Source organism: Spermophilus citellus (genome assembly GCF_964194105.1).
Source record: "Spermophilus citellus genome assembly, chromosome: 3".
NCBI lineage: Eukaryota > Metazoa > Chordata > Mammalia > Rodentia > Sciuridae > Spermophilus > Spermophilus citellus.
In genome coordinates, this window is record NC_138184.1 from 50,326,034 (window position 1) to 50,396,814 (window position 70,781).

Consider the following 70,781-nt stretch of genomic DNA (forward strand, 5'->3'; position numbering starts at 1 on the left):
CTACCAAAAAATCTCCATAAAGGGAGATAATAATAAACACAGAGGAAGGAGGGACAGATTCTCCCAACAACAGATCTAAGGAAGATCTTTTCCTTGGTAACTCTCCAAAGCATGAGCATTTAGAAGCATTTAGTTAAGATAGGCTGCATTTTTGCCTTTTATTTGTTGTTGGCGACTTCTAATTTAAAAAAAAATTAAATTTCTGTTTAAAGTGTGAAAGTTTCTTCTTTTGTTTCATCCCCTGCCTTCTGTCTACTGTGTTTAAAATTGTCAGGAAGAGAGAGAGAAATAGAGAGTGAAGCAGTAGAATTCCGGAAGGTAATTTTTGCTACTAAATATCTAGATTAAGTGTCTCTGTATGTGGCTGGTGAGAAGCTAAGTTGCATCGGAAATTAAAACTCCACTTTGGGCTTATGTGCTGATTTTGGAGATGTCTGGGGGATATGAACAGGAAGACATTTTCTTTGGGGAGGTTTTTTAAGAATCTGGAACATTGGTTGATACTTCAAATAGTCTATGAGTTTATTTCCTTTTTATTGTCTCTTGGTTTAGTAAATCTTTTTTTTTTTTTTTTTAAGAATTTCAGTCTGTTTCCTCTGGGCTAAAGTCACAGTCAGACTTTTGTCTTGGACTTGAGACCTGGTACAGTGTGGAAGAAACCCCACCATTGTGTTCATCAGCCCAATTTGTCATAACACTGACCTAGAGGACGTGAACCAGGGCTTGTTCATCTTTGGATTTCCTTGAGACCTGGGCAAGGGAAAGCCTTCGATAATCTGTTGGTTGGGAGGGCTGAGGGTGTGGCTCAGTGGTAGAGTGCTAGTCTACCATGCAAAAGGCTTTGGGTTCACAAGGAAAAAAACCAAAACAGGTTGAAGAAAAAAGTTCTGCTTTCTACAAAGGTGAAATTGGCAGTCTCTTCAAGTCTTTTCAGAGTTGAGACCTAAATTAATCAAGTGAGCTTTGATTAGCTGAGCTGTGGCACAAATGCTCCTTTCTTCATTTAATGACCACTGTTTTGTGCATGTTCATATATAGTTTTATAGATACAAGGATAAAAGATTTCAAGTTCTGAATGAGAGATTTCAAATGAGTTTTCTCATTATGGTATAAGGTATATAACCTAGAATTTACCATTTTAACCACTTGTAAGTGTACAGTACAATGGCCTTGATTATATTCCCTGTTGTGCAACCATCTCCAGAACTTTCCATCTTTCCAAAGGGAAACTCTGTCCCCATTACAAACAACTCTCCGTTCTCCCCACCCCAGCCCCTGGCAAAGGACACCATTCTTTCTCTCTAGGAATTTGACCCTGTCTAGGAACCTCATATACATGGAATCAGACAGTAATTGTCCTTTTGTATCTGGTTTATGTCACTCATCATAGTGTCTATCCATGTTTTTAGCATGCGTCAGAATTTCCTTCCTTTTTAAGAATGACTGATATCCCATTGCATGTATATGCCATGTTTTGTTTATCCATTTATTCATCAATGTGGACTGCTTCCAACTTTTGGCTACTGTGAATAACACTGCTATGAACATGGGTATACAAGTATCTCCTTGAGTCCCTGCTTTCAATTGTTTTAGGTATTACTAATAATTTAATTTTAGATTTAACTTTAAATTTTTTTAATTTTTTTTTTTTTAGTTGTAGATGGACACAATACCTTTATTTTGTTTATTTATTTTTATGTGGTTGCTGAGGATTGAACCCAGTGCCTCACACGTAGGAGGCAAGTGCTCTACAGCTGAGACACAACACCAGCCCCTAACTTTTTTTTTTTTTTTTTAAGAGAGAGTGAGAGAGGAGAGAGAGAGAGAGAATTTTTAATATTTATTTTTTAGTTCTCGGCAGACACAACATCTTTGTTGGTATGTGGTGCTGAGGATCGAACCCGGGTCGCACGCATGCCAGGCGAGCGCGCTACCGCTTGAGCCACATCCCCAGCACCCCCTAACTTTTTTTTAAACTAGGTAGTAAATGCCCTTGAGGTTAATTCCTGGTGCCAAAATTAATTAGTTAATTAATTAATTTTTAAAAACCACATAAAGTTGTACACTTTAAATGGACAACTTGTATGGCATATGACTTGTGTCTAATAAAGCTATTACCAAATAGAATATGAAAGAAATGCACTTGAGCTACAGGGCTTGGCAGAGATCAATTTCAAGAGCATGTGAGGAGGAAGAAAACCCAGTGGCAGAAGTATCCTCCTGGCAGACACTGTTTATCTGAGACTTGAAAACATGGGGAAGCAATTCTCTAGATTAAGATCAGGGTTGTCTCTGGCCCATAGAACAGAGAAATGCTCCACACACTAAAAGCAGGTGCTGGATTCCCTTTGGGGGAACACAGAGGAAATGAATGGGGTGTATTGGAGAGGGTGGTACAGGGGCTGCAATTTTATTGGTAGTGTTTTAGTGTTTTATTTCTGTCTGGGATCTGAGATAGAATCATCCTTTTATTTTTTTATTTTTATTTTTTGGTACTGGGGATTGAATCCAGGAGTGCTTAACCACTGAGCTACATCCATACTCAGCCACCCCAAAATTTTGGGAAGTTTTTATGATTTTTAGACAGGATCTCATTGAGTTGCTTAGGGCCTTGCTAAGTTGCTAAGACTGGCTTTGAACTTGCAATCCTCCTGCCTCAGCTTCCCCAGCCTCTGGGATGACAGGGGCAGCCTTTTCCCTTCTCTTTTAAGTTTGTTATTTTGCTCCCGCAGGGGAAACAAAAACAAAACCAAATAAACAAAAACCTTTCCCATCACCCCTGCCTGCGCTTGTCTCCTCCAACCTGCCACAAGACCTGGGAGACACAGCCCAGCTGGCTGGGAGCCAGAGGCTGTAGATCCGGGGGCCCAGGGGTCCTCCTGGTCTCCGCCAAGCCGTCTCTCCCCCATAGGTTGCAGGAGGCCACCACCACTAGCTCAGTGCAGCCATTGCATATTCCTCTGACCAGAAAAACCAGGCTTGTAATAAACCCGACCTTCAGGCCACGGTGACCACCTCTAACCAAACAGAGCGCAGGGTACACCACCCTATATACTCATTCTCCCACCTCCAGTCGAGCTGAGTTAGGACGGAATCAGGCCTGGTCCCCACAAGATCAGGGTCCCCCTGCGCCTCACAAGGGAGGGGAGGCAATCTGTAACCAACTAGGCTGCTCCCCTGGGGACCGAGCATCCTCAGGCCACCGCCCAACTCCCAGGGCCCCGCACCCTCAGGGCTGTGCTCAGCTCCCAGGCATCAGCAGCTTCCTCTCCCCAGGACTGCCTCCCTGACCCCAGTCTCTCGCCTACACATTCTTTTTAAGTTTTTCAGAACTATGAAATGACACATCGCTAAAGAAAAGCACTCAGAACAAAAGTACAGTGTAACCGAATCATTATAAAGGACACCTGGGTAACCAGCCGTCAGGTCAAGAGCCGAATGCCTACCTGTTCTTTAAAAATCACTTTGAAAATTATGAACTCTTTTGATCATAGATACAAGCACAGAGACTAAAATAAGCATCTACAGGCCCTCCACCTTGGTCGACGGAATGCTAATGGGTTTTATGTCATGCTCCAGTTTTGGTTTTTTTGGTTTTTGTCTTTTTTCTTTCAGTGCTAGGGATTGACCCAGGGCCTACCAAATGAACATCCTATCCTGAGCCACATCCCTAGCCACCATATGGATATTTATTTTAATCATTAGTAAGCATTTAATAGACCTTAGTTAGTTTTTATATAAAGCAAATCCAAATTAAACAATGTGATGATTTCATTAAAATGAAAAACATATTCATATTTACCTTACTCAATAGAGAATGCTGTTAAAGGTTTGTTGACATCAGCACAGGTTGGTCTAGTGAGAAAATGAGCAGTCACAGCTTTTTCTGGATAAAACCCAAAGGAAACAAATACGTATTGTAAATATATATGTGTATGTGTGTATTTACATATCTAGTTATAGTTGTACTTTAAAACACACAAACTCATGACTATTATACCTTAGATGTGTGTGTGTGTGTGTGTATTGTAGTTGGACACAATACCTTTATTCTACCTATTTATTTTTATGTGGTGCTGAGGATAGAACCCAGGTCCCCGCATATTCGAGGCAAGCGCTCTACCGCTGAGCCACAACCCCAGGCCCAGTCATGCATTTCTTCATGATTAGAAATGTTAAGGTATAGGAGCCGTGGCTGTGGCTCAGAGGTAGAGCACTTGTTCACATGTGCGGGGGGGGGGGGGGGGGGGGCGGCTGGGTTTGATCCTCAGCACCACATAAAAATGAAGAGCATGGGAAGATTACCTCTACATAGGGAAGAGGGGTGGGAGGGAAAGGGAGAGAGAAAGGGAATTGCATGGATGGTGGAAGGAGACCCCATTGTTATACAAAATACATGTATGAAGATGTGAGAAAAAAAAAAGAATAGCATTACCCTAGATTAGGTAGAGAGAAGTGATGGGAGGGGAGGGGAGGGGTTGTGTGTATATATGTGAATGCATGACCAATGTGATTCTGCAACCTGTATACTCAGAAAAATAAGATATTATATCCCATCTGATTCAAAAGTATGATATGTCAAGGTCATTGTACTGTCATGTGTAACTAATTAAAATAAATAAAAATAAATAAATAAATAGATAAAATAAAGGTATAAAAAAATAAAAAAGAAATGCATGACTGTCATAAAACATCCAAAGATGTAAGTGGCTATATTAGATTTAACATTTTAAGACAGGCAGGGCAGGGATTGCCTATAATCCCTCCACTCAGGAAGGTGAGACAGGAGGATTACAAGTTTCAGACCAGCCTCAGAAATACAGAAGAACCCTAAGAAACTTAGCAAGAACCTCAAAATTGGGGCTGGGATTGTGGCTCAGTGATAGAGTGCTCATGTAGCGCATGTGAGGCACTGGGTTCAATCCTCAGCACCACATAAAAATAAAATAAAGGAATTGTGTCCACCTACAACTAAAATATATATATATGTATGTATGTGTATATATATATATATATATATATATATTTTTTTTTTTTAAAGAACCTCAAAGTTTAAAAAGAAAAAGAACTGGCAATGTAGCTTATTGATAAAGTGTCGCTGGGTTCAATCTGTAGTACAAAAATAATTAATTAATTAATTAATTAGTAATTTAATAATTTAATCTTGGTCCACAATGTAATACATATGTCATAATTCTGAGCAAATTGTTTCAGTTTCTTTCCTATGACCATCTCCTGTTCTGTTATTTATTGACACGATATCTCCAAAATCATCCCTGGAAGTCCTTTGGGAGAATGTGAGAAATAGTAGGTCTTGGGGCTGGGGATGTGGCTCAAGCGGTAGCGCGCTCGCCTGGCATGCGTGCGGCCCGGGTTCGATCCTCAGCACCACATACCAACAAAGATGTTGTGTCCGCCAAGAACTAAAAAAATAAATATTAAAATTCTCTCTCTCTCTCTTTCTTTAAAAAAAAAGAAGAAGAAAAAAAGAAATAGTAGGTCTTTTCCTCTAATACCAAAAATGCCAACTCTGCCGATTTGGGACATGTGGCCCCTGGGTCAGGAACAGCCTGACACACTGAAGTATCAGTTATCTTCTGACTACCGCAGGCCAGTCCCCTGTATTTTTTTTTTTTTTTTTAAATACAACATTACAGACAGGCTCCTAGCTTCTCCCTTACCTTTAGAGCCTGAGTCCTGGGCCGTGTGTGTGTGTGTGTGTGTGTGTGTGTGTGTGTGTGTGTGTGTGTTTAAGCCCCTGTTGCCTCCAGGGTCCGTGTAGCTGGGCACTGTACAGTTTGAGGCTTCAGAAAAGGCATCATTTCCCTTTCCTTTCCTTCCAAATTGTGCTTTCCCCTCTTTAGGGCTTTGAGATGTTATGAGTATTGCATCGGGGAGCTCCCTAGGACTCCAACCTCAAAAGTGGAAGAACTCATATTCTGACACAGGAATTCAGCTCCAGTTCTTGATCTATTTTTCTATTGATGACATTCAGGATGTTTCTAATTGTTCCCTTTACAAAGTACCCTGCCATGAACATTGTTGCCTGTGAGGCTCTGGAGGCCTCCACCAGGACTGTCTCCACAGTAAAATCACTGAGACTTCAACATTAGCAGAGAGTGCCAAATTGCTTTCCATATGAATGGGGCCAATTTACAATCCCACTGTTGCAAATAGGATCCCACTGCTTTGCATTTTATCAACACTTGGTATCAAAAAATTTGCAAGGGGATCGGGGTTGTAGCTCAGTGGTAGAGCACTTGCCTGCCTAGCATCTGTGAGGCACTGGGTTCAATCCTCAGCACCTCATAAAAATAAATAAATAAAAGATATTGTGTCCATCTACAAAAATAAGAGTAATATTTTTTAAATCATTAAAAAAATTGTGGGGCATGGTTGCACACATCTGTAATCCTAGCAACTCCAGAGGCTGAGACAGGAGAATCATGAGTTCAAAGCCAGCCTCAGCAAGAGCGAGGTGAGGCACTAAGCAACTCAGTGAGACCCTGTCTCTAAATAAAATACAAAATAAGGCTGGGGATGTGGCTCAGTGGTCAAGTGGCCCTGAGTTCAATCCCTGGTACCCCCCCCCAAAAAAAAAAGAAGCCAGTCTCACTATAGGACCTACACATTCTTTGAGACTCAGGTCCCCTCCTTTCTTTAAAATTCTTTTTTGGGGGGGATACCAGGGATTAAACTACTCAGGGGCATTTGACCGCTGAGCCATGTGCCCAGCCTGTTTTGTATTTTATTTAGAGACAGGGTCTCACTGAGTTGTTTAGCACCTTGTTTTTGCTGAGGCTGGCTTTGAACTTGCAATCCTCCTGTTTTAGCCTCCCCAGCCACTGGGATTACAGGCTTGTGCCACCATGCTCAGCTAAAAATTCTTTTTCTTTTAATTTTTTTTTTAGTTATACATGACAGTAGAATGCATTTTGACATATTATACAAGCATATATAGAGTATAACTTATTCTAATTAGAATTCCATTCTTGTGATTATGCATGGTGTGGAGTTCACTGGTCATGTATTCATATAAGAACATAGGAAAGTTATGGCCGATTCATTCTACTGTCTTACCTATTCCTATCCCCATCCCTTTCCTTCATTCCCCTTTTTCTAATCCATTGAACTTCTATTTTTCCCTCCTCCACCCCAATTTATTGTGTGTTAGCATCCAAATATCAGAGAAAACATTCAGCCTTTGGATTTTGAGGGTTGGCTGATTTCACTTAGCATGATAATCTCTAGTTCCATCCATTTACCGGTAAATGACATCATTTCATTCTTCTTTATGGCTGAATAGCTGTCTCTTTTTCAGAAGACTTTCCCTAGTTGCTGCTGCCAACCCAGGAAGAGACAGCACCTCTTCTACAAGCCTGCAGCCCCTGTGGGTTCCCCCTCTGCACAGCAACCCCATGCTGTGACAGCCTGTTTATACACCTGCCTCCCCTAAAATCTCTAGGCCTGCTGCTGGGTCGCACCAGTTTCCCTCCATCCTGCAGGGCTCAGACATGTAATCAGTCAGTGCTCACTAAATGCTTGTGGAGTGAACAAAGGAGTCCAGCATTCATTTCAGGGTTATGGCCACTAATGCACTAGCAAAGCCTCCAGCACATGATCTGCCCTTAGAAGCGCTCAAGAAACATCAGCACAACCAGCATCCATGCCCCGGATGCCACCAGTAGGAGATCCATTTGGAGGCCTCCCACTCTGCCTCTGGAACATGTTGGGGAAGACCAAAAGGGTGGAGGGAGAAATTTCCACGTGGGCTGAGACCAAACAGGGCAGAGAAGGCACCACGCAGCAGGGAATACTTGCTCTTTCTGTTGCTGCCGCCCCTTTCAATGGAATTGCATGACAGTGGTAATTACCACCCTTCATATCATTTCAATTTGTGCCAAGAACTGAGGCATTTGACATTCAAATTTTCTTTTTCATAATTTAAAGCCACATGAGATCCTCTTGCCATTCCTATCAACCTTAGACACATTTCCCACTGTCAAGCTGGCTGGTGGCCTGAAGACTGTGATGAGGGAGGAAGTGAAAGACCATGCTCAGGGACCAGAGCCTACTCTCGACTTGCCATCCAGGGTCCAGCCCCCTGTTGTGCTGAGAAAATTGTGTCCCTTTTTGCATGATTTCTGGGTGATTCTAAGCCTGGGCCCAGGCTTACCTAACACTTACAGCATTGTTACTAGGTGAACAAGCAAAAGACATGAAAGAGTTCATGGAGGCTGGGAGCCAGCAAATACCTATAATTCCTGTGACTGGGGAGACCAAGGCAGGAGGATTGCAAGTTCAAAGCCAGTCTGGGCAACTTAGTCAGATCCTGGCTTAAAAGAAAATAAAAGAGTGTAGCTCAGTGGTGGAGACCCTCCAGGTCCAATCCCCAGTAGAAAGAAAAGAAAGAAGGAAGCGAGGAAGGAAGGGAGGAAGGAAGGAAATGCTGTGGAGTTAAGAGCATCATTCCTATGTTTCCAGAGCACTGATTGGGTGACAAGCTACACTAAGTTTTAGCAACCACATAAAGCAGGTACTGGTATGCAAATACTACAGATGAGGAAGCTGAGGCCCAGAAAAGCCTAATATGTTAGTCTGCTTTGCCTGACTGTGACAAAATACCTGAGATAATTAACTTAAAAGAAGGAAAGTTTTATCTTGACTCAGAGTTTCAGAAGTTTCAGTCCACAGTTGCTTGCCCCTTTGCTTTAGGCCTATGGTGGCCCTAGTACATCACAGAAGGAGCTGGAGGGTGGGGTGGTGGCTGATCACATAATGACTGCCAGAAAGAAGCCAAACACTTTAAGGGAAGTTAGTGACCTTTTACTAGGCCTCACTTTTTTTTTTTTTTTTTTTGTATTGGGGATTAAACCTAGGAGTGGTCTATCTCTGAACTACATTCCAAGCCCTTTTAAAAATATTTTATTTTGAGACAGGGTCTCACTAAATTTCTTAGGGCCTCACTAAATTGCTGAAGCTGGCCTCAAATTTGTAATTGTCCTTCCTCAGCCTCCTGAGTCACTGGGATTACAGACATGTACCATTGCACTAGGCAAGGCCCCACTTTTTAAAGGAAGCACCACCTCCCTATAGCACCACAGGCTGGTGTCCAAGCCATTAATCTATGGACCTTCTGGGGACATTCAAGATCCAAACTGTAGCACTAAGGAACCTGCTCAGGGCCACATAGTTGGATAGTTGGGATGGAGCAAGTAGGTACAGACCCAGATCCAAGTCCAAGTTCATGTCCTGCCATATAGCCATCAGCTTTGTCACCTCCTGGAACATGCTAAGTGGAGGTTAAGCATAGGTTCTTTACAGACAGGAGCGTTTAATATCAAGATATTGATGTGCCCAAGATTTAGGTTTTTTTGGTTTCTTTCGCTGATATTGCTTTGTAGTACTGGGGATTAAAGTGGTAGGGTGCTCTACCACTGAGCTACAGTCCTCTTTTTATTTTATTTTGAGATAATGTCTTACTCAGTTGCTCAGGCTGACCTCGGATTTGCAATCCTCCTGCCTTAGCCTCCCAGGTAGCTGGAATTACAAACATTCCTCACTTTCACTGCACCTGTCTCCAAGCCAGAGGTTTAAAACATCCTTTTTAAAAAATTTTAAACGGGGGCTAGGGTTATGGCTCAGTGGTAGAGCGCTCGCCTAGCATGTGCGAGGCCCTGGGTTCAATCCTCACCACCACATAAAAAAATAAAGATATTGTGTCCATCTACACTAAAAAATAAAATATTAAAAAGATATTTAAATGTACCTTGTTTCCAAACAGGACATTCAAGGACAATTAAGCCAACAAAATCCATTGTTAGTTCAAAGCAAGCATTTTGTGAAGTATGTTATTTTTAACTTATTCTTGGTGAAAAGGGTGTCTAATTAGCTTAATTGTTTCTGAACTCATAATGTAAATCCCAGAAAGTTGCTTGGAGAAGATTTGCCAGGAATATTGATGGCAAGTTTCTAATGGGCTGGGACATGCTGTGGCTGCCTTGTTGTATTTTTGTATTTTTTTGTTTGTTTAATTTTCTTTTTTTCTTTTTTTTTTTTTTTTTTGGTACTGAGGACTGAACTCAGGAGCATTTGACACTGAGCTAGATCTCCCAACCTTTTTAATTTTTTATTTTTGAGACAGGGTCTCACAAAGTTATTGAGGGTTTCACTAAGTTGCTGAGGCTGGCCTTTAATTGAGATCCTCCTACCTCAACCTCCTGAGTCACTGGGATTACAGGTGCGCACCACTGCTCCTGGTAGTAACGGTGTTTTCTAAAGGGGCTATTGGGAGGATTAATTACAGGTCACGATGCACATAAAGCATCAAGCACAGGGCTTGACATAGAGTGTCACTATCAAGAGTTCTTGGGGCCACACACAACAAATGCCAGGCATGCTGATGCCTGAGTGACACCTGTCAGGCTCCTGGCACACAGCAGGCACCTGTTCCATGAAGGAACATGAGAGTCTGGAAACAGAGCCCAGCATGCCCAACCCACCCACGGCTCCTGTGTGAAATCATTCCAGGTGAAGTCAGTAGAATGCTCAACCCCAAGTTCTTCTCCAGAGAAGAAAATGGAAAAATCTCTTCCCCAAAGAACTTTGGTCTTTGTGTGGTACTTAATGTGGGCTGAAAAGCAAATGTCAAGACCTTCAAAGTATATATTTCACAGCAGGCAGAGAATAAATTGGGGGTCTTATGAGGCCTTTTTAAGAAGCACATTGTCACATGCCTGCAATCCCAGCTCCTTATGAGGCTGAGGTAGGAGGATCATATGAGCCCCAGATCAGCCTAGATAACAGTCAGACACTGTCTCAAAAAAAAAAAAAAAAAGTTTGAACACTTGCATTAAAGTTCAAAGACAGACTTAAATCACTGTCAGATGATGAGGCCCAGGGAGTGCCCCAAACTTCACAGTCTGACCCCAGCTGGGCCATGCAACTCCAGCCTGGCTCCCTGCTTTGGGATCCTTTCTTTGTCCTCATTTCCCTTCTTTGCTACTAGGTGCCATGTTGTTTTCTGTTGTGTGCACCTCCCCTCCTCCCTCAAAAAGATAAAGTACCCGGGAGGGTCTGGTCAGGACACAGGAAACCAAAATCAGGTTTCCAGCCTCTGGCCACCTACAGGGCAGTTATCTGGAATCACCTGCTGGGTACAGTCAGGGTGCAGGTGGAAACCAGAAGTCCCATCCAGCTTGGAGGGGACCAAGGAGGAGGCAGGTACATGGGGATCTGCAAAGGTGTGAACACTCAGCCTGTAGAGTGGGTTAGGGCCACAGTGGGAGGACCTGGAGTGCCCCCAGACCCCCCACACTGGAAAATGCTGGGCATGCTATCTTTCATTTTCCCCCCTTTTTCTGGTACCAGGGATTGAACCCAGGGGCGCTTAACCACTGAGCCATACACCCAGTCCTTGAATATTTTATTTAGAGACTGGATCTCAGTGAGTTGCTTAGGGCCTCGCTAAATTGCTGAGGCTAGCTTTGGTCTAATTTCAGAAATCACCATGCAATTAGACCAGGGCAACCCAGCCATGGGGTTCCAGTGTAAAGCCTGGGCTGAGACACGCTGGTTAGATCTTGGCGTGGTGGATAGAAATTAACCAGTATGCCCTGCACACTCCTTGCCTAGCCTCCTGAGCCACTGGGATTACAGATGTGCGCCACCAAGCTCAGCTTGCTGGGCATGCTCTTATTTCTTGTTATTAGAACCTGTTGAAAACAGGGAGCTCCCAACTCTTATCAGTTATTCACACCTTAATAAGGAATGTATTAGGGGAATGTGGCTGCCACTTGGGATGGGTGCCAGAGAATGGGGTTGGATCTGGGGTAGCCAGGGAAGGTGTAAGGTGTGTTACCTCCATGTTTTTGGGCCTCTAAAGATAGTTCTCTAGCATCTCCTTGCATGCAGGTAGGTCACATGCCTTAGAGCCCAGAGTTTCTTCCCACGGTGTCCTCACCTTCTAGGTCTGCGCCCTCTGCACAGCCCGCTAGGAAGCCACCACCAGAGGGCACTGTAGGCCAGCCAGGGCCGCGACCTCAACACGCCAGAACCCGCCCCCTACCCCGGGGACCCTCAACCCTTAGCATGTGATCGGCGCACAAGCCCGAGTTAGTTCAAGGAGTCAGAGTTTGGGGCCTTCCCCACCCATGTCTGGGACGCACCGGCAGGTGACTCCGCCTTCCAGGGTGTAGCCTGTTTAGAGCAGCATTTTCCCAGCTTCACCAGGAAGCCTGGACAAAATGCAGATTTCCTGATCTTGCCAACTGACTCTCCATACTGATGCTCCTTGGACCTCAGGAGAGCTTCCAAAATACTGGTGCCAGACCCTCCTTCAGAGATCACCATGCAATTAGACCAAGGCAACCCAGCGATCGGGTTCCAGTGTATAGCCTGGGCTGAGACACGCTGGTTAGATCTTGGCGTGGTGGATAGAAATTAACCAGTATGCCCTGCACACTGAATTTGAAAGGCAGTGCATTACTTCCCACTTGGACTTTGGGCAATCTATGCATTCATTCACCCAGTCCACATACTCCACTTTCATTTTTGCAGCCCCATCCTATGCTACCAGACTTTGAGTGCCCTCAAGAGTTGGCACATGGAACCATAGGGTATAATCACACCAAACCATTGATTTTCTGACTTATTTTTTTAACTGACCCGTTGGCCCTGCAACACTTCCCATGCCAGAAAAGTATTTAACCAGCTCCCCAGTTGCTGGGTCTTCTGCTTGATTCCGGTTATTCCCAATTAATCCACTCAGAGAGGTGGGCATCCTGGACAACCTCCCAGGGCCTGTAGGCAAGCTTCCTCAGTAGCTCTGGGCTGGAAAGGGGACTACAGGCTAGGCCATGGGGTAGTTGCACATTAGTTGCCCACCTGCAGCCCAGTCAGAAGGCGGGAGGAGTCCAGTGTGCAGCAGACAGGCCCACTGCCTTGAGCATGTGGGGTAGGTCACAGTAGGTGCTATTTCCTAAGCACCTACTGTGTGCTCAGCTCATGCCATGAACTTGTGAATATCATGGTCGTCATCATTATCTACAAGGCATCATGCTCATCCCCATTGCACAGTAGAGGAAATTAGGGTTCTGGGAGATTGTCACTCACCAAGGTCAATAGGAACATACAGGATTTGAACCCCAGGCAATCAGCAAAGCTATGTTCCTGCCACTAGGTCCTGCTGTACCATGTTTCCCAGCCCAGTACAGGAAGGGTGCTTTGCTTTGCTCTTGCAGTGGAGGCTAATGTTGATGCTGCTCACATCTTCACTTGGTAGGTGCGGGGAGGGGGGAAGTGCCTGTTTCCAGGCCCCCGGATCCCAGTGAAAGTGTGGCTCAGGGCCCAGCCATGAGAGGCATTTCCTGAGGCCTCTGGGTCAGGTCTGGCACCCACCCAATGACTGGAAACAGGTCTAGAGCTGTGCAGTCTTCCAGGCAACTTGGCAGGGTCCCCGACAGCTGCTTCCCCATCCCAGGTCTCTTGAGGTGGACCCCACAGGCCTTGTCCTATCCTTTTTGCCTAGCACTACTGGACATCAGCATTGGCACTGTATGGAGGCCCCCAGAACCAGGAGCTCCACAAGGCAGCAGGAATTGATGGTTCCATTTTACAGATGAGGCCAGATGAAAGAACTGATCCAGATGACACTGTGGGTAGCAAAGTGGAACTCAAATTTCACATTCAATTCCAGGTCCCATGCTCTTCCCACCATCACCCAGTGCCTCAGACTTAGAGCACTTAATCCCCTGAGGGGAATTCCTGTTCAAAGCCCACTACAGATGGCCTCATGAGGGATCTTGGGGCCTATGTGTGTTGTGGGGACGGGAACCCCAGGCAGCATCTCTGGATTCTCACAATCCGTGTTCCCTAGCCCAGCCCCCATCTTCCCCACCTGAAGGTCCCTCCCAAGAGGCTAAAGGTCTCTCCCAAGGGGCTGAACGTCATTTGTGGGGTTTTCATTGCTATTCTGGGTGCCCAGGTGGCCCAACACAGGCATAGCAGGGGGGTAGGGAAGGGAAGTTCAGCTTCTATCCCTGCAGCCCCCTCCCCTTACCAGCCCTGGCCCAGATCCAGTCCTCTCCAGCTGTGGAAACTTGTACCTCATCCCAGAAGAATGAACTTGCTGGCAGTCAACTGCTGGGCTGCTAGGATCAGCCAATCAGGCACTGAGCAAGCCTCGCCTACCTCCTGGGACAAAGGGCCCTGCCAAAGACCTGTGCCCCAGAGAGCAGGGTGGGAGCAGTAGCGAGAAGAAGGGAGAGGCAGAGGGGAAGGCCCTGGAGAGCCAGGACAAAAATGGCTGCAGTCCATTTTGTCTCTTGGAGCCAGGTTCATTCACCTGGGCAACCAGCACTCTGGAGCACAGCTCTCGGCCTGGCCTAGGTACTCTGCATTTTCTTTCTTCCTTTTTTTTTTTTTTTGCTTTTGTACCAGGGATTGAACTCAGGGCTCTTGGCCACTGAGCCACATCCCCAGCCCTATTTTGTATTTTATTTAGAGATAGGGTCTCATTGAGTTGCTGTGGGCTTTGCTCAATTGCTGAGGCTGGCTTTGAACTTGCAGTCCTCCTGCCTCAGCCTCTAAACTGCTGGGATTGTAGGCATGCAACACCACACCCAGCCTCTGCATTTTCTTACCTTCCTCTCCCACCCTGCCTTCCCCTTCCCCAGGTAGGCAAGGGCTTCTGAGAAATAGATTAACATTCCCCTGTCTTTTGGCTACTCTGGGGTTTAAATCCAGGTGTACCTGAAAGCTGAGCCGTTTCCTTCCTCTTCCTGGTTCTCTTGCCTAGTCTAGGGCCAACCTCCAAGCCTTTCTTTTCTTCCTCCTATATTGGAGATTGAATTCAGGGGTTCTTTATCCCCTCACACACACTGCCTATTCCTTTTTTGTAACAGGGATTGAACCCAGGAGCACTTAACCACTGAGCCACATCCCCAGCCCTTTATTTATTTATTTTGTGTGTGTGTATGTGGCGGGGGTGGGGGGGTTCTGGGGATTGAACCCAGGGCCTTATGCATAAGAGGCAAAGCACCCTACCAACTGAGCTATATCCCCTGCCCCCCTTTCTTATTTTTGATTTAGAAACAGGTTTTCGCTAAATTGCTCAGGGCCTTGCCAAGTTGCTGAGGCTGGCTTTGAACCTGCAATCCTCCTGTCTCAGCCTCCCTGGTCAATGGGATTATAGGCATGTACCACTATGTCTGGTTCCACCTACCCCTTTTGAAACAGGGTCTTAGTTAAGTTATCCAGGTTGGCCTCAAACTTTGATCCTCCTGCCTCAGTCTCCTGAGTCAGTGGGATTATAGGCGTGTGCCACTATACCTGGTTAAGCCTTTTTTTAAATTATTTTTTTAAATCATTTTCTATGCTGGGGATCAGATCCAAGGCCTTGAGCATATTAGGCAAGTGCTGTACCACAAAGCTACACCCTGAGATCTAAGCTTTTGTTCACGTTCTGGGCCTGGCCTCCATTTCTCTTCATTTCCAGATTGGCCCCCACTCTCCAGGTGGACCCACCTCCTCCCATCACCCCACAGAGACATCCGGGGCTCCTGCAGCCACCCAGAAAAGCCTCTGTTTTAGGCCCAAGGCTGTAGGGCCAGAGGAAACGCATAAATAAAAACACATTTGCATGGGGCTCTGCATCTGAAGCTAACAGTTCAGTTAACTTCTGGGATAGGGCTTCCAGAAGTGAAAGCAGCTACTACCAGCCTTCTGGGACAAACATGTCCCCATAGCCAGGTTGGTGCCATTCAGTGTTTATTTAGACACGCAAATAAAAGAACCTGGTGGTTCAAACAGCTTGTTTTTTTTTTTTTTTCCTTTTGGTCATACATATATATATATATATATATTAAAAAGATCAATACATTGCCAGTCCCACATGCTTTCTCTCTACTGAGCAATATATACAGCCTATTATATATATGCATATATATATATAATATATATATTTTCAATAGATAACTACATTCAAGTAATGAAACACAGGATTTACAATTTCCCTCTGAGGGCAGAGGAAAAGCAAATTCACACACAGTTCACAGAGGAAGTACCATAAGAGCCCAGCCAGCAGGAGCCGAGCCCCTCTGGGGAAAAGAGGGCAGCAGCAGAAGTCACGACAATCACACTGCTGCTTACCAGGGGCAGCGGCAGGTGCAGATGAGGGTGGGCTAGCCTGCTCTGCCCAGGGGGGTGGAGGGCCTGTCTGGGAGCCTCAGTTTTCCAAGAGGTGCTCAAATCTGGGGTTTACAAAGGAGAAGCCGGCGAATGCTGTCTGGTCCATGGAGTCGATGAGGTTCTTGTCACTAAAGGAGAGGCGCGGCTTCTCCTTCAGGAACTCCAAGTCGAAGTTGCTGTAGTCTCCTGGGTGCTTCTATAAGCAGAGGGCAAGAGATGGGTGAGTGGGACCTAAAGGGTTAAGGGCTCCAGGTATCCAGGCCTGGCATCCCTGTTGGGCTGGGTCAGGCCAGACCAGTGCAGTCCTTATGCAGAACAGGAAAGGGGGCCTCTCCCAGCAGCCTGAGTGCAGCCCCCACCACAGGTGCATGCTGTCTCCCTAAGGGGATAAGGAAAGCAAGCAGATAGGTCTGGGCCAGGGTAAGGACAGGTGGACATCCTCCTGAATAGGGGCCTATAAGCTACGTGTAGCCTATAGGTCAGATCTCATTGGTTGCTACTTGTTTTTGTAGGGCCCAAAAGCTAACAGCTTTTACATTTAAATTTTTTTTTAATTGCAACGGACCTTTATTTTATTTATTTATTTAGATACAGTGCTGAGAATCATCCCCAGTGCCTCACACATGCTAGGTAAGCACTCTACCACCAAGCTATGACCCCAGCTCGGCTCTTTATTTGTTTTTTAAAATATTTATTTGTTTTTTAGTTGTAGTTGCACACGATACCTTTATTTATATGTAGTGCTGAAGATCGAACCCAGGGCCTCGCACATGCCAGGCGAGCACTCTACCACTGAGCCACAACCCCAGCCCTCTTGTATTTTTAAATGGTTGAAAAATAAAAAGAATAATAGTGCATGATGTAAAACTAAAATTCAAGTTTCAGTGCCCATAAAGTTAAGTTTTATGTATATGCAACTATGGCCATTTGTTGACGTACAAATGTCTATGGCTACTTTGAGTCTGCAAAGCTCAACATGTTTACTATCAAGCTTTTTATAGGAAAATTTGGCAGATTTCCCACCCCTAAGAATATGAGATGATTAAAATAAAGAGGTCTCAGCTGGGGGCCCTCAGGCCAAACTGAACTGGAAGGTACATTCATTTGGGGTTTTTTGTTGTTGTTGTTTTCATTGGGTTTTGTTTTTCTTCCTTTTTTAATGGTGCTGGGGATGGAACATAGAATCTCATATATGAAAGGACTCTACGACTGACCTACATCTCCAGCCCCTAGCACTAGCTTTTTGATAGGATTTGAGCTAATATTTTCAAAGTGGACAATGCAACATAAAAATCCAGATTTTGGCCAGGCAGGGTGGTGTGTGTCTGTAATCCCAGCAGCTTTGGAGGCTGAAGCAGGAGGATCTCAAGTTCAAAGTCAGCCTCAGCAACTTGGAGAGGCTCTAAACAATTCAGCAAGACCTTGTCTCTAAATATTTTAAAAAGGATGTGGCTCAGTGGTAAAGTGCCCCTGGGTTCAATCCCTGGTGCAAAAATGAATAAATAAGTAAATAATCCAGATTTCTGGCTTCTTTTGAAAACTGGCAGATTAGTGCAGCCCTGGGCCCACTTCCTATATTGTCTTTTTTTGTTGGAGGGTGGGCAGGGCTTACTGAGGATTAAACCTAGGGGCTTTCTACCACTGAGCTATATCCTTAGCCATTTTTATTTTTTTATTTTTGAGTCAGGGTCTCACTAAGTTGCTTAGGGCCTCCCTAAATTCCTGAGGTTGGCCTCGAACTTGAGATCTTTCTACTTCAGCCTTTCGATTTGCTGGGATCACAGGTGTGCACCACCGAGCCCGGCTCCTTATGCTATCTTATTTATTTTGCACCACAGTCCTGAGAGGTGCTACCATTTTGCTTGCTGATAAGGAAATAGGCTCAGAAAAACTAGAGCTTTGCCAATGTGGCCAGAGAGTAGTAGGACAAGAATTGGAACCAGATCTTTATTTTTACTTGTCTAGCCTGCAAGAGTGCTTTACCACTGAGCTACACTCCCAGCCTCACAGGACAGGACCACTCTTGGATAGCAAGCTCGCCATCTTCCATGGGCAGGTGTTGCTTATCATCACATCTCCCTTATATGTTTCTCAGTGTAGAGGAAGAAATCAACCTCTATCAGAAGTGAGAGCCTGAGAGAAGGCTGTGTGCTTTCCTCAGAGCTGGGTCAGCCTGTTAGCTCTCTGCCCAGCTCAGGAGGCCTCTGAGTTTGAGATCCCTGCTACAGGAAGTGTTCTGCAGCCTCAAAGCACAGATGTAGGCCATGTTTTTGAGGATGCCCAGTGGGAACAGTAGGTCCTAGCGGAAAGGGAAAGCAAGGGAGAAAAAGAGTGGGATCTGTGATCATAGAAGGGCCACAGAGTCCCAACTTCTAAGTGGCCCCAACCTGCCTCTGCTGACAATGCTGGTCCCTAGAAGCTTCTGTAGATTGTGAGCCTGGTTCAAACCATCCTCCACTCCACTTTGAAGGCCTCCAGCTGCCTTCAGCCAGGCCTTCTCTCCCTAGACCACTCACATACCACTTCTTTCAAGGGGACCTTTCAGACCACCTCATTTCCTGTACTCAGAGCTCCTTCGACAGATCCTCCCAATAACAACTGATCATAATGGTCAGTAATATCTATCATACACATTTTTTTTTTTTTTTTGGTACCAGGGATTGAATTCAGGGGGCATTTAACCACTGAGCCACATCCCCAGCTGTTTTTTTTTTTTTTTTTTTTTTTTTTTTTGTATTTTATTTAGAAACAGGGTCTCACTGAGTTGCTTAGGGCCTCACTAAGTTGCTGAGGCTGGCTCTGAACTTGTGATCTTCCTGCTTCAGCCTCCCTAAATCACTGGGATTATAGGCCTGCGCCAATGCTCCCAGCAAGTAATTATCAGACTCTTATGTCACAGATTATCATCAGTGTGCAAGTCTCAGAGCTGGGCTCCTCCAGCTCTGAGACTGTCTGCATGGTGGTACAACCCAACCCTGTGCTCTGTACCAGCAGGACTTAGCATTTCCAAAATTTACTGGAAAATGTGTTGGTTGGATGGATGGATAAAGAGAGGGAATGAGGCCTTAACTCTGATACTCAAAGTATAGTCCCCTGCTCACAGCAAGTGCTAAAAAGTATATTAAAAGGCAGTGGGATCCAGAGTCCCCAATGTTTGTTGAATGATTGAGCAAGGAAAGGGGATGAGAACAGAAGTGCAGAGGCTGTGGCTAAGTGTCCCAGGGGAGAACAGGGAAGAAGGTTTGCTGGAAAAACGGACAAGAGGAGAGTGTGTTGAATGATGCAGGAGGGAGGCATGCAAAGGAGAAGGAGCCCACCCAGATGGCAGGCAGCGTAGGGATGGAATCACATACCACTTTGGGCCTGAAGGGCGGCTCCACCTTCCTCTTCTCCAGCATAGTCCAGTTGATGGTCTTGAAGAAGGGGTGGAGTCTGATGTTTCCTGTCATTCCCAGCCTCTTGGGTGGGTCCCTTTCAAATAACTGCAACCCAGCAGGGGCCCTGGTTAGTATTCTCAAGAAAATGGAGCTTTAACAAATTGCCAGCAGGCCCTGGGGATGCCAGGGCGGGCCTGGCTCAGCATAGTGATGTAACCCAGGGAACTCTGGGGTGGAGGGAAGCTACTTCTGGGTGCCTGAGACAACAGGTCCTGGTCTGGAGCATCTAGGACTCTGAAGGTGGGCCTTATGAGTAAAAGCAGTGCCATTTATTGACTGTTAGTATCCTAGGTTTCTATTTACTTCCCAATAACTCTGTGAGGTAGGTTCTCTCAACCCCATTTTGCAGATAAGGAGACAGAATCAGAGAGGAGGGTTAAGTGACCTGCCCATGGTCACCAGCTAGTCACAGGCAGAGCCAGAGTTTGGTTCAGGTCTGTCTATATCCTGACCCTGAGCCTATAGTCACCATGCCAGGCTGATTCCACGCATGGGACTCAGACAGGAGCTCCTGGGAACCTGGTGAGAGAGCAAGACCCCCAATATGCTGTTCCAGAGCCAGGAAGGTGCTGCCTTCCTACAGCCAATGTCTGCCAGGCCCGGCTCAGCCCCCACCTTCTCCAGGATGTCCTTGGACTCTTTGGTGATCCAACGGGGATAATGCGGTGTGTCCAAACGTATGGACTCGAAGAGTTCGTCCTCATCATCACCATGGAAGGGGGACTGACCAATCAGCATTTCGTAGAGGAGGACCCCAAAGGACCACCAGTCCACAGAGAATGTGTACTTCAGGCCCTGCAGGATCTGGGGGGAAGTAGTGGTCAAGGACAAGGTACCAATGCAGACGGGACCCTGAGCATGTGCCCTGGCTAGGCCCCTTCACCCTCAGGGAGCCTTCCCGGGCCTCACCCTGCTGAGGCAAGGTATCTGACTGGACCGGGGGCGGAAAGGTATCCACTCACCTCAGGGGCGATGTAGTCTGGGGTGCCACAGAAGGTGCTGGCTAGGTTCTCCCCAAATATGTTCTCTTTGCACATCCCAAAGTCGGCAATCTTGATATGGCCATGCCGGTCTAGCATCACATTGTCCAACTTGAGGTCCCTGAAGAGGAAGGGCAGGACAGTGTGTCATCAGGGGCCAATTCCTCTCCTCCCTAAGACTTCCCACAATGAGCCCATTTGGGGCCCAATAAGTCCAGGACTTTCCCAAAGAGTATAAAAGAATGAGGAAGCAAATGGGAAGCAGAAAAGGAAAGAGATGCTACACCCCAGTGCTCCTGATAAGGCACCTACTGTGCACTAAATGCTGGACACAAGCGATCCTACTCCCCGGAGCCAAAATGAGGCTCGAAAGAGGGGGTTATCACTTGCGCTGGGTCATCTAACTGGTAAGAGATGTGAACCCCAGCTCAGGAACCACAACCATTTTTATGTCTTTAGATATTTGAGTAGATAATTGATGCACAAAGAAGCAAACACTAAACATTTCAAAGTTTATCTTCCACTAAGCTCCACCTTTCTCCCTGGAGCAATTCTAGGCATGGACAAGAGCACTGTGCACCTAACCCCCACCTTTGAAAAACTGAATTCTGGGGTCAGTGGTGGAGCACTTGCTTAGCATGAGTGAGGCACTGGGTTCGATCCTCAGCACCACATAAAAATAAATAAATAAATAAATAAATTGTATCATGTCCAACTACAACTAAAAATAAAATAAATAAAATAAAACCAAATGCTACTATTTGAAACACACAGTACCATGGGTTGGTTTTCTATTTGACAACATAGCTGGGCGTTACCCCACATCAGTGTATAGAGCATGGCCTCTGTTTTTTCTTTTTCTTTTGTACTGGGGATTGAATACAGGGGAGCTGAACTACTGAGCCCCATCCCCAGCCCTTTTTTATATTTTATTTAGAGACAGGGTCTCACTGAGTTGCTAGGGCCTTGCTAAGTTGCTGAGGCTATCTTCGAATTCATGATCCTCCATATCTCTGCTTTTTTGATGGGCATAGAACATTCCATCATAGGATGTGACTATAATTGATTGCACAAGAATTTATGGAACCAGTCCCTGTGGAACCAGTTCCAATGGGTGGAAGCTTAGATTGCCCAGATGGGGCTTCAGCAAGAGACTAATGGGTCCAAGAAAAAAAGACACTGTGCCTATTAATGGCACCAAGGATAGGCAGAGAGTTCCCAGGTCCTGGAGCTGTGCCAGCTTCAGCTGAGGGGCCATAAGAATTCTAGCACTGGAATGGGGGTTTAGGCAAATACTCAGCTAAAGGCTCACTCCACGCAGCAATGAAACTGTGACTGGGCCAGGCCTCTTTGAAGCAAGGATATGCCACCCCTCTAAAGAGCCCCCCACGGCCCCACCTCTGCACCTGTAAATGATCCCTTTATGGTGTAGAAACTGTAGTCCACAGATTATCTCAGCTGCATAAAACCTGGGCAAGAGAGACAGTGTTCCAGAATTCTTACCCACAGTCCGCTTCTCCTTGGGCCCTCCCTCCCACCCTCAGGGGCAGGAAATGCTGTAAATAACTCATAGACAACCTGGACCTGATCAAGCACATCTTGTATCAGATCAGGCAAGCGAGGGCTGGCAGCCCAAGCACAAAATTTTGAAGGGAAAGCTCCAAATAAACCGATTCTGTCACAGAGTACGAGGTACACGATATACACATGTGCACACACATGCATACGGTCAGTGGGGTGGGGGGCATGCAAATGGAGAAAGGGTCACCATGCTAGTTTAGGGACCACACTCCAGGATCTGGAGTTGGGCAGGACCACTATCTATGAGGCTGCTCTGGCTGAAACCCAAGAAGGGGACAGGACCTGGCATGTTTGTGCTGTTCCCTCAGCCAGAACGCACTCCACACCAGTGCTTCCCACATGTGGACAGCCCAGGCCATCCCCAGGGCTCCCCAGCTCCAGCTCTAGTCTGGCTGGCTTCTCCAGGGAGAGGAAAGCCGGAAAGCAGGCCAAAGTGGCAATGCCCTCTGAGCCAATGTCCCTGCCCCACCACAGGACTGTCTACGTACGTGGCCCGGTAGAGTTCAAAGCGACCTTTATCCTGGATGTGATACATCAGATCTCCCCCGCTGAGGAACTCCATCACAAAGAACAGGTGGTCCTGGGGTGGGGCAGAGGGTGGGAACTTTAAAGGTGGGATTGGGCTCAGTTTCACCTGAGGCATCATCCCCAGAGACTCCTGACTTCTTCTCGAAACCCTGGTATGTCCCAACAGGCTCCGGAGATTCTGAGTCCAGCTTCTTGGAGGATCTCTGGGGAGGGGGCAGAATCAGAGGCAGGACAGCAAGAAAGTAGAGAGAACAGGTTCTGGACTGAGGGGGGCAACCCAGCCCTGGGAGGTGTGAGCAGGGAAGACATGGCCCTGCCTTAAGCGATCTAGAAGGAAGGTGAGGCCCGGCTGTCGGGGAGTCTAAGCGGGCTGTAGCACTTGGGCAATGATGGGTGGAAGGCCAGGCACCTTGGTCTGAAAGGTGCAAAAGAGGTGGGTGAGGAAGGGATTCTCCCCCGCGAGCGCCAGCACTCGCTTCTCCACCATGGTGCACTCCACGTCATCATCGATCAGAACCACGTCCTTCTTGAGGGCCTTGATGGCAAAGAACTGTCCTTTGCCCTTTAGCTCTGCAAGTAGCACCTGCGGGGTGAGGGGGGGGGGCGGATAATGAGCATGATGGGACTGGGCACAGGCCACCCATAGATGCCCAGCCAGAAAGAAGCCAGGGTAGTTTGGGAGGCAGGTGGCCCTGGACTCCTGAGCCCATATGTCTTGGGCTGCCCAGGACTTACCTTCCCAAAGCTGCCTTTGCCCAGGATCTTGTGGAAAGTGAAGTTCTCGATACGGCACCTGGAGCTTCCCTCCCAGATTTTGCCATACGTCTCACTGTTGTCTGCTTGAGAGATGGTGCCTGTAAGATCTTGGTCTGGAATAGTCCCCTTCCCTGGGATCCAGGATGGGTTAAGTAAGGAATACTGGAAGGGAAGAGGCCTGGCTCCCCAATAGGCTACACCTTTTTCTAGAACTCACTCGGTAATGGGAGGGAGGGTACACCCGTTTCTTTTCCCTGTTGGAAGGTGGGAACTTTAAGGGGGGGATTGGGTTCAGTTTCACCTGGGGCATCATCCCCAGAGACTCCTGGCTTCTTCTCGAAACCCTGATATATCCCAACAGGCTCCGGAGATTCAGAATCCAGCTTCTTGGAGGATCTCTGAGGAGGGGGCAGAAGCAGAGGGCCAAGCAGTCAGAACACTGTCAGAACTTCTAGAGAGAGAGCACTCAACCATACCTCTCCCTCAACACCAAGGAAGACAGAAGAAGCAGGGTCCAGAACACCCCAGTGGTGTGTGCATGCACAAGTATGTCTCCCCATCCCTTTCTTACTCTCCCAGCAGCACGGGGAAGCCTCAGAGGTCAGGAAGGCACTGATCACAAAGAGAAGCTTTGTAAATTAAACTCCACCTTCCTAACAGTTACTCGATACATTTTACAACTGTCTTTTTTTTTTACTGATTCTAGAATTTTCCTTTAAAGTTTTGCGGTGGCATCCTTGAGCCATACACACATAATCTTAATTCACAGTGTTCTAACCCTGCAGTTTCCCAGATTCACCCTCAGGAAAAAAAAAAAAAAACAAAAAAACTGTCTTAATAATTGATTGATTCATTCATTTTCTCTCCCTTCCTTCCTAGAGATTGAACCCAAGGGTTCTTTACCACTGAGCCACATCCCCAGCCCTTAAATTGCTTAGGGCCACACCAAGTTGCTGAGGCTGGCCCCGAATTTGCAATCCTCTTCCCTCAGGCTCCCAAGCAACTGGGATTACAGGAGTACATCACTATGCCCAGCTCTGCTGCCTAAATTCTTGAATCAGATCTTCCAGAAGTGATTCACTGACCACTGGGGTTCCCCAAAACTGCTGCCAATTCAGACTACCCTCTGTGACCAGGGTCCCAGAGTCCCACAGCACTTGCCCACCTGGCTGACTTGGTTCAAGGCTTCAGCTAAGAGCTTCTGGTTGATACCACAGAGGTTGGCTACCTTCTCCCGGCATTTATGGTGCACGTTCATGCCACAGTCTGGGGTGAAGACGAAGCAGAGCCATAAGTCTTGGGGGTTCAACCAAGGGTAGGAAGGGGTAGAGGAGGAAGCAGGAGAAAGGGCTTTGGTGGGGTCTGCTAGGCTTCCTGTCTTTAGGAGGGAAAATATCTGTATTTGAACATTTCAAATATTTCATGATTTAAGAAAAAAAAATACAGAAAAAGGAGAAGATAGACAAGTACTCTACCCCTGAGCTACATCCCCAGGAAGGGACCTAAATGCTTTAAAGATTGTCTGGGACAACTGAGATGAGCTGTTTTACTCCTTCTAGTTTTTACTCTGGAGATGAGGGGAGGTCTGGGGGACACATTTGGTCACCGAGTACCTGCTAGTACACAGCAGATCTTGGCTAAATGCCTTCCAGACACCTGACCTTCTCAGAGAGTCTCTGGGTCCTATTCCTCCTGCCTGCACCCCACTCCCCATTTTACACTTGAGGATCCAGCTCAGATAGACAGAGCAATCTGTCTGGTGGTCACAAACAGGTAAATAGCAGTGCCAGTCAGGCCAGTGGGGAGAGGCCACTGAGGCTCACCCATATGAAATTCCCAAATGAGGTGTACACAGATGGGATTCCTTTGACCTTAAGGCCCCATCTCAGGGTAAGGGGGTGAAGGCTGCACAAGATAGCTGGGGTTCTCGGGGTCCAGGTGGGCAGCACGGGGAGCTGAGTGGTACGCACCTTCACATTTCAATCCTTGTTTCACCAGCCCCCACAGCAGGCTGCCACAATGGTCACAGAAAGTGGGGCTCATATAGTTGTTGACCTTGAACCGGTGCGGCATGTCAATGTTGAAGCGTTCTTTCTGGAACTGGAGGGAAGAGAGCATCACCATTGAGCTGCCAGCTCCAGCCCCTTCCTCAATGTTTCCCTCTCCCCCAACCCAGTGCATTCCAAGATGCCTACGAGGGCTCCACTGGGAGGCTGGGAAATCAGAGGCCCAAGGAGCCAAGGTGGAGTACAAAGAAAGACTAAGAAAAATGGAGAGGCAGGATAAATCCCACAGGGAAGGGTGCGGAGGGCCCAGATCCCTCCCACCCACCCAAGTCCCCCAAGCCCCCAACCCTCCATTCCCTGCCCCGGCTCACTATAGTGTCCCGGCTGTTGGCGGCAGTGCCGGTGCACCGGCCAATGATCTTGTCAATACATTTCTTGTGGATGGCAGCATTGCATTCTTGAAGAGGCACAGGCCCAGGAGGAGGAGGGGAAGGAACCAGGCCGGACAGTCGTAAGCCAGCGTCTGCCAGCCTGGTCCAACCCTCTACACAAAGCCAGCCTTCTCCCTGACCTCCCACACCCTCACCCCACAGAGGCCTAGGGCCCAAGGCTCCATTTTTCCCTCCTCCCACCAGCCTATGCAGGAAGGGCCAGGAGAGGGTGGGGCAGGGGAGACAGGCCCATCTATAGAAATTAGGGAAGGCTCATGGACCTGGTAGGCAGGAGGGTGGGAAGAAGTGAGAGGGGAATGCAAACAGGGGGACGAGAGGGACAAGAGAGCCCTCTTTCCCTCTTCTATGTCACAGGACAGCATACTGTTCCTAAGCATGCACTCTCATGTGCACTGAGACAGGCCCCAACATATATATCCAAAGCATGAGCAACCATGACAATGGACTTAGACTGAATGCTTACCCTGTGCCAGGGACTTAGAATACAGCTTTACATATTTTACCTACTGGATCTTCACACTATTAGCTCTAATTTGTGGATAAGGAAGCTAAAGCACAGAGAGGTCAAGTAACTTGCCCGAGGCCCTACAGCTAGTAGTAGATCAGCCTGTTGCTCATAACCCCAGCTGCAGAGCTCAGTGCATACAGGGAAAGACGCACATTCAGGGAAAGGTGCGCACGCACCTGTGCACCAGAGATACTCATATCCATGGGAAGCCCACAGCCAGGGGCACCAGCAAAGGCCTCAGAACCACCCTTTTGTGGGGAAAGGGCCCTGATAAGTGGTCTCGCCTGATTTTTGTGTAATACTATTTTAGTCTACTGCCCTGATGTCCCAAGCACAGAGCGGGGAAGGTATGAACAGGACTGGCTTTGATGAGCTGCAGCAAGCCAGCCCTGGTGCTCACTAAACATGGCTATTACAGCTGCACACATAGTCTGACGGGAGAGTCCTGGCAGGTACACACTCACACACACCACCTGGACCTGGGGACCCACGGGTAAGCACACTCTCTCATGTACAAACTAGGCTGCGGAGGTACTTACGCCTGCATTTGTAGCCTTGCTTGTTGAGGCCCCTAAAAGTAAACCAGCAGGGTGAATGCAGGGAACGCTGGGGTTGGGCATCCCCTACTCTGCACCACTCCCCGCAGGTACCCAGCCCTCACCAAACAAAGTCCCTGCACACAGAACAGAAGGTGGGCTGCCTAAAGAAGATGGCGATGAACTCATGATTTTTGATGTAGTGGATCTTGGCCTGCTTGATGGCTCCACGGCGGTTCATTGTTGGAAACTTGGCCTCGTCCTCACTACGCATAGACTGCTTGCAATCTGGGGGTCACAGAGTGATGAAGTCAGCCCCAGTGTCCAGGAGGGGTAGCGCTCCTGCAGTCCCTTCTAGATTGATCCTAGATGGGACTGCTGAGGGGGCTGCTTCCCTGGGCCTTAGTGCTGGCTCTGGCCTCTGCCCGGCAGGTAAGCCCTGTCCTTAGTCCCGAAGGATGGATGGTCTTACCTCCGTCCTCCAGGAAATACTGCACAGACATCAACACTTTGGCCTGGGGCTGTAGGTCCAGCTGTGGGGGTAAGAGGAGGGGCCATTAAGCTCAGTGAGGCGGGCCTGGGCCAGATCAGACTCTCAGAACCTGCCACCATGGCTGGGGTTCCTTGGCCTCCCTGAGGCCAAGGGAGCCCCCTAAAACCTAATCAGACACCTGTCTGCCCAGTGTGGGCAGGGCCCCACCCCAAGCCCCGCCCCAGCCTGCACCCAGGGGTATTATTACATTTGGGGAAGTGAAAGGATCCAGCCCACACCCAGCCAGACCACAGAGCCTGGGAACAGAGTGGGAAAGGAAACTCCCCACCCTCACCCACTGCTGTCCACAGCGAGGAGCTTAGAATGGAGGCTTGCTACCCCACATGCCATGCAGAGACACAGACATACTCAGCCTACCACACCCACACTGGTTCTCTCTGGCACAGGGATCTTCATGGACTGGACAATCTGGAGGACAGGACCTGAGCCTCTATTTCCTCACCTCCCCCCAGGACCCAGACCTGGTAAGGGACATCCTCCCTTAGGGGAGTGGGGAGAGCACATAGCCAGAGGCCCCTCTGTCCCTGCTTGATTGGCCAAGGGTCAGTACAGACCCTGTATCAGCCTCTCTCTTATCTTGACCCCTTCATTTCTCACTGGAGGCTGATCAGGGCCTCCAATGGTCACAAGGCCTTTCCAGTGGAGAGATCTGAGTTGTAGGAGTCCATGTGTAACCCAGGGGGGTTTCTTCCAGCACCAGTACCCAGAACACGAGCACAGCTGCATGTGGCCATGTGACCACAGGCCTGCACTGAGTCCCAGTTTCGGCAGGTGAGTGAGTGGTGACCTCAGCCTTCCCCTTGTCCCACCTCCTTTCTGCTGCCGATCAGGAGGAACCCCCCACCATGCCTGCCTAGGCCTGGTATATCTGCAAGGATTCCAAAAAGAACTGGAACAATGGGTGCCTCTGAGAAGGAGCCTGTGGCCTGGTTTTGGGGAAGGTACACACCCTTTCACAGAGTTTGAAATGTTTCACTATGTGCATATCCTGCCTTTTCAAAATTAAAAGGGAAAAAAATAGTCACAACAATGAGGATGACTGCCTTTAGTACCCAGTATGTGTCAGGTTCTTTTTTTTTTTTTTTTTGGTACTGGGGGTTGAATTCAGGAGCACTTGACCACTGAGCCACATCTTGAGCCCTATTTTATATTTTATTTAGAGACGGCATCTCACTGAGTTGCTTAGCACCTCACTTTTGCTAAGGCTGGCTTTGAACTCCCAATCCTCCTGCCTCAGCCTCCCGAGCCACTGGGATTATAGGTGTGCGCCACCATGCCCAGCTGTGGGCCACCATGCCCAACTATGTGTCAGGTTCTTGACATCCAGAAGCCCTTGACCATCAGATGCTCGTTTCATCTAACAACAGACCCTGAGGTAAGAACTTTAAGCAGCTCCTCCTTCACAGAAGTGGAAAGAGAGGCTCAGAGAAGCTGGGGACCTGGAGCCAGGAACTGGAGCCCGAGCTGCATTGGTAGCAGATCTGCACTGGCAGCTGGGCTCCCCCACAGCAGACCTCAGTGGGTCCCACACACACAAGCCCCTCACCCAGAACTCAGCCTTGCCGTTGTTCTTCTTGCAGCGTTCGGCCAGCACCGACACGCCCACGGTCACCTCCGACACTGGGTCCTCAGCTGCCCGCATCAGCACAATCTGGATGACGCGGCCCTCGTAGATGTGAGCATCAAACGTGGTCTTCCACTCAGGATACATGGTCGGCTTCTTCTGCACCAGCGTCTTCCCTCGTTCTGCAATGGGGTCAGGCAGGTAAGGTCAGCAAGGACCCTGTGTCCCACCCTCCCCAGTCTTCACCCTGCCTGCCTCTCCTGTCCCCAGGATCTGCTGTGACTCCATAGAATGCCCCATAACACTGAACTGTCCCTAGCAGGGTCCACCTCTAGGGCTTTGCTCTTGCTATTTCCCCTCCTGTGACCCTTTTGCTCCAGCTTCACTGAAGTGTCCCCTTCCCTCAGTGAACCCCTGCTGAGAGTTGCCAAGTGCCAGCCACAGCACGGGAGGTGAGGAACATGGCAGAAAGAAAAGTCAAACCTGGGGCCTGTCCTCCTGGAGCCCCAGTCCAGGGCAGAGACACAAACCAAGGCATTCCTCGAGTAACCACTTAAGTCACAGCTGTGACGAAATTAAAGAAGGCAAGGCCAGTGGTTCTAAGGCCATCCATGGTCAAGTGGCCTGACCCAGCCTAAGGGTCAGGGAAGGCTTCCTGGAGGAATGGACAGTCAGCTGGGTCTTAGAGGTGAGCAGAAGCACAAGGGACTGGTAGGAAGTATGCCTCCTCCTCCAGGAAGTCCTCCTAAGCCTAGGCCATGGTGGTGCCCTCTGTGGCTTTCCTCTCCACAGGACTCATTGCCTGGTGATATGTCCAGCTCCCCACCTAACTGTGAACCCCATGAGGGAAGGACTTGGACGGTCCTGGAGCATGACAGGGTCCTCAGATGGACACGTGGAAACGGTTAGGTGGAACAACCAATAAAGCCAGAAACTCCAAGGCCTGGTGGGGTTCAATTTAGCCAAGCCTTGAGACCCTGTGGCCTCAGCTTTCCTGCATCCATAGCTGGGCAGGGAGATAAGAACAAGGAAGAGAAGACACCTTAGAGGTTCCACAGAACAAAGTAAGGCTCCTGGCCCCTCCTGCTGAGCCTCACACTGCCACCCCAGGGTCTGGGCTTCGGCCCTACCTGTGCTGAGAGCCTCCTTCATCTTCACGGCACAGAAGGGCTGGTTAGCCTCATCCTCAACCTGCAGGGAGCCCAGCTCGTAGGAGTTGAAGGCGATGCGCAGGAACGGTGCCATGGTGGGGCCTGCAGCAGGGTTGGATGTAGAGGGCTGATGAAGCCAGGCAGCACTGGGACAGCCCCAGGACATGCTCAGGTACCTACTGCCCCCGGGGCTCCCACTCCTTTGGACTTGGCCCACATGGTGTGGAAAATGCACTAGTCCTAGTTGCCAATGGTAAACATGGGGATGTTTTATGTATGTCTGGACTTGAGGCACCCCTGGTAAAACTGGAAGATGTGTGCCACTAGGTCAACTGGACAGTAGCCTCTGGATGGCTGCCTCTTTATCAAGTGACACCAGGCCAGGGACACTGTCTTCACTGCTCTCCAAAACCTGCACCTTGGAGGCATCTGAGTCTGTGACCTCTGAAGCATTCATTTGGGGTTACTCAGTCAGTGCCTCTGTCAGTAGCCAATCACTGGGCTCCTGCATCTCAGTGCCAGCAATCATCCAGCAAGAGGAACAAGAGAGCACCTCCTCTCACCCTGCCCCTGGCAGCCCTTCTTGGCTCTGATTTTGCTCATAACTACCCAGGCAGACAAATGGGGCCAAGTGAGCACCCCCACTGAAAAATGAAACTCTGAGGTTTAGCCACAACTAAAAGCAGGGGTTCCACTAACTTAGCACCTACTTTGTTCCAGGACCAGGGCAGTCAGAGGCTCTGCCCACATCAGTGTACTTGACCCTTCTGAACTCACCCCTTGGCGTCACATGCCTCCCGCTGCCTGCACTTTCAAAATGAAATTTTTTTTCCCCAAATGTAAAACTATATTTTAATTTTTTCTTTTTTCTTTTTTTGGGTACCAGGGATTAAACCCAGGGGCACTGAACCACTGAGCCACGTGCCCAGCCCTTTCTAATATTTTATTTAGAGACAGGATCTCACTGAGTTTCTTAGGGCTTTGCTAAGTTGTTGAGGCTGACTCTGAACTCACGATTTTCCTGCCTCAGTCTCCCGAGCTGCTGGGATTACAGGCGTGCACCATGGTGCCTGGTTGTATTTTAATATTGACTGTAATGCCAGTTTCCACACTGTCCTCTTTCTTCACTATTCCTCAGTCAAGGATCATTACAGGAGGTTGATTCTCAGGGTCCTCCTGGGTTGCCATTTGTGGAGGACATTCATGTGGAAGGCCACAGGTGCACACTCATACTCCTATATGGACACTGGCTCTTGGCCCAGGCCCCACGTCCGGGTGCTCCATAACCATAGTTGAACGAATGCTCATTCATGCTCATTCCACCCTGAACATTACCTGCATATGCATGCGTTCATGCAGCAGCTGCCCAACCCCCAAACAGCCCCCTCCAGCTCCTGCACAAGGCAGCCAGCATAGTGGCCAGGTCTGCTGGGAGCTCCCAGCCCAGATGAGCTCACAGGAAACATTGACCTCAGCCTGCAGCCCAGCCCAATGTGCCCGGCCAGTCCTCTGGGGCCAGCTGCCAGAGCAGAGCGAAGGAACCTGGTGAGGCAGATCCGACCACATCCCCTGCTCTGGCTCCTATTCAGTGGGAATAAGAAGCCAAGGCCTCAAAGCCTCTGGCCTGAGAGTACCAGGTCCCAGGCCAGCTGCACACAACCTCTTGGCAGGTGGGGAGGGGGAGCCAGCAGTGGCCTGCTAGGGGTTCATCCCATAGCTGGAGCACATGTGAGCATGTGTGTGTTGGGGGACGTGAGTGTACATGTGGGTGCGATGGGTATGCACAAATGTGACTTATGTAGCCAGAGAAATGCATGTGCCTGTGAGGCCATGGGAGTGGCTGGCACGGGGTAGGAGTAGTTACTGGTAAGAGTGAAAAGAAGCTGCATGGGCCTGGCCTAGTGCCCATGTGTAGGAGTCTGGGTGTGTGTCCCAAACCCCCAGGCAAAAAGGGTATCTTTCCCCTGGGCTGCTTTGCCTAGCCCTGAGGTCCAAGGCATCGAGCATCCAGATGAATGCTGCCTGGGGTCTCAGGTGATAAGAAAGATCCCTGCACAGCACACACTGGCCACAGGCCTGCGTCTACACACTAAGAGACACAGCTCAGCCTTGCCCCTCACAAGGACAACCTGGAGACAGAGCTGGGGTAGTGAGCAGCTTTCTGGGGTAGTGAGAGGATGAGGGAGGGCTGAGTGACAGGAGGGCAGAAAAAATGAAGGAAAAAGATGCTGTGGCCTTGGCTCCTGGGAGACGGGCTGAGGGCTGACCAGGTGGCAAAATCACAGTCAGTCTGGCTGGATGCGACACCACAATATCAATGCTGCCTTGGCTGCAGGACTGTACAAGTCTCCCCTCCCCCCATCTTCCAGATGAGGAATAGTCCCTTAGTTCAAGGGTCATCATGCTGATGAGGATCAACACCAACCTGAAAGGCCCCAGCGAGGGGGTCCTCTCATCATATCACCCCCTTGCACTTGGGAGCACCCATCCGTCATCCATGCACCTCCCTTTCCAAGCTACAAAATGCAGTCACTCCCCCCAATGAAGGCTTCTGCCTGCCCACCAGCCTGGGGAGATGGTCCTGGCTCTGTCCCCACTGCTCAACAAGGAAACCAAGTCTGTAGAAACATTTGGCAACTCATCCTGGGGCGCCAGGCACTCAGCACACCTGCTGGTCAACTCCTCCTCCCTACCACCTTCCCCTGAGGCCTGGTCCTGATGGCCTGTAGGCTCCATGGCTCCCCTTGCCCCCAGCTTGGCCAGCAGGAGCTATGTGACCAGGACTATATGGAGGAGAAGAGGGTGTCAGAGAGGGTGAAGCAGAGCCAGGACTGGCCCCCTACCCTGTTCTGCGGGCTGCCCTAAACCTGCCCTCGGGCTCACAATCTGAGCAGTTGCTGCTCACAGAAGCCACTGAGGGAAAACCACAACCACAGCGGGCTGCGGCCCCAGCCCTAAAACTGTGTAGCTAGGCCACAGTGCACAAGCACAGGGGATCCATGGTCTTGGTGGGCTGCCATGGGGCTTCTCAGTAGTAACCTTAGGGCCAGAGCCTGTAGCCCCAACTTGCTACGACTAAAACCAGGTCAAAGGCCTGGCCCAATGTTCCCATTCCCTCAGCCCTAAACTGGAATCTCCAGACCCCAGGAAGGAGACAGTCACCATGAGCTGGCATCTGCTTCCATTACTGTGTGATCCTGAGAGAGGTCCAGGGCCTCTCTGGGCCACAGGTGCCCCTCTGCACAATGGAGTGTGAATTACTCACCTACCTCGAGGTGTCTGAGCTGTGGCGGGAAGGTGAGGGGCGAGGCAGCAGCACAGAAGCAAGGTGTGCCCACTATTTATAACCTCCATGCAAATAGGCCCAGGCCCACAGGCCCAAAAAAAGGCCACCAGCTCAGCCCCAGATTCCTCACAACTCTGCAGGGCCAGAGGCGTGGCAGGAGCTGGACCCCACACAGTGTCACAGGAGGACCAGGCCTCTCTCCCCACTGGGTGGGCTCCTAGCCTCTGTTCTAGCTTCGCAAGCCCACAACAGAGGCAGCTCTGGGAAGCAGAGAGCACTGGACTCAAGCATCAGTCTAGCGGAGTGTCAGGGCGTATACCCATAATCCCAGCAGCTCAGGAGGCTGAGGCAGGAGGATCGAGAGTTCAAAGCCAGCCTTAGCAACTTAATGCAGCCCTAAACAACTCAGCAAGATCCTGTCTCAAAAAAAAAAAAAAAAAAAATGGGGTGGGGGGTTGCTGGGAATGTGGCCCAGTGGTTAAGCATCCCTGGATTTAATCCTCAGTATCAAAAAATAAAATAAAATAAAATGGGCTGGGGATGTGGCTCAGTGATTAAGCATCCTTTGGTTCAATCCCTAATTCCAAAAAAAAAAAAAAAAAAAAAAAAAGGAGTCAGTGTAGGTGTGAATCTCAACTCCCCACTTCTATGAAGGGTTGTCCTTTTCTGAAGCTAACAGTGTGCTGCTGGATTGGTCTTGTAACTGCATTAGCTCACTTTATCTCTATGTAGCTCCAGAAGGTGAGTATTTTACATATGAAGAAATCAAGGCTCAGAAAAGCTAACTGATTTGCCTAAGGTAACACAGCTAAAGGTTTAGACCCAGGTGTGCCTAATGTTGCATCTCATGTTCTTTCCAGTATACCATTTGGGGAAGAAGAGACAAATGGAGGTAAGGGTCTAGGACCCTGTGTTCAACCAGTCTATTCATATTCAGCCCTCCCTACTCTTCATCTCCAGGCCTCCACTTGCCATAACTTGAGGAACTGGCCCTGCTCCCCACTCTGCCCTAAAGCAACAGCCTGGAGATAAGGAAAGGCAATAGCTAGACCAGGCCCAAGTAGGCAGGTTGCCTCCTCCAAGAGCAAACAGAAACCTGTTTTCAGCCAGTCCAGGGTAGTAGGCAAGGCCAGCCTCAAGGTGACCAGTGACCTTGCTGTAGGTAGACCCCAACAGAACAGTATGTGGGCTGCAATTCCACACATGCACCAGCAAAGAAACTGGGGTTCCAATAGGAACCCAGAATGCATTTTCTAACTCTTCTACATTACGGGTAACTTGTTTGAAACAACTTTGTCAAAGATAAAAAATAAAACTCACCAAGCTGAGACCAATATGCTCATCTCCTCATTGTACAGAGGGAAACTACAGCCAAGGTCCTGCATTGAGGATCCCTCAGCTCCCAGACCCAGCTTGGTCTCTTCCCTGCCAGCCCTTCCTTCCTGAACAGTTCTGCCTCACAGGGTGCAAGATGGTGCCCAATGAACAGACAGTAAACTGGGGTTGGAACTAGAGAAGAGGCATCTTGGTTCAGCTGTTGGGAGAAGGTGTCAACAGGCTCATGAGAGAGATCAGCTGCAGCCCCTGGTGAGGAGCAGGGGATGCCCCCATGCCACCTCATGCAGCCCTCTCCCACCTACCTTGGGCCTGTCCCTGCCTTCTGTGCATGGAGGGTACCACTGCCTGTCAAGCCAGACTGGATGGCAGGTGATAGCAAAGTGAGGCCCTCCTAGGGACGCAGCCCTAGCTCTTATGTAGGCCTTGAGGGATGAATGAAAGCAGGAAGAGCAGTCAAAGGCCTGGTCAGAGTCAGGGAGGGGGTTCAGAGTGAGAGGTAGTATGGCCAGCAGGCAAGAACAGAGCAGGCCCTGGCTGTTGGGAAAGGCCAAAGGCGCAGGCTCGACAGAACAGCCTGGCCTTTCCAGACAGAACCAAATCAAGGAGTCCACAGGGTTTCACAACCCAGGAAGTGGGCTCAGCAAGAGGAACAGGAGGTAGGGGAAGAAAGGGCTAGAAACTCCCTTCCAAAGACCTCCACCAGGAATCTTGTCCCAGCCCCCATGTGCCCAGCTCTTCCTGAGAGAAGAACCACGGCTGGGCTCTCAGTTCATGCCTGAGTGCCACAGCAGGGGAGGCTCCCCAACTCTGCTCCTCCCCAGGACTGGCACCTCATTCTCTGGCCAGGACTCCTCCTCCACCCTTCCTTCACCCTACACAGACCAACCACTGCCCACGAACTCTCCTCCTCAGACTCCCCAGGGCTCTGCTATTCCTCACTGCTCTCCTTATCCGGCACACTCTCCCAGCTGTCACCACCCTGGTCCCTTTCCTAGCCAATCTTCCCACTATGTGGAACCCCCTTGGTTCCCACTGCCCTGGGACCTCAGCCCAGACCTTGGCCTGGCATTCAGGGCTCCCCACACCCTGGCTCTGCCCTGTTCAACTCCCATTCTGGCCACTCTATACCTCATTTTCAAGTCTCTATGGACTTGCACATGCCGTCCCCACAGCCAGAAGACCTTCCTGAGTCATGTGTCCTTCCAGGCAATTCAAAAGGCCAGCCTGGGGATCTTTCCCCCCTCCTCAAGATACCAGCTACTTCCCTGCTGGTGACCTATGTCAGTATCTGTGGCCAGTTGTATCTGAGGACTTGGGTTTGTGGTCTAGGGGTATCTCTGCCTCCTGGTCAGCATGCTCATCCCTGGTTACAGAGCTGACTTTCTGGGGCCATTTCAAAATCCCACTGGCAGGCCCAGCCCAGCCGTCTGGAATTCAGCAGGAATCAGAGGTGCGGCCCAGGCAGCACAGTGTACCTTTTAATTGCAAAAGGGGTCCTGTTATTATAAGAATCTAATGAAAGCCAGGAGTCCTCTTCCCAGGAAAACACACGCATGAGATGATATGATTGTGTGTACACACAGAGTTAAGAGCTGAGGCCCCCAAGGCCATATAAGCCCCACATCACCTTCAGCCCACCTCAGGCCCAGCTAGTGGGCATCACAATGACAAGACATACCAGGCTGATGGTAACTACAACCTGGTGGGGAATATCACATAAATAGTGGCTACAGAGCAGGATGACACCATACGTTGCTCAGGCAGTGAGAATAGCAAGACAGGGCAGGGGATAGAATCAGGGATGGGCTGGTTGGCAGCGAGGGAGCTTCCATCTCAGGGAAAGCAGAGGTGTTACAGTCCACTTATCCAGAGGATTTGGAAGGGACAGAGGGGCAGGACTAAGGATGTTGAGTGTCAATTGGCTCAAACCATCTGGGCCAGGTTGAATAGGACCTCCTTAAAAGCTCAGCCCACACTAGGCACAGGCCTGAAGTCTCCCAGTTGGCCCTGGGTTGGGGAGCTCTGGGTTCAGTCAGAAGGAGGGCTCCAGGCACCCTTGAGGGAGTAACAAAAGCTCCTTCATGGCAGGAGCCAGAGAGTCAGCTCCTACGAAGACAAGGGGGCCTCTGTGTGACCCTGGGTGTGGGGGAATAGGTGGACTTCTCCAAGAATAACAACACACATGTGCACACATGGGCACACCCACAAAACCAAACATACAGTTACAAATGGGGAGTCTCCCTTGAAGTTGGACGTATACGCACACATTTATAGCCACAGTCACATGTGACAGCTCAAAAGGTGCACACATACACACACATACACACAGTGCCCCCCCTCCAGTAGTTTCTCAAATGTCAACATGCATCCAGGCCCACAAAGACCACACCCAGCCATACAGGATCCATGTGAATAAGCCATAACACACACACGGGGACAGGCACACTGGGCAGACACAGAGATGTCACAGGGGAGTCAGTTGAGGCTGAGGCTGGGAGGTCACAGGTGGCAGTCACAGGCTTGGCACATGAGAGCAGGGGAGGGCTGGAACATCTGCAGGTGGGGACAGCCCACATATGACCTCCATGAGCTCTAGGCTTACCATGCAGAAAATGACAGAGAGGTTAAGTAATTCAACCAAAGCCACAAAGCCGATGAGGGTAGACCCAGGTGGAGGGGGAGAGAGGCTCCAGTTCCAGTGCTCAAATGGCCCATCTGGGGTACAGTGCAGCAAGGGGATGTGTTGGCAGGTGGGAACAGCTCCACTAGGTGGTCCCAACCCCACTCCTTCTTTTTCCCATAGAGTCCCCAGGATTTTCCTGATTATTTACAAGAAACAAATGTTTTGTGTTCTGGAGAAGGTAAGGTGGCCACCTAAGCCTTTTGGTGTCTGTCAGTCCCTCTGCACTAGGTAGAGCCCAGATGATGCCCCCCGACTTCAGGGACCTCGAAAAAGCTGGGAGAGACAAGACCAACCCATGTAGCAGGCCATTCCCAGAGGGCAGGAAACAGAGGAGCTGTTGAGCATGGGCATGAGTGGGCTGGACAGGCCTAGTTCAGATCCAGTGCCCTGAGAACATGGCTGAGTCTTGGGCAGGCATGCTGAGCACCAGGCCTGACACAAGAAACAGTGCCAACACCCAGAAGCTGTCACCACGGTCCTTACCACCATTGTCATCCTCACACCCTGCTCTGTCTCTGCCCATTTTCATCTGTCCTCGGTCGCTCAGTCATGGGGTGCCTGGCCTGTGAGAAGGGTCTGGGGTGGGCTGAGGCAGCCTACAGAGCACAGGCCTCAGCTTCCCTGTCTTAACAATGGAAACCCTCAAGATTTCTCCAGTCCTGATACTGGAGGACCCCAGAGCTTCCTCTCACACCCCCAACCTTGGCCCTGAAGCCTATACCACACAGACATCTGATCCGACCTTGGCTTTGGTGACTGGCTGCTCGGCTGCTCTTGTTTACCCAATACAACCATAGACATGATCCAAAGCTTCCGGGGTTGTTTTGAAAACAGTGGCTCAGCCACCACAAGCCTGCCCTCCTGGCGCCTGGGCAGGGACCTTCGAGGGACAGCAGTTCCAGCAAGGACCCTCAAATTCCCCCACCCATGGCTTGCTGAGCCCTCTTCTCCTCAACCTAGGCTTTAGATTCTCAGGTCTCAACTTTAGCCCAGACCCTTCTGGACCCAGGCTGTGGCCCCACCTGCCTCCCCAACCTCACCATGTGAATGATTCTAAAAGTGCTCAAATCTGCCCACAGCAGCCCACTGGTGTTCCCCTTCCAAGTGCTTCTCATCTGTTAGGGGCGCCCACACTCACACAGCTGTCAGGCCAAGCACCTGGGGCCAGTTTGCCTCCTCCGGGGCCTCCCCACCCAGTCCGCAATGGTGTCTGCCTCCGCAGCGAAGATCAAGACCTTCTTTTCTCCACCTCCTGCCCCATCCTGGCCACCATTGCCATCTCCAGGCTTGGTACCTGCCTGCCCACAGCTCTACCTCCCCTAGTTTGGCCCCTATGGTTCCTCTGCTCCAGCATCCAGACAGGGCTCTTAAGACTTAAGAGTACAGCAGACCTCATCACCCTTGCCTAAGCCCCTGGAGTTTCCTATTGCTCCTTGGGTAAGCTCAGACTCCTTTCCGCCAGACCTGTGGCCCTTACCTTCCTGACCCTCTTGGTAGCTGCTCTCCCCTCATTCCAGTGTCCTAGCCACAATGACCCCTTTCAGTTTTCTGATCAGACAAGTTCCTTCCTGCTGAGGAGGCTCTGGGCTTGCTATTCTGTCTTCCTGTCCCCAATGCCCCACAGTGGTTCCTTCCCATCATTCATTTCTCATAAGGATACTCCCCTATCTGCCTATTTCACAGAAATAGGAAGACTTACAGCTGTCCAGCACCTGGCTCCAGGGGACACAGCCAGGAAATATTAAACAAGGGACTGTCTGATGCTTGCAGAGGTCCTTTTCCTAAATCTGCAGGATTTCCTTGCCTTGATGGCCCAGCCCTGCAATGATCTCCAGCCCTCCAGGCTCCTGAGTCCTGCCTGCCATATCACCATCATTAACTCTTCAACACTGGAGAGCTCAGCCTCTTGGTCCCAAAGAGTGAAAGCCAAAGCTCATCCTAGTCCTTACTGAGCTGACCTTCTGTTTGTTCCTGGGATAGGCAGGCCACCAGCTGCCATGGGTTAAGGATGGATGCATACACAAGTGTATGGGGGGATTTGTTGCTCCCTGACCCCTCAGTCTCCTCAGTCCAAGATGACTGCCCCCTACCCCCATCCAAAGGCTAAGGCCAGGGGTCTGAGGGTAGGTAGGCTGGCAGAAGGGCTCACCACCCACTTCCTCATTCCCAGCCAATTCTCTAAGCCCAAAGTCCTGCAGGAGCCCAGAGTGGGAGGGCTGAGAGGAGCCCTGAGGGGGCAGGCAGTTAGCTGCCTGCTTCCCTTCCCCAGCATCCTGCATCTATTTGTCACGAAATCTGTTTTCTTCTCTCTTTGAAAGGGAGTGAGGGGGAGACAGCAGGAGGGGGCTGGGCTGCTGAGTGGGCACAGCTGCTCCACCCTGGCACTCCTTCCTCAGAGGACAGGGAACCTATTGAACCAATGGAGCTCTCCCACCCCTGGTATTGCTGCCGAAGGCAGAACTGAGGGGGGAAGGAGGGAGCCAGAGACCTGACTTAGTTGGGCTCCAAAGCCACCTGGCCTTGTGACACTGGGACAGTCCTCAGCCAATCAGACAATTATGGTCCATTATTAGTACCACTTGCTGTTTTCTGAATAGTTACCATAAAGCAGGCACTGAGTACTTCACATGACTGACAGAAGATGTGCCAAGCATCGTGCTGGCTACTTTGCACACATTATCTTATTTTCCATATAACCTCGCCAGGGTAGATATCATTGCATTTGCCAGAGGGGGAAACCGAGACACTGAGCGGCAAAGCCACTTGGCCAGGCTCATTTATACAGTTGCTTAGTGCTGCTGAATCTCCAAGAAGCAGCCTGACATCTCCGTCCCCAAGAGACTGTGCCTGTTGAAGTTGATGCCTCTGATTCTTGGCTTCCAGGCTTGGAGGGAGGGAGAAGCCGGAGTTGTGGGGGCTGCAGGGGACTTTATGGTCTCAGCACCTCATCTTTCTCCTAGAGTCTCTAACTAGGCTAAGCAGCCCTGGCAGTAGAAAGCCTGATCAGTCAGCCTAGCCCACAGGCAAGATGCTGCTCCCCTCGGAAAGCAGGGCAGGGGCGGGGCAAGCCACAGGCAGAGGGCTGGTCAGTCCCACTCTGAAACCACTTCCTGGGCAGCCCAGAGGAAGTGAGCCTCCGGAAACGCCTCGGACAGACAGTCTTCTCCCCTGGGTCTAGGCCTTGGAAAGTGGACCCTAGGAGAGAGTACCCTGCCTGCCTCCCGGACCCCTGAGCCTAGCAACTCCACTGTCTCCAGACATGGACACTGGGTTGGACAGAGGGGCTGTAGGACCCCCACTGGCCCATGAGCACCTCAGCCTTACGGCCAAACAGCCCACTTCCTCCTCTGTGGCAGCAGCCACAAACGGTACTACAGCAGCTGACACAGCCCCTCCCCCACGCCCATGTCCCCGGTCTCCAGTATCAAGCCCTGGAGGCCTGAGTTAGATGGGCAAGACAGCTATTGACTGCCCACAGCATGGCCCACCCAACTCTAGCCTCTGGTCACAGCCACACCTGGACTCTCACTGTCACGTCAGACCCAGGCTACATGGCTAGGCTGTTACCCTGCCTAGGGCCTCACTTCCCTACCCAGCATGGGCACAGTGCGGTATGTGTGGGCAGACATCTGAGTGCATGATGACAGAGACGAGTGTGTGTATGCGCATATTAGTGTGCCCATGGGGGTGCATGTGCAGGCACCAGGCACCTATGGCACGTGTGCCCAGTGCAGCCTGGCATTCTGTATGAACACGTGCACATCTCTGCTAGCCAGGCAGGTGATGCTTGAGAGCAGAAAGTGGGTGGCTCCAAAACTAATTGAACTCCTTAGGGAAGGAGATTGAGTGCTGGGAGGGACTGGCTCCCCTGGCTTCAGGGGGCAGAGGCCCTCAAGCCAAAGGTACTTCACATCCTCCCCACCAGATAGGTTTTGGAGTAGGATGAATAAGCAGAAGACCCTCTGTCCCCAGTGGAGTGACAGCCCTGTCCCCAGAGTCAGGCCCGGGGAGTCCAGCCTCCTCAGGTTCACTCAGTCACCCTAAGACCTATAGTGCCTGACAGCCAGTAGGGTGGGAGTAGGGAACTGATCAGGGAGGACTCCTGGAGGAAAAGCCATCCTTCCCATCCCCTGCTCCTATCCCCCCAGGTTCCAGGTGCCCTCAGCACACACCCACACACCCATTCAGAATCTGGCTTACTGGGGATTTAAACACTCAGTGAGTAACACTTCCCCCCCCCCACCTTCCTTTGTTCGTTTGTTCCTTTCTTTCTTTTTTTTAGGGGGGAGGGGATGCAGGGGATTGAACTCAGGGGCACTCAACCACTGAGCCACATCCCCAGCCCTATTTTGTATCTTATTTAGAGACAGGGTCTCACTGAGTTGCTTAGCACCTTGCTTTTGCGGAGGCTGGCTTTGAACTCCCGATCCTCCTGCATCATCAGCCTCCCGAGCCACTGGGATTACAGGTGTGTGCCTGGCTGGTTCCTTCCTTCCTTCCCTTCCTTCCCTTCCTTCCCTTCCTCCCTTCCTCTCTTTCTCTCTTTCTCTCTTTCTTTCTTTCTCTTTCTGGGAATTAAACCCAGGGCTGTGTACATGCTAGGCACCTGAGTTACACGGAGCTTTATGCCCCAGCCCAGAAGACTGTTTCAATTGTAATAGGGGCTGACGGAACCAAGGCTGGCCCCAAAGGGAGGGATTTCTAGCTTCCGGAGACTGCAGCCTTCTTGGGCATTCCTCAGAGACACTGCCCAGCTTGCCCTGAATCTAGAGGCTGGGAATTGGGATTTAGAATCCCTCCTCAGGCCCCAGAGAGGCTGGGGAAATAGAGTGGGGGAAATGGGATATGGAAGAATATCCAGCTGTGCTGAGAGACCCCATTCCATTCCCAACCCAGCATCCAACCCACCGTGAGGCCTAGGTGAACCTCCATTTCCCTGTGTGATGGCGAGGATGATGTGACAGAGATACAAGGAGCCATGGAAAAACTGACACACCCTCCCCCAACCCTTGGCTCACATATCACTTTCTAACTGACAATAAATTGTCATCACTCCTTCCCCCAAACAACTGGTGGGCTCCAGTCCTCCAAGGCCAAAGCCCTCCCTGGGCCACAGCCAGGTTTTAGGCAGTGAGCTCCTCCTAGGCAGAGCAAATGGCTGCTTCTTCTGGGCACCCAGGCCCCAAACCACCCAATCCCACAGCAAAAAGGGAGGAGTCCAAAGAAGAATGCTACCCCAGCCCAATGTCCTTCTGCCTAAGAGAACGCAGTCCTACCTGGGGCTCCCAACTCCCACTTGTCCTTGGTCTGGGCTCCTGTTGCTGCTGCCACTCACCAACCACCAGGAAAAGTAGGCCCTCCGCCCTCACTGGGCCAATTCCCAGCAGACCTGCAAGAACAGGAGAAAATAGCTGAGCCGGGAAGCAAACAGGATCTCCCCATCAGCATGGATGACACAGACCCGCTCAGTCTTGCCTGACTCTTACATCTTGGACCTCTCTGGACTTGACTTTCTCTTCTGTGAAATGGGCTGCCAGGCACAAATATTCTTGGGCATTGGCTATGTGTCCACTTCATGTTAGGGGTTGGAACACTGTGTCCCTGCCCTTGGAACATTTCCAGCCTGGTAAGGAGGTCAGCAGACACAGCAAAAAGCTGTTTCCAACCTCCTTCCACCACCACCCCCACCCCACCACCACCCCCACCCCACCACACCCCCCCTCTACAGGAGGTTGCCCTGCAGGTTTTGGAGTCCTAGGGTGCAACCAGGCACCACCACTTTAGGGCCTGGGGCAATTCCTCTGAGCCTACTTTTTAAATGGAGAAAACATTAATACCACAAGTACCTCTATGGCTTCAAATTTTATTGGGTCAGCTCCTATGCTAGATTCTTGTTAAAACAAATGAATGGTGATTTTTTTTTTATTCCTTGTTTGGTATTTTATGGTTCTTTTGATTCTCCCATTATTTTGTGCCCATTATACAGCTGAAAACCTGAGGCCTGGAATGGTAGTGATGGCAAGGTGCACTAGATCTTCTAGCTAAAAGGCATTTCCTCTAAAAGACCAGGTCAGGGCTCCACAAGATTTTCTTCCTTCCCCAGGTATAAACTCCTCCCTACCACCCAGTCCCCCATCAGCACTCCCTGGGGGCAAAGGTATCCTCAGGCTTTTTCTTTTTGTCATTACTTTAAATTATTTCTAATTTTAATTTAAATTCCAATTAGCTATGCCATCTAAATGGTGTCAGGGCCCTGCAGTTACAGCTCTGAATCACCCCTCTTCACCCTCTACCCCCATCACTACTGCAGAGACTAGGGGCTGGCCATGAGGAGTTGGAAGGGTTTTATCATTCATTCAGGCTGAACAGGGTTGGGTCTTGGAGTTTCCAAACACATGCTCCCTCCCACAGACAGCTTGATCAAGGGGACAGGAAGGGGCAAGAGACCCACTGCAGGCAGGAATGGGGTTGGGGACTATGGGAGATTTCGTAAATCCCAGCTTCCAAGAGAATGGGGATCACAGAGCTGTGGGGTGATCACCAAATAAGACTTAGTGCGTGCTGTGCGCTCACTGTGGGTCAAGGCTGTGCTGAGGATCAATGACACAGGACCTCTATTCCTCACAACTTTCTCCTGCTGCAGACAAGGAAACTCAACCTCTCTTGCTCTTAATAGGTACAGTGAGTATTTGAGCCCATGTCTGTCTTGGTCCAGAGCCTGAGATCTTGGTCATAACACTACAAACCCCAGAACTCTCCTATAGCTTTCTCCATTGCCCCAGGAGCCAAGGTTGGCTTTGTGCATGCACAGCGCACACCCACGACCTCATGTTCTTGCACATGGTCTCACACCCGGGGGCTCTCACCTTCCCTCCCAGCACTGTCACTACATACCTTGTCACATTCCCTCCTGCACTGACACCCACACCCAGCCATCTCAGTTCCCTACAATCACAGTCACTCCCAAGCACACACCTGTAGTTTCATACAGTCAGACTGTGAGTCTGTTACCAGTCATAGGCTCCCACCATAGCCCCACACTGCCAGTGTCACCTCCAGCAAAGTCCCAGCACACAAAGGCGCTCTCATAGCATTCTACAGCCTGGTATAGCCACCCAAACATATCCCCCCCCCACAGCTGCCCTCTGCGGGTCTATCTACCACACCCCAGCCCAGTCCATAGCAGGAAGGAGGAAACCCAAGGGACCAGTCTTCTCCCTCTGGTCCAGGTCAGCCTGGTCACAGTAGCTCAGTGGCAGAGGGACAGGAAGAACCAAATGTGAGTGCACACACACACATGCACACTTATTTAGACACACTCACACATGAGCCCGGTGGGCTGGCACCCCAACACCAGGGGCTCCCACAATTAATGGATCTAATTGTCTCATGGCCAGTTGGTCACCATGATATATCCAAGTGCAAAATAGGACACACACAGGGACACCCCACCACCACCACATAAGGGCAGTCTGGTGACACAGAACAAACACATCAAGATCTGGTGTGCACAGTTGCAGAGGACACACAAAGAGCTTCAGGACACACAAATAAACACATATACATGTGCAAGGCACACATGTAAAGAAGGACACAGAATCACAGGAGCACGTCCCACAAAAAACACATAAGGAGACAGACACACAGCATACCCACAAGTCCAGATACAGGCAATGCAGCACACGGTGATAGGGTCCATGCAATAGGGTAGGGGCCAGAGGAAAAAGGATCCTCCCACACTGGCACCCTGGCCAGGTTTAAATGGGGTACTTAATAGGACTCTCCCCGCCCCCACAGAGAGGGAGTTGGGGAAGTGGGAGCAGTTGTGATGGTGCTCACCTCCTCCCTCTCCAGAGCTGGCCAGCAGGGTGCCCCCAAGGAGGTGCCCCCCCTTCCCTTACCAGCCTGGGCCCCCAAGGAGGTGGCGCCTGGGTTGGGGAAGCTGGGACTTACCGTACCAGGCAAGGCCACCCGGAGAGGGGGCTCAGAGGGACAGGGTGAGAAGGGGGATGGTGGAGACTAGAGCCACGCCCAGCCCAGAGACAGATGGAGAGACCGAGAAAGACATCAAGACTGAAAGAAGAGATAGAGAGCAGGAGGCGCCGAGCGGGTCCGCCCGGATGGGACCCAGGGGCGGGAGATGAGGCGTGGCGGGCCGTCTGGCTCCGGCTCTAAAGGAGAGGCTGCTGGACAGGCACCGGGCGGCGAGCGTGGGCCGGGGGCGCGGCTGCGAGAGGACAGGATCGAGGGGGCAGCGGGGTGAGTGGTGGGGGTGGGGCGATGGAGCACGCGGAGGGCGACTAGCAGACAGACCCGGTCTGGGGAGAGGCGGACCCGGGAACACAGAGGGAGTGAGGGCACAAGAACGGACAGAGGGCCCCAGAGAGATCAGGGAGGGACGATCGGACCCTCGGAGCGGCCGGGGCACACAGGAAGGTAGAAGGCCAGGGAGCGATCGGACATGAGGGCCTAGGCTCCCACCGTCGAACAGAGGGACAGACGGACGGAGGCACCGAGACACCGCGGGTCTCGGCACTCGGCGGGACTTTTGCTGGTCGCAGCTCAGTTTCTCAGTTTCGGAAAAGGGAACCGGAGAGCGGAGGGGGAAGGGAGGAGCGCTGAGCCTTCGAGGTAGGTAGCCCCGATCCCGCGCCCCGCTCTCACTCACCTCCTGGCGCGAGGCCAGGCGCCAGGGGTCGCGGCGGTAGGGGTCTGGTTCCCGGAGCTGCTCCCAGGAGTGCGCGCGGACAGGGATCGGTGCAGGCCTGACCCGGACGGGTCCAGGGGCGGGTGGGGACGACCCCGGTCTCAGCGCTGCTGCCAGATACCAGGGGTCGCTTTGGGGATCCCAGCGGCCGCCGCCTCCTGCTTGGGCGCCGCTGCACACGGAAGTGCAAGGGGGCGGGGCGACGCGACCTCACCCAGGTGCCGGCCTCAGCCCCGCCCCCGCTGAGGGCCCGCCCACAAGTGCCGGCCCCTCCAGGGCCCCGCCCCCGCCAGCTGGAAGCTGAGGGGTCCAGCGGGTTTGTGCCTCTCTCGGTCTGGCTTAAGTCTTCTGACCTCTTTAGCCTCCCCAGCACTCTTCACGCCTCCGCCCGCCAGTAGTCCACAAGCCGGCATCTGGAGGGGTCCCAATTTTACAGAGGAGGAGGCTGAGGTTGGTGGGGCCCCTACACACCCTGAAGCCCAAGAGGCGCCCGCGGGGGTTCCCCAGCTCCTCACGCCCACGCATGGGACTCCCCACTGGCCAGCTGGCTCTCCCAGCCTGGCCTCACTCCTTCTTTTCCTGTTGGCTGGAGCGCGGACGCAACCGGGCTCAGTGCCCGTCGCCAGGCCTGCTGGTCCAGGCCCTGCCCCAAAGACGGAGCTGGAAAGACTCCTGGGCTGGCTCTTCTAGTTGATCTGCGTCTACACTGCTCATCGGGCACTTCTGAGAGCTGCCTCTACCTCTCCCGTTCTTCTGCTGTCCTGTCCCTACCTTCCAGAGTTTCCATAGCCCTAGGCAGGCACAAGAACTCCCTTTCCAGACGTGAAAATTCGTTGTCAGCTATAACTCATTCATTCATTTTTTTTCACCCAGTGTACCCTGGGCCTAGAACAGTTTGGGTCTAGGGAGTCAATCCCCTGCTCTTAAAACTCAGAAAGCCAAGCCATTATCTCATACTTAGTCCAAGAAACGGCATTTTACAGAAGGCAAAAAAACGGGGTTCTGTGCCCGTGGCCTCCTGGGGGACCACCTTGAGGGGATGAGAATAGTCTAGGCCGCTCTTCCTAGCTGAGACAGGGGCTAGAAGTGGGGGATGACCACTGAGGAGGCCTGAGTTGACTATAGGGCCTGTGGCAGAGACAGGACACAGTTAGTCTTCTGCAGCAGTGGAAGGGTGGGGAAGGCTGTTTCAACGGGGCCGGTGACAGGTTTAAGGGGGCTCCTGGGAATCAGATGAGGCAGTGGGCGGGCTGGCAGGAAGCAGGAGGCTAGGAGAGGCGGGGTAAGAAACAGAACACGAGGTTGAGGTTGGAGAAAGTGGGTGGGAAGAAGAGACCAGACTAGGTAGATTGCAGGGCTGCAGGAATTTGGGTGGGGGTTGACCATGAGACCAGGGATGGAGATGCCTGGCAAAGATGTGTTGAGGATCTGGGCTGGAGAGAGAAAACCACAATGACTCCTCCACTACAGAGGGAGGGCCCTGTACCATATACCCTGGAAGGAGGCAGAACTCTGTTTGAAAATTAATTAGTGTCAAAGTTCACAGCCCTGGTCCCCCACTCTTCACACTAAGCTGGATCCCTCTTGCCACACTTAGAAACACTTTTGAACATAATATTTCCTGGATCATTTCCTGCCCATCCCCATATCTCTGTATTTCTTGGTTATGACCATTCAAATGCCACTCTTCCCTGATGCCCACTTGCAATCCAGGGCATTATCTTGAACATATTCATTAGCTTTCCTAGGGTTGGGCTGAAGGAAAAGGTGGTGTGCTGCAAGGTGAGCTTTGAGTGACCTTTGCTCACCTGGAATCAGGTTTCCTTTCTGGCTCCTCCTCTGGGTTCACAGTAGCCAACCCAGCCTCTCCCTCAACATCAACAATAGCCCTACCTTGTACTAGGAACTGTAGAGGATGTCTAGACATTGGGGAGCTCCAGGTCCAGCCACCAGACCTTTGTTGCCACATGCTACCTTCCACCTTGGAAAAGGAAATGAAGAATGATGGCTATCAGTCATGGAGCTACCCTGTGCCAGCCTGTCCTAGGTGCTGAATGTGTGCAGTCTGCATAGTCCTCAAGTCTCCCATAGGTGGGGGCCACCCTCCCAGAGGGTGATGAGCAAACTGAGCCTAAGAGAAAGATGAAGCTACTTGCCCAAGAATACACAGTACTCAAAACTCAAAGCAAGGTCTTCCCAGCTTCAAAAGCCATATTTTGCATCAAGGATTCTCAATTTCGGCACTTAAGGACCTTTGGGCCACATTATTCTTTGTTCTGGGTGTTGTCCTGTGCACCCTAGGATGTTTAGCAGCATCTCTGGCCTCTATTGCTACTAGACATCAGTAGCAATCCCATGTCCCACTCCCCTCTACACATAATTTGTGACATACAAATAAATCTCCAAATGCTTCACAGGGGCAGAACTACCCATTGTTGGAAACATCTGCTTTAGAGTTAACTAGAGGAATAATTATAGGAATAAACCAACAGGAAACACTCTCCTGGTCTTTAGGATTATGTGGGCTCATGAGTTTAGGGACTGTTACAGTTTGGATGTGAAGTGTCCCCCAAAACTTCATGTGTGAGACAATGCAAAAAGGTTTAGAGGAGAAATGATTGGATTATGAAAGCCTAACTCCAATCAATGAATTAACTCCATGATGGAATTAATTAAATGGAAATTGAAGGCAGGTAGGGGGTGGCTGGAGCAAGTGGGCATTGGGGGCTTGGCTTTAGGGTATATACCTTGTATCTGGCAAGTAGAGTCTCTTTCTCTCTCTCTGCTTTCTGATCATCATATGAACTGCTTCCCTCTGCCATACTCTTCCACCATGATGTCCTGCCTCACCTTGAGCCCTAAGGAAAGGAGCTGGCTATCTATGGACTGAAACCATGAACCCCCAAATAAACTTTTCCTCCTCTACAATTGTTCTGGTTAGGTCTTTTAGCCATGGCAGCAAAAAATTAACTAAAACAGAGACTTAGAACGCACATCAGCCTCAGTCTTTCTCCTCTGGAGAAGCACAAGGAACTCAAAAAGAGGCAGAGGGGCTAAGGCTGTCCTGGTCATGCTCTAGCAAGGGAAGAAGAGGGATGAAGGTTGACTTCCTTCCAGAAACAGGCCCTGGGTCCTAAGGACCCAGGCATATGTAGGGTCCAGGGAGTGCAGGTCAAGCTTGCCTGGTGCTGCAGCATCCTGAGCTGCTTCTGGAGCCACGCTGGGTGGGCCAAGGCAGAGTCCAGATGACCTGACCCCTGTGCACACATTACCAACCCAATAAGGTCCTTCTGCGGCCTGGGAGCAAACTTTGGCTGTGTCCCACGCTAACTATAACTCTGGTCAGGTGACCCCACCTTTCCCAGCCTGAGTCCTCACCTGTGGAATGGGCTGGATAAGGGTTAATGAGATGATATGTACAGAGCCTCATCCAGGGTAGACACCTGGTAAGGGTTTGCTTCACACTGGCTAGGGTTACAGGCATGGTTCTTGTGCCAGTTCACAGGCTGTCAGCCTTGAAAGAGCCCCCCCCCCTTTTTTTTTTTTTTTTGGTGGTGCTGGGGATTGAACCCAGGGCTTTTTGCATATGAGGCAAACACCCTACCAACTGAGCTATGTCCCCAGCCCTTGAAAGAGCCCTTGATGGCCTCTCATGACATGAAATGTAAATCCCCAAGTAGGGCTGGGCTCATAGCAGCCACCCAGAAGTGACGTTTTCCTCCTCCAGGTTCACTGCCAAGGAAACAGCTAAGAGTAGAACTAGGAAGCATCCACCCAGGCTCTATGGGCCCCCTGGAGGGTTTGTCTGGAGAAGATGAAGTTGACCCCTGCCACCCTTGTCCCATCTAAAGGTTGCAAATACTATGGGCCCCCAGACTCCTTCACAGGAAGTCAAGGACTAAACCACACAACCTGGAAAAGACCTGGACCACTTTCTGTCCCAGAGGCCCACCCAGCTAAAGTCAGAACAGGGTCCCCCATTTGATGTCTGCCAAGAGTTGGTCCTTGTTTTGGACTAAGGGTACCTGTTTCTGTCTCTTCTTGTCCCTGAAGTTTTGGCTGCTATGTCCATCTCTATCACATCCAGAGCACTGGCCTGGCCAAGGGAGAATGGGTTCCTGTTTCTGGGGCAGGAGGTGTAGGTCAGCAGGGATAGTCCTCCTGTTTGGGGTAGGAAGGACACTCGGGGCGTGCCCATGCCCCAGGCCACCAAGACTGTCATAGACAGGGATTTCAGTCGGGAAGCAGGTGAGGGGCAAGCAAGGGCAGGCTCAGAAGGCAGTAGCCTTATAGGTATTACTACATGGCAGGGAAGTGCCAGGTCAGGAAGCTGAAGGGACCAGGTTACAGCTTGTTTCTGCCAGGGACCTATGTCTTTACTGTGCCTGGACTTCCTCATCTGTGGAATGGAGATGGTAATAGTAATGACCTGAGGTCATTGAGTGGACCAACCAGATCAAGCTTCTGAGACACAGGGAGTAAGCTCAATCTCTGTTGGTGTTAACTGCCAAACAAAGTTAGCAAGGCTGCAAGTTCCCTCAACAAGTTTGTGTTTGCATAACTTGAGAAATACCTAGTGTGTGTGTGTGGGGGGGGGTCAAAGGAAGGTGCTTCCTGGGGAAAGCAGGACACAGGGCTATTCTGCCATTCTCGCGAGTGTGCAGCCAGCCCTAGACTGATTCAGCCCTGCTCGATCACAGCACAACCCTGGCCAGCCTGAGACTCTCTTGGAGGCTCCACTGTTCCTGTCCCCCAAAGGGGCGTGGGAGTGGGAGGAGGGACATTGGCGCTGGGGATGGTCACCAAGGACAGCTAGAGAAGCAAGAGAGTCCCCAGTCGTGCTCTGTCAGGTCTCACAAGGCGGGGGGCGTGCTCAGTCACACGCAGCGGGAAGGCGGGGAGGGCTGGGGTCTCACACAGGTCCCCTTGCAGGGCTTCCTTCAAGAGACTCAGTCTCTCCCCGCAGACGTTGGTTTACTGAAAGCAGCTTGGCTCGTGGGAACCGCGAGAGCAGGGCTGAGCTGAAACGTGGCCCTCGAAATGGGAAGGGTGGAGACGTCCGCAGGCACCCCAGAGTCCCCTAACAGCCGCGCCCCACAAACACGCTCCAGTAGGCACGACTCCCGCGCACTTCCACCGACTGCCCCAGGCCCTGCCCCGCCCCGCCCCAGAGAAGTCTTTCCCGGCCAGGGGCGGAGACACCGCTCCGCCACGTGACGCAGGCCCGGCTATAAAAGACTAGGCTCTATTCCCGGGTTCAGCAGCCACCTGGCGGCTCTTGAGGCGCCAGCACCTGAGCGGGGCGCCACTTTCTTTTGCCAGCCGCTGGCTCCTTCCTGGAAAGTCAGAAATACCTAAGCATACCCATTTTGTGGATGGTGCAACCGAGGTCCTGGGTATAAGGGTCATCCAGGGCACTGCAATCAGCCTCTTAACTGGAAAATAGATCTTAAGGACCAGGTGCTGGGTGGGGAATGAGAGGTTGGGAGGGAGAAGCATAGAAACCTAGAAAAGTAAATACAGGTTGGGGGCTGGGGTTGTAGCTCAGTGGTAGGGCGCTTGCCTAGCATATGTGAGGCCCCACGTTCGATTCTCAGCACTGCATATAAATAAGTAAAATAAAGGTCCATCCACAACTTTAAAAAGACACAGATTGGCAGTTCTGATGGAAAAAATAATACATTTCCATTAAAGCAAAAGAGAAAGAGAAAAGTTTATAGAAGAAAGTAGACATCTCCTATAATTGTGCAGGTCATTTCATCTCCCCAGACAGACCTACTCGCCTCACTGTCACACACCTGTAATCCCAGCCACTCGGGAGGCTGAGGCAGGAGGATCACAGGTTCAAGGCCAGCCTCAGCAATTTAGCCAGGCTGTAAGCAACCTGATAAGACCCTGTCTCAAAATAAAAAGAGCTGGGGATGTGACTCAGTGGTTAAGTACCTCTGAGTTCAGTCCCTGGTACCAAAAGAAAAGAAAAAAGAAATTGTTCTTGAGGACACAATCAGGACAGGCTTTCTGAAGAGGCTGTGCAGCTCTCAGAGACTGAGATGGACAGCCTGCGGCTCAGGACCCCTTAATCCTTGCCTGAGGACTGGGCCAGGGAATCTGAGGCCCCTGACACAGACTTCACCCAGGCTCTGCCAACATCTCTTGGCAGAAATGTGAGCAGGGGAAGCAGCTGAGAGAAGTCGTTGGGCTAGTTGGACCAGCAGAGCCTGAGCGAGGCACCTGCATAGCCAGCAGCCTCCACCCCAAGTCCTCCAGAGTCTCAAGAGGCTCCAGAGGCACCAGGACACTTCTGCTAAGCAACCTCCCCCTGCCCGGCCCATACACACAGACACACACACACTGCCTGCCCATCAGGCCTGGCCTCTGCTCAGGCTATGCTTTGCCCCAGAGTCCTTTTCTCAACCAGATGTTAAAAGTCCTTTTAACATCTAACCAGTCCCCATGAAAATTATCCTCCTACAGGGGGCCTCTGCAAGAGCACAACACATTGGCAGAGGTTCCAGATAGGGAAGAATTAGCATGCAGTCTCCATGCTGACCGGTTGTGTGACCTGGAACAAGTGCCACCCTTCTTTCAGCCTCAGTTTCCTCATCTGTAAAATCCCCACCTTCTGGGACTGCCCAGAAACTAAATTAAAATATTGGATGCAGAGGGCTCAGCCCTGTGTCCAGCACTAAAAACAGGTGTGCCAGTAATTCCAATGACTTAGGACACTGAGGCAGGTGATCGCAAGCTCAATGCCAGCCTGGCCAACTTAGTTGAGAGCCTATCTCAAAATAAAAAATAAAAAGGATGGGAGATGGAGCTCAGTGGCCGAGAGCCCAGGGGTTCAATCTCAGCACCAGAAAAAGAAAACGAGGGAGGAAAGAAAAGAATAGAGGCAGATGGGCTGACTGTGTTCCCCTCCCCTGTCATAGTTGTGTCTTCTCCACCAAAGCCCAGCAGATGTGATGGGCAAAGGCAGAGGTTGGCAGGGGAGGTACCTCCTCAGGGGGATGAGTCTTACCCTCAGGCTGCTGCCCACCTTACCACTTTCACACGCCTTGGCCCTGCCTCTGCCCACAGGCAAGCTGTAGGCACAGGCTGTTACCATCTTGGCCACAGTGGCTAGGCAGGCAGCCAGGTTGTTGGGCAGGCCTAGGCAAGAGGAATAGTGAACCCTTGGGGCCAGAAACACAGCCAGTTCCCAGGCCAGCCCCTCTGGGCCTGTGGGTGTAGGGCAGTCATGCCAGGGAAGGGAGGTGGGGGTGGAGAAAAGGCTGTAATTTCTGGAAAAAGGGTGGAATTTGGGTCAAGGACTGGGGTACAGAGTCTATGCCCTCTGGTGGGCACTGTGTGGGGTAGGGACTCAGACACTGACATCCAGCCACACTGGACTTTCCAGGGTGGGCTCTGAAAGAGAGGCCTCAGCTTCAGGTACCAGACCTAGGATCACAGGAGTCGCTAGGTCCAGAGGAGATCTTCAGCCCTGTTTGGGGTCATTGTGAAAAAGATGAACTAGACTTTCAACTTGCTCTTAGGTTTCACACCTGCTCTCCTGGGAAGTTCATGTTGAGGTCTGTCTCAGCTCCCTCATGTTGCCAGAGCAAGCCTGCTGGTCTGTCTCCTCCAGTAAGAAGATGGCTTTCCTATATGTGGGTTGCTTCTCCCCTGTGTGTGGTCTTCTCCTAGTTCTGGGCATCTCTCTGAGGCTGGAAGATTTAGGAGGTGCTTAACCACTGAGCCATATCCCCAGCTTTTAAAAATATTTTATTTAGAGGCAGGGTCTCATAGAATTGCTTAGGGCCTTGCTAAGTTGCTGAGGCTGGCTTTGAACTTGGGATCCTCCTGCCTCAGCCTCCTGAGCCTCTGGCATGTACACCCAACTGTGTCAGTAGATTTAAGTGCTGCAGTGGCAGTGTTCTGTAGAATTTCACTTTCGGTTTGTGTTGTGTGTGTGTGTGTGTGTGTGTGTGTGTGTGTAGGTAGGTAGGTAGTGGCTGGTGTGTATGTGAGGTGCGGGAATACTTGCAGGGAAGAGGGTAGGGGAAGTACCTGGTCTTCCCTCCTGTTCCTTAAACCCCCTCCTTTCACACTGCCCATACCAAGCCACCAGAACCCAGAGGAGAAGTCCCCAAGGAAGCTTTCCTCTCCCCCAGACTGTCAAGAGGTAGGTGTTGTGAGGATGTACACGGCTTAGCCACAGCACAAAAGAAGACAAAAGGAACTTCTTCCCTCAGGAAGGAGTTTGCTCCCAGACAGAGGTGCCAGGGGAAAGGTTCCTAGGCCCTGGACTTGGTCCCAGTGGGCTTGCACTGGGCAGCCTTCTGTTCTGGTCTCCATGCCCAACCTCACCCTGACAACACCCCATACTCCTGTCAGACTCCAGTTCCCTGTGGAAGCCTGCACTTATCTCTGTCCCCATAGTGCCTCAGTTTCCCCATCCTGACCTCTCCATTCATTTTTGGGTCCCTGCCATGCTGGCCTGGGCTTCCAAGCTCTTTTGTCTGACTATCTCAGTCCCCTCTACTCAGGACACCATGTCCCCTCCCCCAACAATACTTTCTCTTCACAGCAGCCACACTATCCTCCTAAAGTGTCAAGGACAGCTCCTCCCCAGTCCTGAGGCTGACCATGGATCTCTCAGAATAAAGGCCAAATCTTGAGGTGCCATTGGGCCCACACAACTGAGCCCCTGCCTCCTCTCCCCTGCCAATCTCTGAGTTCCAGAAGGAGGCTCTTCTTTGCCCCTCACAGACAGTGCCCGTGCTATTGCCTCTGCTTGGCTCACTACACCTAGTTAAGTCTCCATCTTCAAGTGGGACCTGGCTTCCTCCAGGAAGCCCTCCCCTGCTAACTGAGGGTAAAGGGTGCACAGTCCAAGGCCTCCCCATTTCCTCCTCCCTCCTTACCCATCCCTGTCCAGCTGCCAAGCCCCAGTCTGATATTCCCTCTCAGCCCCAGGTCTCTGAAGAAATGAGAACACCAGATGCCCAGGAAGAAGTAAGGGCAGGGGACCATCATGGGGCCTCAGGATGCCTCCTCACAGCCCTGGCTCACCTACCCTATAGGCCTTACTGTGAGCTGGTACCACTGACTATCCCCCAAATCTGCCTCCCCTAGGTTGCCCAGTCTCTTAGGGTCCACCACTGATCTTGGTCCCCAAGTTGTGCCTCAGCTCTGAGGGAACCTGAGCAGTGAGGAGAGGGCCTGGCTTCCTGGGTCCTGTCTGATGTGGGCACAGGTGGGTGTGGGGTGAACTTCTGGAAGGAGGGCCGAGCACTGACACACCTACCGAGCAAGAGTGAGCCTGAGTAAACATAGTGAGTTTTTGTTGGGGTGAGGGGTTGTGGTCCCCATGGGTCCCTGATGGATGTGCAAAGATATGTCAGGCAAGGCACCACGTGGCTGGACACTGCCCTGCCATTCTCAGACTTGCCACTGGATCATGAGAGGTCCAGACCTCTATGACTCCATTGCATAGAGAAGGTGATGAAGAGTTGATATTAGGCTGTCACCAAGATGACACCAGCTGCCATCAGAGACAAGCTGAGCAGTCAAATAGCCTCTAGTTTAATGCTTGGGGCAACCTGCAAATAAAAGTAGATTTTTTTGTGGGGGAGGACCGGGGATTGAACCCAGCGGTACTTAACCAGTGAGCCACATACTCAACCCTTTTTTATATTTTTATTTAGAGATAGGGCCTTGCTAAGTTGCTGAGGCTGGCTTTGAACTCGCAATCTTCCTGCCTCAGCCTCCGAAGCTCCTGGGATTACAGATGTGTGCCACCATGCCTGACTCAGTAGCCCCATTTTATAAGTGAGGAAACTGAGACTGAGATAGGTGAGCCCAAGGCCACTCTGTAGGTCAGGTGGCAGGGCCAGGCCCCTACACCTCCAGTCTTTCAGGAAGAAACCTGGTGACTTTAGAGGTAGGGGCCTTCTAAAGACCTACCTCCTGGCTTAGCTTTCACTCTGTGTGTGACCTCGGGTAAAGTAACTCAGCTTTTCTGAAAGGTGACAGGAGGATGATGAGAGTCTCAGCTGTCAGTGGTCATGAGAACTGACCAACGGGGTGATGGCGGGAGAAGGAGGAATCCTGCCTCCCTATCTCTCCTTTCCCTCCTTCCCAGGTGTGCTTGAGGATCTGATGGAAGCATGAACAGGAATGGGTGGCTCAAAGAGGTACAAGGGCCAGGTCCTGTGGTTTCTCCTGTCTTGTTCTGCATTGGGCTAGAATCCTCTCCCAGGCACCATGGAGAGGAGAGCCACCTAACTGCTAATTTCTTACACCCAGGATAGAGCAGGTATTCCCATCCTATAGACAGAGGAGGAAACCAAGGCTTGGGTAAATCCTTGCCCATGCCCACACATGTTGTTGCAGGAGACTGAGCCCAGGATCTGGGTAGGCTCCCCAGCCCCTTCCTTGGACAAAGGATGGGTGCTGTGATGAGGGCTGGCTTTGACGCCCAGTAGTTGGTTCTTACCAGGCAAGGCCATGACAACTTCTTGGGAAACTGGAACAGAGACACAGAGACTGACATTCTGTAAGAAATGCTGTGTGTGTGTGTGTGTGTGTGTGTGTGTGTGTGATGGGAAAAGATGGCAGCCTGAACTTTGGCCCATGTTCCTTCCAGAGGAAGGAATGGAGTCCAACAAGATTTGAGAGGTCATGTACCTGTTTTGCTCTGTCCATGTGGTCCTGCCATGTGCCTAGGTGACTTGCTCCTCAGGACTCCATCTTCCCTTCCATATACCTGTGGGCTGGCAGAATTCCCAGCCCACAGAGCAGCCAAGGCCCCAGAGCCTGATCTTCCTGAGAGAGTCAGAATACATTAGTGAAAGGGCCTATTCTTACAAATCGTGTTGAAGGGTAATGGCTAAGGTTGGAAATAACTCAAGTGAGGGTTGTGGCAGGTTGACCTTCTTGCAGAGAGCTTAGCTACTAAACTGTGTGACCCTGAACAAGTCACCTTTCCTCTCTGGCTTCAATTCCCTTATCTTTAGAGGGGACTATTAATAGGCTTATAGAGATCAGCCCAAAGGGAAGTTCTAGCCTGGTGCCTGGATCAGAGTGAGCACTCCATAGATTACTGTTATGATTTTGTATAATTTTGTTATGAACAGGATGTAATTTGAAGTGTGACAGAGAAGGTTACTTAGCTTCTGTGTGAAATCTAAGACTCTCAGAAGCTTACTTCAAACCATGTCATCTAACTTCCCATTGGGACACATAGGGTGGGGAGACTGAGGTCCCAAGAGGCAAAGTGACTTCCTGGCAATAGATGCCAGTAGAACATCATCCATTGCTCTGCCCGTACTGCAATCACTTACCAAGCACCCACAGTGTGCCAGGCCCTGTGCTAGGACTGACAAAGCTCATCAGTCTCCATGGAAGAGACACTGAAGAAGTTCCTTAGTGATGGAAAGTTCGAGAAGGTACTCCAGGTGGAAGGAACTGCCTGAGCAAAGGTGCAAGGTAACAAACCTGCTGTGACCACAGCCGCACCTAGAGAACCAAGAGGCCAGCCTGAGGGCCTGAAGCACAGTCACAAGGGAGTGGTTATTGCTGGCAGGTACCAGTGACCAGTGGGGGAATAATTCTCTCAGTGGCCTTGGATGTCATGCAAAGGCCTAGGCGGATGCTGAAGATAATTGGAAAGAAAGCCATGGAAAAGGGGTTTTCCAGGCAGAAACTGGAAGTAAGGAGATCTGGAGGAAGGGTGAGGAGTCAGTAAGAGCAAGGGCCTGGAGGTAAAGGTCAGTGTCACAGGCACCTTAAATGAGTGAATAATGAATGCATGGCCATTATTATTCGTGGCCAACCTTATGCTTCCTGGGTCTCGTGGTACCAAGAGACTAGGGGATAGAGTGCCCAGTGCCACAGGTAGTGTCCATGCCCAGTGCAGGGTTAGAAACTCAGCCTGATACCACCACCTACCCACATGCCTAGCTTCCCTATCCAAAGAAAGTGCCAGAGGATGATTACACCTGCTCCAGGAGCATGAAATTTGCCCACATGAAAGAGCACACATGGGTATAAGTCCAGGAAGCCTTTTCCATAGTTTCTGCCCTTCTGACCTTTGCTTAGAGAGCTTGACTGGTTCCACCCTTAATGATGGGCTGCTGGGACTCTGGCCTGCAGACCCATGGGTGACTCACAGGGAAGGGTATGAGTGTGTGTTGGGAATTCCTGGGCCACATTGAAGACCCTTTCTTCCCTTCACTGTCAGTTCTAGAAGCGTGCTTATGGGTCTCTGGGCTCCCAGGTGCCATTGTTCTGGCAGTTGAGCTAAGATCCTGTATATCCTTTTCTTTCCTTAGCTGCAAGGTCATCCCTTTGAGTACCAACCATGTCCTCTCTTCTTTCTTTTCTTTTTGTACCAGAGACTGAATCCAGGGACACTTAATCATTGAGCCACACTCCCAGCCCTTTTAAATATTTTATTTAGAGACAGGGTCTCACTGATTTGCTTGGGGCCTCGATAAGTTGCTGAGGCTGGCTTTGAACTGGCAATCCTCCCCCTGCCTCAGCCTCCTGAATTACTGGGATTACAGGTGTACACCACCACGCCCGGCAATGTCCTCTCTTATTGATCATAGCGGCCACACACATGGCCTTCACCATGTGTCTGCCAGGTGTGCAGTAGTTGCTAAGTGCAGACCAGTTTTCCCATGGTAGTACTGCTTTGCCCAGAGATAGCATTCAGACATATTTGTCTACCTTGACCACATATTTATTACTCCTCCCCCACCACCACTGGCGTCTCCATTTGGCAAAAGCCAGGGAGGGTCGTCTCCATGGAATCAAGCTAGATGGGGTTGGTATGGATCTTTGGGGCTGCCTCTATCCAGATGTGTGGGCAGGCCTTGCCCTGGAAGCCCCTCTGGGATCCAGAGACACCAGGGCCATGCCAGGGGAATTTGATACAGCAGGTAGGAATGTGTGCAGAAGAACAGGGGGCAGCAGTCTACGACTTAGGGCAGGTTCACCTGTGCTAACACCCTTGAGTGCTCATGAGTCCACAGGTATACATGAGGTTCTTGCCCTCACCTGAGTCTGACTTCTGGGGTTCCCTCCTCTCTCGCTGCTTTAGAACGGGGAAGTATTTGGGGTGGGAAGTCACCACCACTTCCTTCATTGATACCCCAGCCATTGTTGAAGTGTAAGTGGGCATGGATACATATATGCCTGAATTCTTTTTTTTTTTTTTTTTTTGTACTGGGGATTGACCCAGGGGAACCTAAGGAACCTAATCACTGAGCCACATCCCAGCCCTTTATTTAGAGACAAGGTCTCGCTGAGTTGCTTAAGGCCTCGCTAAGTTACTGAGGCTGGCTTTCAACTCTAGATCCTCCTGCTTCAGCCTCCTGAGCTGCTGGGATTACAGGCCTGCACCACCATGCCTGACTATGCTTACATTCTTTGTGTGTGTGTGTGTGTGTGTGTGTGTGTGTTTGTGTGTGTGTGTGTAGATGGGGGCAGGGTGAGAGGGCAAGAGGAGGGATAGGTGCAAATAAGCAAGTATACATGGCCTCCAAGAAATGGCTCAGGCTCTGAAGCTGCCCTTGAGGTGACCTTGCTCCATACTACCCCATGGAAGTTGTCCCAGTCTCTTTCCACACAAGATCAAGGTCTGTGCAGATGGGGGAGGAGGACAAGGCTGAAGAACCCACTGTGCTGCCCTGGCTCCTCCCACCTGCTCTACACTCTGTTCCACAGGCCCTGGAGTGTTTTCCACCTGTTCTCCTGGCTCTCCCAGGTCCCCAGAGCAGCTTCTGCCCCTGGGACCTGGACAAAGGGAGTCTGTGCAGATCATGGGCTCTTGAACCTTGGACCTTGCACTCAGAGGTTAGCCTCCTAGGAAAGGTCTCCTCCTCAAAGAAATCAACTTTTGTCCTCATCTGGCACTAGCCAGTTGGCATGAGGCTGCCCCAGGGCACTGTCTGGGTATCAAAATAAAACGTGAAAATTGCTGCCCCTGCCCAGGACTGCAGAGCTCTGTTGGAAGGTAATTATAGGTGGCCTGGGATGGCCAGCTGTGCCCACATGCCAGTGTTCAGCTGGCCCAGAGCCACAGGGTTGCAGGGAACCCTGTCCTGTCTTCTTCCTCTTGTTCTCTGCCCCAGGCCTTCAGGGTCAGAGCATCCCAAGCCCACACTCTGGGGCCCTCCACTAGCCCACATGCCTACTCCTCTGTTTTTTTGTTTTTAATTTTTTTTTTAGTTGTAGACAGACTCAGTAGCTTTATTTTATTTGTTTATTTTTATGTGGTGCTGAGGATCCACCCCAGTGCCTCACATGTGCAAAGCAAATGCTCTATCACTGAACTACAACCCCAGCCCTCTGGTTTTGTTTTCACTTTTTCTTTTGTTTGCATTACTGGGGATTGAACCCTGGGGCTTTTGAATTCTAGGCAAGTACTCTACCACTGAAATACATGCCCAGTCTCCCACTATTTATTTATTTATTTATTTATTTATTTATTTATTATTATTATTTGTACTGGGGATTGAACCCAGGGGCACTTAACCACTGAGCCACGTTCCCAGCCCTTTTTTGAATTTTATTTAGAGCAGGGTCTCACTGAGTTGCTTAGGGCCTCGCTAAGTTGCTGAGACTGGCTTTGAACTCACAAGCCTCCTGCTTACAGGCATGTGCCACTATGCCCAACTATTATTATTTTTTTGAGACACAGTCTCTCTAAATTGCTCAGGGTGAATTTGAACTTGCAAATCTCTTGCCTCAGCCTCCCAAGTAGCTGAGATTTCAGGTGCGTGTCACTGCACCCAGTGCCTGCTGGTCCCTGTAGGGGTACCTTGGGAGTCTGGGTGGAAGAAGTGGGAAGAGTATGAGCTTGGTCTCAGGTTGGAATCCTAGTAACAACAGTGTCTCCAGACTGCACGTATCAAGCACTCGTCCTGAGCTAACACTCGACATTGAAATAATACTTAACATTGAGCTGACATTAATTCACAAACTACTCACGTATCCCTTATGTTGTAGGTACCCTCATTAGTTCAGGAACAAGCATGAGACAGCTAAGAACTTGCCTAGTGGAGTGCAACAAGTGAGTGGCATGGAGATGGCTGTAGTAGGTGGGGAAGGACAGTGTTTCCCTTCCAGAGGCACATTCCCTGACCATGAAAGCTTTTACAGATCTACCTGTGTGTCAGCAGATATATGTGTCTAGGGACAGACGACAGACTGGGAGAAACAAGAAACAAGGGTAGGCACATGCAGTGTGGCTGCATGTGTCCTCTCAGCCAAGCTGCTTCCTCTGGTGTCTGCACAGATTTTCTCAGCCTAGAGGAAGCTTCCTAACTTTCTGTCATTGCCTGCTTTGGTCCCTCCCCCAACAGCTTGGGAAGGGCAGGACTTTTTTTGTGTGTGTGTGCCCTGTGCAGTGTCTTGGACTCAGTAGAATTGCTTGAGTCTGGTCAGCATAGACCGTATTCCTGTAGCACAAGGATGCACTGCCTAGCCCCTTGCCAAGATTTATCTCTGGAATTTGCTTTGGAAAACTTCTGGTCCCTGCTGATTAATGAAGACCAAGCTATGACTGCCTTTGTCCCTGAGATCAGGGTCTCAGTCCACACTGCCAGAAAGCTCTTACAGGCCTTTGACTTCTCACTTGCTGTCTGTCATTCTCTCTTATTCTCCCTGATTCTTTTCTGGCTCTTTTTTTTTTTTTTTTAAGAGAGAATGAGAGAGGGGGGGGGGAGAGAGAGAGAGAGAGAGAGAGAGAGAGAGAGAGAGAGAGAGAGAGAGAGAATTTTTAATATTTATTTTTTAGTTTTCGGCAGACACAACATCTTTGTATGTGGTGCTGAGGATCGAACCCGGGCCGCATGCATGCCAGGCGAGCGTGCTACCGCTTGAGCCACATCCCCAGCCCATCTTTTCTGGCTCTTGCAAATGCAAGATGCAAAAGGCCACGTGTTCCTATTTCTCATCTCCAACTCATTGCTAACTCTAAATGATCTCTGCACTGACCTTGTTACTAATTAAGAATGAACCCACTACTGGACACAATGGCACACACCTGTAATCCCAGCAGCTCAGGAGGCTGAGGCAGGAGGATCACAAGTACAAAGCCAGCCTCAGCAACTTAGCAAGGTCCTAAGCAACTCAGTGAGACCCTGTCTCTAAATAAAATATAAAAAAGGGCTGGGGATGTGGCTCAGTGATAAAGCAATCCTGGGCTTAATCCCTGGTACCAAAACAAAAACAAAACAACACACACACACACACACACACACACACACACACAAATTTACCCACCCTTGTACCAAAAAAATAAAACCCAAACCCATTTACCCTCCCTGCCTTCTGCTGAGTATTGAGGCCAGGGTCAGGCTTCTTGTGCAAGCTGTCCTTGTCTTGTCCCACCTCACACTGCCTGTGTCCTGATTTCTTTGTCCTCGTTCTCAATGCCCTGACACAGGATGGGGAAAAGGCAGACAGGATCATCTGTCTTTTTGTCTCAGGTTCCAATGAGGCTGTGATAGCCTGGTTAGGGACACAGACACAAAGTAGAATGGTGCCTTTTGGACAGTTGTATCAGAACACCTTCCACAGCCATCTCCATCTTTCCAACTGGGACCCTTACCCAAATGCAAGTCTTCACAGAGCTTCTCTGGGTTTGGGGGATCACAGGTCCCTTGTTCCAGACACCTGCTCCCAAGCTGCTTGGTGTGCATTCCTTCCCAGATTGAGGACCAGAGCCTGACTTCTCTTTTGCCTTTTCCAGTCATTCAAACATGTGGGTTAGCACCCTTTGGGTGCCAGAGACCATAGGAAGGGTCAAAGTTCTCCCTGAGCAGAAACAGAGCAATCCTGACTTAAGGAGCTTGATTGAGATCTGCAGGGAGAAAAGGCAAGTTCACAGATGTAGTATATTTTTTAAAAAATATATTTTTAGTTGTAGAAGGAAACAATACCTTTATTTTACTGATTTATTTTTATGTAGTGCTGAGGATCAAACCCAGTACCTCACACATGCTAGGCAAGCAGTCTACTGCTGAGCCACAACCCCAGCTCCCCAGATGTGTTCTTGAGAAAGTATTAGACTCGGATCACACAAGCCAAACTCAATCCCAGCCCTGCCACTTGGGCCTCAGTTTTCTTGCCTATAAAATAAAGATAAACACAGTAATACTTGCTTCCCAGATTTATTTCAGGATTCAATGCTACTCCATCCCTCACCGTTACTTGTTGAGCGCCTACTATACAAAGTTCTGCACATGGCTCCAGGGAGCTGGTTGCTCTCTTGGAGCTGATAATCAGAGAAAGAACTGACAAGTTCCCAGGAATCATCATAAGCCAGGAAACAACCACAGAGTGAGCAAAGTCCAGAGGGGGGAACCCCAAGGATTGTGAGAGCCAGAGGGACCCCACCATCACCCAGGATATTAAAATTTTTTTTTCCTACAAGAGATGACTCCTCGGGCTGGGGATGTGGCTCAAGCGGTAGCGCGCTCGCCTGGCATGCGTGCGGCCCGGGTTCGATCCTCAGCACCACATACCAACAAAGATGTTGTGTCCGCCGAGAAGTAAAAAATAAATATTAAAAATTCTCTCTCTCTCTCTCTCTCTCTCTCTCTCTCTCTCTCTCTCTCTCTCTCTCTCTCTCCCTCTATCACTCGCTCTTTAAAAAAAAAAAAAAAAAGAGATGACTCCTGAAAGAGGAGGGAGAAAGTTGTTCTAGGACTAAGCAAAGGCCAGGCAGTGAAGATGGTGGGTAAGAGGGTGCCCATCTCTGGGACACAGCATTTGCTTAAAAAATACAAAGCAGGAGAGGCACCCAAACAGACTGTCCTAGGTGCTGGATGTGGGACAGATGAACTGGGTCGGGCCTGTCCAGGGAGCTGCATTATTTACTGTCCTGCCTATAAAATATTTACACAGGCTTCCTGATGATTTATAGTGTTTGCTTTCCTACCTCCGGGCTCTTGGTAGGTAAACCATGTGCCCTGCAGCTCACCCTTGAGAGCAGTCCTGGGGCATTGGCGCCAAGTTTCTAACTGGGCCAGAAGGAGGGCTCTGGTCCAGCAGGCCAGGCTGTTGAACAGCTCTGAGCTCTTTTAACAAGGTGAGAATGGCACAGACATGAAGCCCCCAGCCTAGGGACCCTGGGGAAAGCCAGGAATCCAGGGGTGGATGGAAGAGGCCCTGACAGAGGTCAGGCAGTGGGGAAAGGCCCACACCAGGGCAGAGGCAGAAGCAACGGTGTACCTATACTCCCTCGCTCTGTGACCTTGGCCAGTGTGCTAGACTTCTCTCGTCCTGTTTTCTCCCTGGTAAAATGGGGCTAACAATAGCCCAGTGTTTTGAAGAGTGAACTGAGATCACACAGCACAGGGGCTCAGCTTAGTCACAGGCAGCTTGAAATTCCTGCAGGTTTAATGAAATGTCTTCTAAGTGTAGGGCAACCCATCAGTTGAAGCACACCCCAATTCTTCCAGTGATTTTAAAGTGATATTTGTTGGACTGGGGTGGGCTTAGTGGTAGAGCACTTCCTTAGCACATGTGAGGCCCTGGGTTTGATCCCCAGCACCACCACAACAACAAAAGAGAGTTTTGTTTTTGTTTTTTGCATTACTGGGGATGCTAGGCAAGCACTGAGCTACATCCATAGCCCTTTTTATTTTATTTTGAGATGTGATCCTGGGAAGTTACCAGACTGGCCTCCAACTTGCTGTCTTGCCTCAGCCTCCCTAGCAGCTGAGATTACAGGTGTGAACCACTACACCCAGCTTCCGAAGGTATTCAAATTTGGGAATGGGTGCATTTAAGCTGCTTGGACCGGGAACCAAGAGCCCCCAAAGACCTTAGAAGGGCCTGATCTCAATTCCTTCCCATACAAGAGAGACAGAACAGAGGTCTGGAATCTTTCTAGAAGTTTCCCAGTCTCCTCTTCCTTTCTGGAAATAAAGAAAGGAGGAACTTCAACAGTGGGAGGGAGGTGGCTCAAGTGTACCCCTGCCCAGGTCTAGGGGTATTTCCTATTCCTCTGAGAAGAAAAGACTCTTCTGTCCAAGCAGAAGATGGAAGCCCGGGCAGCTGAAATCACGGGCCTGAGGATGGGGGCCTGGGTCCCAGGTCATGGGCTCACAGAGACTGGGGAGAGGTGGGTTCTAGCCTGGGGCAGCAGGATGGAAAAGACATTAGGTGGACAGGGATGGTAAAGTCTTTAGATTCTTTTTTTAATAACTTTATTTTATTTGTTTATTTTTTTATGTGGTGCTGGGGATTGAACCTAGTGCCTCACAAATGCTAGGAAAGGTCTTTAGATTCTTGAAAGGAGCTTCCATAAAGTCCTGGCCTGGATATAATGAGAAATCAGTCCACATACCCAGGGTCTTCTTCCAGAGCCCTTTGGACCAGCCTGACCAACATGCCTCCCCCAGCCCCCATTGAACCTGACTGACACATCCCTCCCAGCACCTCCTCCCCAAACATTAAGGCCAGAGAGAGGAGGAATCAAAAGGCCACCGAGGATCAGAGCAGGACAGAAATCATGTCCTTGCTCTAAGAATCCTAGATCTGTGGGCGTTTAGATAGAAAGGGTTCTCAGAGACCATCCTGTCCAATCCCCTGCTGTGGTATACAAAAGGGGAATGTACCCATCATTGGTCTTGAATCTTTCCTCATCCTTCTTGGCTCAGATCTTTCTCTATCACAGAGGGCCCAACTCTTTTTTTTTTTTTTTTTCAGGCTGTATTCCCCCATTCATCTATATAGTTTGTTTTGGTCTGTGAGGGACACTGGTAAAAAATGGAGGAAGACAGAAAGAAAAACACCTTAGGCAATGTTTCCAGCTGTGACTGCATTTCCTCTGTGGCCTTAGTACTCACTCCCACAGAGTAATGAGGTTCTAGCTTCTACTGGATGACCCAAGTATCAGTCAGTCATACTTGAGCAAGAATCAGTTGATGAGGCTCATTAAGTTCCCGGCATTCCCAGACAGACTTCCACAAAGGAGAGGAAAGTTGGAAATAATGGTCAGCTCAAAGTTAAGGCAAAGAAAGCATATCTCCAAAGGGAAGTGGGCTGAGGAATGCAAGGCTAGACTGCCGCAGGACACGGGCCCTCACCTCTCTGGACTTCAGGATCTAGTAGGAAAAGAGAAGGCATTCTAGGTATTTCAAATAGAAGGAGTTGAATGTAGGGAACTGTTATTCAAGCCATAGAAAAGTGGAAAAGCTATACGGGGAATTGGAAAGGCAGCTAGAAAGTAGCACCAGAGGAAGCACTGCCATCCCCAGGCTAAAGGGACAAAGAGGAAGGAGTAGTTTACATGAGCCACCCCTAGAGTTCACAGCCTGGTGAATATTCCCCACTGTGTTTCTCAACCATGTGTTTGCAGCAGGAACTTCCCCACTGAGCACACACTTCTCTCCCAGCAGCTCTGGGGGGTGCAGCTGGAAGAACCTTGCTGCTTCTCTTGCTGACTTGTCCCTGAGCTGGAAGGGTTGGGGCCTACTTGTTGCCCCTCTACCCCTACAGATCTGTGGACTTTCAGATACCAAGGCTCTTCAGGGACCATCGGATCCAATCTCGTGCTGTACACAGAAGGGGAATGTATCTATCCTGGGTCTGTAGGCCTCAAGTCATTCCTCATGATTCAAGAGAGCCAGGGGCTTGCTAAGCCCCAATATCGGGGCCTCCAGGAAGACAGTTGAGAACGAAGGCCCCCTAAACAATGCCCCAGAAATTTGAAGTCTTCATCCCACTGTCTGGACTCCAAACAGCAACTGCCCCTCAGGATCTTGAGGTCTTTACAGAGCATCTAGTGTGTGCTAGGCACCATTAGGATGTCTTGGTCTTACTTGACCCCAGAACCTGTTAGATGGATGTTATTACATAACTCCATTTAACAGCTAGAGAAACGAGGCTTGGAAGGATCAAGACACTTGTTCAGGGTACCTACACTAAGAGGGAGCTGTACTATTTTGATTTTTTTTTTCTCTCACAGTCCTGAAGTACAGACATGGAGAGCCCTTGATATTTGACATTTCAGCATCTGGAGTCAAGTATTTGAGAGCAACTTTGAAGATTAGGGATTTTCTGTCATTTGTCGCATTGTTGAGGCAAGAATTTTTAGCCCTTGGTTGGTTAAGACTGGTTTTGGAGGAAGTCACTGATTTTGAGGATTAAATGAGGCAAGGCAGGCTGAGCTCTTAGCTAGCTCCCTTTGGGAAGGCAGGGGGACTGTCAGGTTCTAGATCAGGTTACCTGAGCCCTACTATAGTCATGTGACCTTGAGCCAATTCCTTTATCTCCTTAGCTGTAAGATGAGATCCACAAGCCTGACCTTGAAGGGTTCTTGTGCAGACTGGGATCATGCATGTATAGGTCCTCATGCTCCTGGCCCATAGTAAGGACTATAGGACAAGGATGCTGACTGGGGCCCTTGTAAATGGAGACATGATTTCAGGCTTTCTGGCAGGTCTGAGTTAGAGTGAGACATGACAGTCAGACACACAGGTGGGGCTGCAGTGTATGCTCAGGATTTTGGTCTTGGGGGCACAAAGGCCTTAATGCTCCTTCCTGGTGGTATAACCTTTGTGCAAAACACTTTAGCAGGACCTCATTTTCCTTATTTGTAAAATGGGTGCGACCCTAATGCCTATTTCCTAAGGTATGTTGAGATTAAATGTAGTAATGCTCGTGAAGCACCTGGAATGAGTTTAACTGTATTATTTAACATCAGTGGTCACTGTGATTTTTGTGAAGGCTAGATTAGTGCATGAGTAGCGGTTGACACATAGCTCCTCCCACACTTAACAGGGATTCCTGGGCCAGCAGCCTCAGGCTCACTTGCTTCTCAGCTCTGGTCCTCACCAGGATTCCTCTAGTACTCACAGGAGGGAGGTTTTTCTCCATCATTTCCCATCAGAGCTGGACCAGGGATGTGGCCAAGGCCTTTTGACCTGTGGCACTGCTACCTGCTCCACCCACTCCAAGGTCAGTTAGGAAATGGGTCTGAATACCCGGTTAGGAGGATTTGGCTCCTGCCTGGCCTCAGCTCCAATGTCACTCTGTAGAGGTCTCCTTGACTGGCCCTCTTCTGCCCAGCTAATGTGACTCAGGATGGCATCACTCTGTCTTCTTGACTTTGAGACACTTATCTGGGACCTGGAATTATCTTATCAGCTTGGTTATTGGTTTACTGTCTACCTCCCCACCCCAGAAGGAAAGCTCCTTAAGCAGGGTCCCTGTCTGTGTCTGTAGGCCTATTTTGATGTCCAGCACATGAGGCATTTATAAATACTTGCTGAATGAATGAATGAGGAGCAGGGAGGCAAAGATGTATGTCACCAGGAAGCCCAAGACCACTGGAAAAGAACCCAGGAACCCTAGGCTAGGATTCCAAGCTAGCTCTTCCTCAACAGCTGTGTGACCCTAGCCCTCAGTCTCCCCATTGACATCATGAGGTCTTTGGGGAGATGGATTTTAAGACCCTTCGGGTTCCAACATTCTATGCCTCTGAGAAGTCCCTCCCAAGTTGCAACTTTTGGACGTCTACTAGGCCATTGCATAGCAGGAAGTCTCCATGACAAATATAAGCAGGTCTATTTTGAAATATTTTCTCAGATTGGTTGTGTTGAGTCTGAGTGACTAAGCCCAGAGAATTCTCTCTTCCCTTGGGGCCTCCTCCCCTTGCATGTGACTTGAAGCATACACACTCACACTGCATAACAACACATGTTCAGACACACACACAAGTTCAGGCATACTCACATAATCTGTACTCATGCACTGTTACACTTGCACGTATTTACTTGCATGTACTCACTGACATAAGTTCATATATATATCATACAACATAGGTGAACACACAGGCATACATACTCACACACATTCTCACACACACACACAAAACTCACACATACACCCTCACACATGAATACACACCATGATCATGAACATGGACATAAAATCACACACATTTTCACTCTTCCAGGCTCACAGGTCAATTTATGCACCATTGTATACACAGTCACTGGCACCCACTCAATCACATGATGCTTATGAAGGCACACACTCAAATATGCACAAGCTCACATACTTTCACTTCACATGCAAATGCACTGACAGTCTTTCACACAAGTGTTCACATACTCAGTCTGCATGTACACACTCATATAGGCACATACTCTCACGCACGTTCACACATACCAACACACACATATATATCTACATTTATTGTTCATTTACTGTTCATGCAATCATGTACAATCTCATTCAGTCACACACACACACACACACACACACACACACACACACAGCACCTCTTCTGTTGCATAAGCCCAACCCCCATCCATCAGCAGGCTGCCCCTCTGCAGCTGCCTGTCTGATGCAGCTCCCTTTTCCCTCTTGGTTCTATTTATTTTTCTTAGCCATGATGAGCATATTTGGAGTAGGATCTATTTTCACCCTATCTGGAAACATATTTCCTCTTGGCCATGAGCTCAGCAGGTCAGTGAGAAGGCTCCTAGCTGCCATCAAGTAGGCTGGGAGGGCTGAGGCCAAGCCAGGATGGAAACCAGAAAGCCACAGAGGCAGGAGGACTTCCCAAGATGGCCTGGCAGCCTCCACCTGGGGCGCTAACCTTGGCATCCTTTCTGGGTAATGCTGTATTCTGGGCAGCTGCTCCTCACAGAGGCAGTGATGGCTACAAGAGTTGGCCCTTGGCCTTCTTTTTTTTCGTACGGGGGATCAAACTCAGGGGTGTTTTACCACCAAGCTACAGATCAAGTCCTTTATTTTTTATTTTATTTTGAGACAGGGTCTCAAATTGCTGAGGCTGCCTCAAATTTGAGAACCTCCTCCTCAGCCTCCTGAGTCACTGGGATTACAGGTGTGCATCACAGTGCCCAGCTTGGCCTTCCTCTTTGCTTATTTCATCAGACCCGAGGATTCTCCTGCCTTCTTTCCACCTCTGTTTTCTGTAGGGCTGTAATAGGGACTTTATAGATAATTTCATCCTTTTTAGCTCTTAGGTAACAACAAATTTCTGTTTTAATAAACATTTTCTTGTCCTATGTACATGAAACCCTCTGCAAGCATCATCTCATTTTGGTTCCATAACCACCTGGACAGGTTGTGCCATTATTCTTTACAGATATGAAAACTGAGGCCCAGAGAGGCCAAGGACATTCATAAGGTACTCAGCAGTTGGGGCAGTGCAGGGTCCTTCTGTCTTCCTATTGCCCAGGCCCCAGAAGCCTCACTGTCTTGCATTCACCCTATAGACCTGCCTGGAGATGACCAGGGGGGTGGCTGACAAGGTGTTGGTGGGTTTAAACTGAGACTTGAGGGCACATATTTAGAGGGTGCCTGCCCTGTTGGTGGTCTACAGTGATGTAGGTAGGCCTCAGGGAGAGTGGATTGCACAGATAGAGCCTCTGAAAACTGAGGCCCTTGTCTGGTCTGTACCTTCACCCTTTTTTGAGCCATGTTCCTTGCCATGTGACAGCCCTGGGAGGCAAAGCAGGGCAGGCCTTCATGCTCCAAGCAGAGTCCCT

At 50.2% G+C, this 70,781-nt stretch overlaps 1 protein-coding gene across 5 annotated transcripts; it reads right to left on the minus strand.

Moving 5' to 3' along the window:
• Nucleotides 1-15,768: 15,768 nt before the first annotated feature.
• PRKCD (protein kinase C delta) lies at nucleotides 15,769-46,605 on the minus strand. Of its 5 annotated transcripts, none has more exons than XM_081283757.1 (19): nucleotides 46,216-46,348; nucleotides 42,824-42,936; nucleotides 30,220-30,342; nucleotides 29,072-29,271; nucleotides 27,445-27,505; nucleotides 27,098-27,260; nucleotides 26,976-27,007; nucleotides 25,848-25,933; nucleotides 25,441-25,570; nucleotides 24,636-24,736; nucleotides 23,772-23,868; nucleotides 23,450-23,550; nucleotides 23,124-23,297; nucleotides 22,675-22,766; nucleotides 22,012-22,074; nucleotides 20,588-20,726; nucleotides 20,241-20,429; nucleotides 19,542-19,670; nucleotides 15,769-16,384 (listed from the first exon to the last, which is right to left on the minus strand). In XM_081283757.1, exons 3-19 carry the CDS (start codon nucleotides 30,332-30,334, stop codon nucleotides 16,226-16,228), a joined length of 2,031 nt encoding a protein of 676 aa, XP_081139883.1. In that variant the 5' UTR covers nucleotides 30,335-30,342; nucleotides 42,824-42,936; nucleotides 46,216-46,348; the 3' UTR covers nucleotides 15,769-16,225. The 5 variants fall into 5 exon arrangements, with proteins under 5 accessions (XP_081139883.1, XP_081139882.1, XP_081139881.1 ...); XM_081283756.1 differs by having other exon boundaries at nucleotides 23,450-23,553; XM_081283755.1 differs by having other exon boundaries at nucleotides 23,450-23,601; nucleotides 23,688-23,868.
• Nucleotides 46,606-70,781: the final 24,176 nt, after the last annotated feature.

What these genes read in the sequence shown, in the direction of transcription:
- PRKCD (XM_081283758.1), bottom strand. Translation starts at nt 30,334, where the DNA reads ATGGCACCGTTCCTGCGCATCGCCTTCAACTCCTACGAGCTGGGCTCC. An exon ending in GTGTGCAGGGACTTTGTTTG is followed by an intron (nt 27,008 to 27,097) that starts GTGAGGGCTGGG and finishes GTTTACTTTTAG; the next exon opens with GGGCCTCAACAAGCAAGGCT. An exon ending in TTTGAACTCTACCGGGCCAC is followed by an intron (nt 22,075 to 22,674) that starts GTACGTAGACAG and finishes TCTCTTGCCCAG; the next exon opens with GTTTTATGCAGCTGAGATAA.